Here is a 72,089-nt window from a genome sequence, read left to right on the forward strand (position 1 = left end):
AGAGGGTCCTTGAGGATAGAGGCAGCTTTCTTGAGACACTGCCTCTTGGAGATGTCTTTAATGGAGTGAAGACCAATGCCCTTGATGGCGCTGGCTGAGTTCACAACTCCCTGTAGCCTTTTCTTGTCCTGTGCATTGACACCTCCATACAAGGCAGTGATGCCACTGGTCAGAATGCTCTCCATGGTACGCCTGCATAAATATGCAAGAGACTTTGGTGAAATACCCAGTCTCTTTAAACTCCACAAGTCTGCACAAATTCCTAACAAAATATAGCAGCTGGCAGGCCTTCTTCTTGGTTGCATCAACATGAAGACATCAGGATAGATCTTCAGAGATGTTGACACCCAGGAATTTGAATTTCTTCGCCCTCTCCCCTGCTGACCCCTCAATGAAGACTGGTTTGTGCTCTCCTGGTTTCCCCTTCCTGAAGTCCACAATAGTTTCCTTAGTTTTGCTAACAATGAGTGCAAGGTTATTGCACTAGCTGATCTAGCTCAGTCCTGTACGTTTCCTCCTGTCATTTGTAATTCTGCTGATGACCATGGTGTTATTGTCAAATTTGCAAATGTTATGGGTGTATAGAGAGTAGACCAACAAGCTAAGTACGCAACCTTGAGATGAGCCTGTGTTGATTTTGGCGAGGAGGAGCTATTGTTACTGATCCGCACTGATTGTGGTCTTCCCATGGGGAAGTCAAGGATCCAGTTTCAGAAACCCAGTTTTTGAAGCTTTCTGACCAGTACTGAGGGGATGATGAAAGCTGAGGTACAATTATTGAAAAGCAATCTGATGTACATTTTGCTGTTGTCTAGGTGATCCAGGACTGAGTGGAGAGCCAGTGAGATGGCAGCATCTGCTGTGGTGATTGTGATCTGGAATGATTGTGGTGGTAGGCAAAATGCAGTGGGTTCAGGCCTACCAATACATCAGATCTGGTTATAACAACAAACATACATTAGGTTGGTTAGTTTATTATATATACCTCTGCCACTTTTTTTTGTCCACCCCTCCCCTGAACACATTAGATCAAGGACATTGAATGGCAGAGACTACAAAACATTGGAAGGTACGCACCCTCCCCCACCTTCCTGTCCTGTCAAAAAATTCCTACCTTCCCGGTGGCAAATCTAAGAGGTTCCATATGGAACTCCTCTGCCTCCCCAGGACTCATTGAAACAATGAGGATACAAGCATCCTTGCCCCTGAGGGATGATCTAAGAGGAATTAGGCAATAATGTGTGAATGATCAAGCTTGTTGTTCACTTGTTTCCCTTTTGTTTTCTTCTCATGAAATAGCATTCTTAACTGTTTGTTACTGCTGACTAGATGTGCTCCTCTGCTTGAGCATGGTGCCTTGGCATTTTATGAAAAGCACACTCAACTAATATCCTGCTAGCAAATATGTAAACAGGGCAATTTGCACGCTGTTGTTGACGACTATCATTAGTGTGCTGTTCCTTGGAACCCAATAAAAGAGATACTCACCAATCTATTATCACTTAGGCATAAACACAGAAGGAATTAATTTGTCTCTAATGTATTAATATAGATACATTAGTGCACATAAACTACAGGAGGAAGACAGAAAGAATAAAGCAATATGTTCTCTTCAAAGCCGAAGCTCTACAACAGCATTGATATAATTCAATTAAACTGCAGTAAAATTTGGATGCATTCATTGATTGGATTAAATTGATGAGTGTCTTTGTCGTAGGGGTCCCTCGGGATAGAGGATGACTTGCTTCACTCCAGTTCTGTAGGAGGCCAGTTGGGGGGCTGCAGACCCTGCCGTAGGAGGTTCTTGCTGGGAAAGTGGGTAGAGGTGGTGTTCTCTATACCAGATTCAGATTGCTCCCAATAAATGGTCTCGAGATTTTCAATACCCATACCAAATGTTCCTTTTCCGTCCAGCGTGGTCACAGTCTGGGATTCCTATTGGCCAGAGTGGATGATCAACTTTCATGAATCTACAAGTGCAAGGACGTGAGCAATGAAGTGATTATGTGAAGAATAAAGAAATTTGATCATATTCAATTTTATGCTGCACTCTTAATCATAATTAGTGAAAGACACATTCATATTCAGTTATCAACAGTGCTAGGCCATGAAGCTTGCTCCTTCCTTCCTCTGATTCAACTCATTGTAACAACAGCATAAAAATCAGAATGATCACAATGAATCTGAATGCCCCAGATCAGGTAATGATTTAGTCCACTGTGACAAAGTGCTCAGTGGTTGCTTTCTACTGTCAATCATTGCATTCAAGAGCTATGACTGTGCAAACTTTGAGTATTATTCTTATTACTTTTTCTTCATGCAATTTTGTTCAAATTTAAAAAAAAATACACACACATACAAAACAGTTATATTAGTTTGCTCTTACTGCTGTCAGAGTATCTTTGTTAGTCAATTATAATCGCTGTCCTGAACCTTTGCAGTGAGAAAACAGAGGCCAACGTTTAAATGAATGCAAAGTACAACAACGGATTGGGTTTTGAAGTAATGAAATGCAGAAATTTAGATTTTAGAATTCAGAATGGTTCATAATGAGTCTTTTACATGAACAGCAGTGTCAGATTTTTTTTGAGAAACATCTGGCTTATTATGAAGGCCTGGTAAACGGAGTTCCTTAAGGGGCCAGTAGGTGGCACATGTGTGACATATGTTAAATAAGAGCCAGTTTCTGCTCTAAAACCATCCATCATATCGGAGGGATGATAGGTAGATCAATCTACATATATGAGAGTAATGAGAAAGTCCCATACAGCCCATCTAGTTCACTTTCTCATTTGGGTCATATTCAGGGCCTGTTGAAATAGAAACAATGATAAATGTAAAATCCCTGTTTGGCACTTTGAGCTGACTTTTTTTTGAAGGAAACTACACAGACCACTTGGACTTGAAATTATGATCTGAAGCTTAGACTTTGATGGTTCTGAATAATAGTCTGGATTGGTCAATGTCTCTTTAAATATGACATGAGAAATATTCGAGTTTATATTCAGTATAGTCAGTGCCATTCATTCTGTCATTCACCTGATTGATGCAAGGTGGAACAGGGCAAAGAAAGCCAACTTGTTTATCCCCTGCCCCTGAGAAACAGACCAAGTCTCTGCTGTTACATCCTCTGACCATACAGTAACCTGTATCAAAGTGATTGATGAAAAATTCAATCAGGTTTGAGCGGTTCCCAACGTCAGCAGGCAAAAAAAGCATCTAAACCACTCTGTGACTCAGGCCGTCAGTGCCTGAGAGTGGAAGCACTCGTCTTCCTGCTCTTGCAGTCTGTAGAGTCCTCTAATTTTCTTCATAGGTAGATAACACAAGTCTCAGAGCATCTTGCTTCAAAATCTGAACAAAAGATGTTAAAAATTAGGGTAGGAAAAGGCACAATCTCCCCATCAAGTACATAGTCTGAGGGAAAACAGTAATAGAAATGGAATAGTAAATAATCATCAAACGTATGTCTGTTCTTTGCATGTCTCAATGATATATTTTAAATGAAATCAGCTGTGTGTTATGGATGTTGGGGGCAATGGGTCCTTGTTATTCAATAATACACTGGAGAGGAATGCTGGAGGACAAGTCTACTTGATTTACAGATCATAACAGGGCAAAATCAGGCAGGTTCCACCAATTATATCAAAGATGTTTTCCATTTGAAACCTATGAACTTGGACTGAAAGAACAGGATGAATATTTGTTAGTAAACAGCACCTAACAGCCTGGATGTGCCAGGGATCGTCTGATCTTGAAAGCTAAACAGGCACAGGAGACTGTTCAGCACTAGCACTTGGAGGGGATATCACCTAGTGCTGTAGATTTCTGTAAGGCTTGACAGAAAAAGTGGCAACTTTCTGTTGGCCCTATAGTAAAGGAAAGAATGCTAAAAGTAAAGGTTCCATTATTGTCATTTACGATGTAGCATACATGAAATTCTTTAACTTTTGTCGACCACAAGGCAGGCAGACAGTTGCCACTTTGTCCAGCCTCCCTCACAGAAACCTACAGCATCTATGGTCCTAGGCTGTCTCCCCTCCAAGTATTGACCTGCTTAGCCTCTGAGATCAGACAATCCTAGGCGTATTCAGGCTATTAGGTGCTGCGGTCAACAAAAGTTAAAGAATTTCAGATATGTTACATTCTAAATTTGGTATAACGTGACAATAACAGAACCTTTACCTTTAAAAACACAGAAATACTGGAGGAATTCAGTCTGTCTCGCAGAGTCCATATATTACTGACGTTTCAGGCCTGAACCCTTCTCCAAGGCATAATCAAAAAGCAGGCAGGCATCAGAATTAAAGACTAGGGAGAGAAAGAGTGAAGAATGGAAGAGAGAGGAGTCCAGTCCTAACAGGATAAAAGGTATCAATTAGATATGATAAGAGAAGATTTGATTTTGGCTCTGTGAAAGGAGAGAGGAAAAATGGAAGAGAGAGAAAGAAAGAGAGAGAGAGAGAGAGAGAGAGAGAGAGAGAGAGAGAGAACTAGAGGAAAGGAGACAGGAGATGAAGGGGAGGCTTTAACAGAAAATGGAGAAATCAATCTTACTGCCATCTGGTTGGAGGGTGCCTGGATGCTCTAGACCAGTCCAGAAGCTGGTTAAAACTTGGCCTGTAGGGGTTCACTCATATACTTCAAGACAGTTTTGCATGAACTGACTGGAACATGTTCAAGGAAGCAGCAACCGGTGGCAATTGCATGAATCTGGAGGAGTATATGCCATCAGTGACCAGCTACATCAGTGAGTATTTGGATGACATCCCTGTGCCTACGACTATCATAACTCGCTCCATTTAGAAGCCATGGATGACAGCGGAGGTGTGCATGCTGCTCAGGAACCGAGATGTAGCATTCAGAGCGGATGACAATTAGCCCTAGCTGGTGCAAGAGCTAAGATATCCAAGACCATCAGGGAAGCAAAGCGTGTGCATGTCCAGTGCATTCACAGTCACTTCCTGGACAACAAGGACAGGCAAGGACAAAATATCATCGACTACAAGCCTCCCTCCCAGACACACTGAATAACTTCTATGCACGCTTTGAGGCAAAAAAAAAATTGCAGTGAAGAAGACCACCTCTCCTCCAAATGACCAGGTGCTGGATCTTGTAGTGAATGACGTGAAAAGAGAACAAGGTCAACCCACAGAAATCTGCTGGACCAGGTAACATTCCCAGCAGAGTGCTCAGGGGATGTGCGGCTCAGCTCGTGGAGGTTCTCACCAACATCTTTAACACTTCCTTGAGAAGCACCATGGTCCAAACGTGCTTCAAAGCTGTCACTATTGTCCCTGTCCTGAAGAAGTCACTGTGACCTGCCTTAATGACTACTGCCATGTCACACTCATGTCCATTGTCATGAATAGATTCGAGAGGCTTGTCACGGGGCACATCAAGCTCCTGCTGGCCTCATCACTGGACCCCCTGCAGTTTGCATACAGATCCAATCGCTCTATAGATGATACCATGGCCACTGCTATCCATTTAGCCCTCACCCACCTGGAAAACAAGGACTCACATGTTCGAATACTGTTTATTGACTTCACTTTGGCATTCAACATAATCATACCTCAGTACCTGATAAGGAGTTGAGCCTGTTGGATCTAAACACCACCCTCTGCAATTAGATTCTTGACTTCCTGTCAAAAAGACCTCAAGCAGTCCGGATCGGTACAGCATCTCCAAGACCATCATACTGAGCATGGGGACCCCTCAGGGCTGCGTGCTTAGTCCACTGCTGTTCACTCTGCTGACCCACGACTGCAGCTAAACACAGTTCGAACCACATCATCAAGTTCATTGGCGACACAACCGTGGTGGGCCTGATCATTAAGAATGACAAGCCAGTGTACAGAGATGAGGTGCAGTCACTTATGGACTGGTGCAGAACCAACAACCTGTATCTGAATGTCAAAAAAACTAAAGACTTTTAGAGGGCTTGGGGGAACCACGGTCCGCTGACGGTTAACAACTCCACCATTGAGATCATCAAGAGTATCAAGTTCCTTGGAGTGCATTTGGTGGAGAACCTCACATGTTCACTTAACACAAGCTCCATTGCCAAGAAAGCACAGCAGCACCTTTACTTCCTTTGAAGACTGAGTAACATACATCTCCCACCCTCCATCCTCATTACAGTGAATGTATTAAGAGCATCCTGTGCAACTGCATCACCACCTGGTTTGGAAGCTTTAGCACCTTAAACCTCAAAACCCTGCTGAGGATAGAAATGTTAGCAGAAAAGATCACTGGGGGCTCTCTTTCTACTATGAAGGACATCTACTACACAATGCAGGTGAACGGCAATAAACATTGTGAAGGACTCCACACACCCTTCAAGTAAACTGCTCTCCTTCTGCCATCTGGTAGGAGATACTGCAGCACTAGGGTCCATTCATCCAGATTGGGCAAGAACTTTTCCCCCAAGTCATCAGACTCCGGAACTCCCAGAACATGTGTGGATTGGATAGTGTGGAATGTTAATATACCAATCTTAAATATTTTATAAGTGTTGAACTTCTATTCTAACCTATATTTATGTAAATAGCTGTGATCCTGGAGAAAAACCAATCTCATCTACCATGCAAGCATGGTATGAACGACAAATAAAGGTGATTTGACTTGACTTGAAAAGGAAGACAAGGCCCCATTGGTGTGGATTCCTCCCCCTCCCATTCTTCCCCCTTTCTCTCCCTAGTCTTTAATTCTGAAGGCTGTCTGCTTTTTGCTTCTACCTTAAGGAAGGGGTCAAGCCTGAAATGCCAGTAATATATCTTTACCTCCTATGGATGCTGTGACACTGGCTGTGTTCCTCCAGGATTAAATGTGTTCTCACAACATCTGTAAACTTTTGTATTTCACTGAATATTATTTAGTGCCTGATTCTGGATACAAAGCTGACCAATCTGGGATGGTCCAGGCTCATACAAATTGGAATTTGGACCTATAGAAATGATCTTGGTGATATACAGGCAGGTGTAGCACCTCTGCCATCCCAAAGAAAGGTGGGGGTGGGCGGGGGGAGAGGGAGAAGGCAGAAGAAGATGGCTTTGTAATTGGTTTTGTCGTGGTCGCATATTTACCTTTGTCAGGAGTGGTGACAGTCACCGCTGATGATGTAAGTGATGCGGTGTTAATAATACCCATGCGCGGGTATGTTAAGCGTCAGTATATGGTGATGCAACTTGGATGCAGGAGGAGGAGGAGAGAGAGTGTCAGGATCACACATTTGGTGATGAACCAATGAGAAGGTCAGCATGGTTTGGCTGGGTGGTTTTTGGGGAGTTGAAGAATGCAATGTTGTGTATAGTGAATAATGAAGAATGACAACTTCACGGTGTGCTGAAAGAAATGAGTTCGTTATTTGTTTTTAAGCTGTGGTGAATCAGTGCCATTACAATCTACTCCTTTCAACCCTACATTTAAAAATAAGACCGAGAGGTGGTGTAAGGAGAAGGGAGATTTGAGATCGAGAAGACATCAGATTAAGAAATCTGTTGGTCAAGGGGATGAATGTTATTATGGGGTAGATGAACTGAGCAGCTGATTTTATTTGCATTTTGCCAGTCTTTGTAAATAGCCGAGAGAATGAGAAGCCTGAGGAAAATTAGAGAAATGGAAAGGAAAATAAAGCAGGTTTCAAATGGAGCACAAAACTAGAAGTGGACGTTGCTCAAACAAAATGTTGTCAACAAGCAATTGTAAGAAAAAAAACCCAGAAATTGTGAAGACATTCAATTCCAGTGCAAACGGGAGGATCGTAATTATTGTGCCTCAGTTCCTTCCTATTGAAATCAATAGAAAGAAATATCAGGTGGGATACATCGCAGGCAGCTGATTCATTAGTAGCTGGTGTGCAGAGGAGATTGCTCTGTGAGCAGTGAATACAGTTTACCAGATTAGGTAAAGTACATGTAAATTAGTTTTTTGTATCTGATTTCCAGCATGAGAATATTATGGTTTTTAGCTTAAAGACAATAGGCATATCAGTGGAGCCTATTAATTGTACTCTTTAAACAGAGAAATGCTTTAGAAAATGGCATTGTTCATACATCTACAGATGAAAAACAGAAATGTAATCTTTGCATATTTTGACTCCCCTCTATTTTAAATAAAACTGGAAGCAAATAGTGTCACATACAGGAAGATTTATATTCTGTTCAATTACTTAGAAATGCTATTCATAACTTATCCAAATCCAGCTACACTTCTCATCACAGGCAAGTTAGCTGGTAAAAACAAACATGAATCCAATGTTTGTGGATATAAAGTGCCTTCAATTTCTCTGTCCATTTCCTGAAATAAACATTGGACTCAGCTTACCACTGAGCATGACATTATTCTCTTTGGTCCCTGGGAATTAAGACACAGTGGTACTGCTGTCACACGGCTCCAGGGACGTTGGCTTGGTACAGACCTTGAGTGTCGTCTATGTAGGTTCTCTCCATCATTGTGTCAGTTTCATCTGGGATCTCCAGTTTCCTCCCATGCCTCAAAGAATGACTATTATCAGACTGTGAGAAAGATTGACTCTTTCTCACATATACCCACCAACTTCCCTCTCACAAAAGGAGGGGTTGGTAGACATCTATGAGAGAATATGTTGCAGAAGTACAGGAGAATTACTGGAGGGGAAGAGGAATAACAGGTTTGCTTCTCTGGAGTTGGCCTGGACCTGATGTACCAAATAGCTTCCTTTGCATTATTACACATTTTGTGGAATTTGCATCGAAGTAATTTGCTAAAAATTGCCTAGACACCATCATTCTTTTTCTAAATTGCCTATTCATGAAAAAACTAATTGCCCCTTCTGTCTGCTTTAGGTTTCAAGTGGTTTTTGAAGAGGATTGCATAAATTAATTGTGTTTTCAGGAACATTCTGGCATGTATCAGATGTCATAAATCCTGCATATAAGAATCCAAGTCCACATTTTGAATCTCTATGTCAGTTTCAATTCTAGTATCTCACTAATATCTCAACAAGTTATGAAGCCAGTAGAAATAAGTGGCAATCAGATGTTTTGTTCTCTATCCTCACATACTGGGCTTATGATCAGATCATACAAGTACCAGATTTTAGGTGTTTCCATAAGAAAAGCCATGCCTGTCTTAATTGGGAGATAGAATAGAGAAGAATAATCTTAATAGACTGAATGGGTTGTCTTATTGTGGACTTTCCTATTTTCTTATGAACCAACTCTACCTAGTTTGGTTACAATAATGTTATTGGATTGAATCAAGTCCTGAGACAGAATACCAATATATTTTAGTAAATGTATTTAGTAATCTATATTGAAGGTTATTGAAAATAATTCCACAATGAAAACCAAGATTTCTATGCCTTAAAGTCACATCAATCTCTGAATTGTGTTCTGAATGCAGAAATTTCAAGTAATCGGCCTTCTCTGTTTCTGTCAAAACGGACTCACTCAGATTCAAGCATTCCCATTTATTCAGGTATCCAGGAAGTGTTGCATCCAAAGCAATTACTTTGCTTGGACAACCTTGCACTCCATTTTGTCATGGCCATTTATTTCCCATCTCTCCTCTCTACAACATTTAAACATTTTTTCTTTCTTCCCATCGATTTCTGATAAAGTGTCCTTGTCTTGATCAGTTGACCTTGTTTCTTGTGCTACTGTGGTGCCTGGTTACTAAGTGTCATGGGTACTTTCTGTTTGTATGTCAGGCCCTAGTCAATTTGGAGCCATATACTTTTTCGTCAATTTGCAATTTCCACAAAACAGATGACCTTTGAAACACTGTGATAATGGGGAATAGTTGGAGGAAAATTCATCTGTCTTGAATACTCTAGAATGGACAAGAAAGAGGAGGAAAGATCATGCACTAAGGTTGCAGAACCTACTGACAACTGAATCCATTTTGGTGCTTTGGGAATGAAGTCTGACTGAACCACTTCAAAGAGGATTCGGCTATTTCACAAGAAAATAAGAAAGCCAGGAGTTAGATGAGACCATTCAACCTGCCACATCCATTCTCCCCAGACTACCCTCCATTGCCAAAGGTGTTGATTTTCTATTTGCAAAATAAAATTTACCACTTATTTCTACTGGTCTCGTAACTTGTTGAGATATTAGTGAGATACTAGAATTGAAACTGACATGGAGATTCAAAATGTGGACTTGGATTTTTATATGCAGGATTTGTGACATCTGATACATGCCAGAATGTTCCTGAAAACACAATGAATTTCTGCAACCCTCTTCAAAAACCATAATGGCCTGGTAACTGCACTTCCGTCAACTCAAACATACCTGTTAAATCTAGACCAGCAATCATGAAAACAAGACAGAACAGGATGTCTAAAGATCCCAGAAAATAGCAAGACTATTTCCTTTCTCTGTAGAGGGGGGTGGGGCAGAGTTAATGGCATTTCAAAACTGTGAGGAAAAAAAAACTCCCCTAAAGAGCAATAGTTTTTTTTTAAATTGCATAAGCTAAACAGAATTACATAATGCAAAGTCAGACTCAGTACATTGTGCAATGAAGTCCAACTTGGAACTGAATGAAGTATTTCCAAACTTCTGGAGAAGCTTTCAAGCTCTTGCTCCAAAGTGAGATTGTTGCTATTTGCATATCAGTCCAGCAGATGCTGCACTTTACTGTTAAGTGTACCAGCTGTCCACTTCATCCCCAACCACCCCCCCCCCCCCCCCCCCCCCCCCGTCTCCCCACTGCTTCTTCCTTCCTCCCTCCCTCCCTCGTACATGCAACCACCCCAACTTTGATCAACAATATGCAAATTACAAAGTCTGCCCTCACCCACAAAGCTTCTTGCCAATCTTATGACACATTATCCGTTTCAAATGTATAGTATCAGCACCCCTCTTGAAAGAAAAGCAGCAAAAGGAAATTTAATTCCACATTCTAAAAACATTCCAATTGCCTTTGGTTTGATGAACTAATTTAATACAAAAAGAGTATTTCTACTCTTTTCTCATTTTCAGTCATCTAGAAGATGGAATATAATTCCTTTCAACAATACCATTCCATAAATAGAGCAGGGAATAAATATCAAGAGACTATTGTTAATAATTTGCATGGAAATGCTATTTTTTTTTAAGGTTGTTTTACATGTTTCACTTTGGATATTCCAAATGGCTACTCCTGCACGTATTTTCTATGTTTCTATGTTTTCTCTGACAGACATGGCTTCAATGATTTGATTTTGTGATTATTTACCACCCAATTCTGGGTTACTTAAATATGAGAGTGGTTAGTATTTTATTTTAAAATGACTAATATTTCTAGGAGCTTTTATTTTCAAGTTTCAGTGTTCACATTAATTTGGTAATTGACTAACTAAACTGCAATGGTGTATTTAAGGACCATTTATAAAATGGTTCCGAAAAGCTCTTTGTCATCCATGTTCTATCACGCACTGGTCTGTGTTTCAGCTCCTCCATCACCATCAATAATGCTCTGAGATCCAGGCCCTATGTCACTTTGCCTCAAACTCATAACCAGCAACTCAAGACTGCATTGGAGGGTCATTAATAATAGCATACACTACTTAACAAATAGGTGGTAATGAATTGAAAACTGTAATTCAGTCATTAATCTATGATCATCCACCTGAACAACAATCCTCACAATTTATGATGCTCTCAGAACTGCAGCTCACCAGTAGATTTCTGTTACTTGTGATTTTGGGGGTATATTCTGTATCTGTATTGATGTAGGTCGGAGACACAATTAGTCTAATGAAAATATCAGCGATAGGCAATAAAGATAAGCTGTAAGGTCCTATTTGAATACCTTTCAAGTATATACATATTTCCACTTGAGAGATTTTCCAGAATTGGCTTTGTATCCATAATCTAGATATATTAATTAATTTTGCGTTTCCTCTGAAGTGGAGGCATCAGTTCTTTATTAATAAAGAACAATAAGAACCAAGGTTGAGATCAGAAGACTTCCCCATGATCTAATTTACATTAATCGAATTTTATTTCTAAATTAAAAGCTAATTTTCATGATGATGTTCCATATTTTGAAAACTAATAAATGTGACTCATTTTATTTTTTGGATCTGATGTTGTGACATTCACAATTTTCAGCAAAAACAAAGGGGCTAAATTATTATTTTTTAAAAGACATACAACATGGTAGCAGGCCATTTTGGCCCACATGTTCATGCCGCCCAATTTACACTCAATTAACCTACACACCTGGCACGTTTCAAATGGTGGGAGGAAACCAGAGCCCCTGGGGAAGACCCACATAGACACAGGGAGAATGTACAAACTCCTTACAGACAGTGCAGGATTCGAACCTGACCCGATCATTGGTGCTGTAAAAACATTAAGTTAATCGCCATGCCAACTACACTGCAAAACACGGCAAAAAAAACCCAGCACCTTCAATTTTTTTCTAAAATGAACCATTAAAATTTAAAATTTAAAAATTGGATAATTTTACACTGACTGTGTGGGGATTTACAAAATAATATATTTTCATTTATATATCTTGTCTGGCCTTCACTTTGTTATTATAATCCACCTGGATATGTCAAATGTAGCATTTGCATTTTTTAATACAAAAATGCAAATATAACATGGATAAGGTTTATAGTTAATTTAAAGTGTGCTTCCTATTTTGTGAAACATGAATGTACTTGCAAAACATCTTAATTTGCCATTGTAAGATGCTAACAACATAACACTCAGGAATATTGAATAGGAGAGACTAAACCTGCAAGCAGAAACAGGAAACCTAAAATTGATATATCCTTGGAAACATGGAAACTGTGTCCACCAAATAAACAGACACACAAAATTAGTTACAATTATTATCACAAAAGTAATTTATGATGGGCAATTAATTACCCAAATGAAAGAATCAATTCTTCATTTTTTGGCATGTTTATGAAATACAGAGCTAAGCAATGATTTTACTTTAATGAAAAGAATGAGAATTATGGACAGCCCCTGAGAGTTTTTAGTAATTCATGATTATATGACATGCAATGCTTTTATGCTCTGTATTAATTCAACTAGCTTAACCCTTATAGATAAAACCAATATGGGGTAATCAGCTATTTTTAAGTCAACATTCATGAACACTGGGAAAATCAGAAAACGCTCTTCTATAATCTTTTTAACAATGAGAAGACTGTATCTAGGGTGGATGGCTACTTTTTTTTTCCTGCAGTCAATTAATTCTACAAACATCGTCCTTCTAGCATCTTTCTCTTAGGACTGAGGACTCAAGGCTATAATTTTGCAAGATCTGTGGATCCACACAGGTTTAGTAGAATGGATATCTTTCACACATTTAGCCTGTGGATGTTTTACTATTTTTCTATAGTCTTAACACTTGGCCTTAGGCTCAGCCAATACTTCACTCTGCTGTAAGGGAATGTCGCAAACCATCATTGTTAGAATTTTTTAAAACTTTACCTACTATGGAAACCTTACTCTTGACCTGCAATGAAAATCCTTGGACTTGTCTCAGAGCCTCAATGAAAACAAAAATAGTTCATTTTATTTTGAATATTTTATTTATTTATGACTTTTCCAAACTCCGCCATTTCCAATTTACTGTACACCAGTCACGTTTATCAAGTATTTTTACATTTCTTCTACTGAATATGGTTTTATTCCCCCCACAACACAAAAAAAAAACATTAACCATTTAAATTAAAAAACTCAATTTACAGGAAAAGGCAAAAACGCTTATTTAACATAAAAAATAAGACGCTACTGTTGAAGGATATAACATATTAGAAAAGAAAAATACATTAATGACAGGGTCTGTCGGAGCTCAACAACCATCCTCCAGGTCTTTCACATTCATTTCAACTTAACCTGATTGGAATCCACTCCTCCAGGAGAAGGACAAAAAAAGGGGGTGGGGGTGTGGGGGCAGGCATCAAAGCACAAAGGGGACCACACTACATCCTTGCACATATGTAACACAGGTAGGATTGCCAGATTTTAAGAAAAGTTTCATATTTTTTCCTTAGATTATGTGATTTTCTCTAAGGGAACACAGTTCTGCATTTCCATATTCCAATGTGCAATGCCCAGATGAGAGTCTGACTTCCAGGTAACCGCTATACACTTTCTGGCCACCACCAAAGCAATAAATACAAATTGAATTTGAAATTTGGACAGCCTCATTGTAATGTCCATGATGTTTTCTCTCTTTATGGTGGTTGTGGATCAGCGATGGAGATCCGTACTCTTCCAGAATCTTTTTCAATAGCAATTATTACGGTGATTCCCAAAAAGGACAGGGACCCACTGAAACCGTCTACTTATAGACCCATCTCATTTCTGAATGCGGACTATAAGATTCTTGCCAAAGCCCTGGCAAATAGATCGGCGAAACATTTTCCAAAATTAATAAATATTGATCAAGCAGGCTTTGTACAGAAGCGACAGGCTGCAGATAATATAAGCAGACTGTTGAGCATTATTCACTTGGCACAGTCAAGTGTAGCTGTGGCCCTGGATGAGGAGAAAAATAGTTCATTTTTCTCATTCCATTGGTTTTTTTCCTGTGATTTTTGCATGCTTTACACTTTTCATTAGTCTTTGTTTGCAAATAAATTTAAAGTCAAGCTTTATCAAAGTGAATGATAACAGAAATAGGGAATGAACTATATCCAAATATTTTGTCCAGATGTCAGCATCAAGTACCCCATATCAGTAAAATGTGGCTAAAATATCAGACAAAGCCACCATGAGAAAACTGAATAAGATTTTCCTTTTTTTGGCAAAAGGTAGTAACCTAGCAAAAGGATTTGTTTCAACATCACTCAGTGAGTTTAACTCCAAGTAATTGGCCAGCTATTTCAATGTCAGAAGCAGGATATAACAGAAAGTATCAGAAATCAGGCATTAATAATAATAATGGAATATGGATCATTCAACACAATCCTTGTGTTAATTGCAGCTCACTGTGGGTGTAGGCATCTTTAGTCAAATAGCTCTAGAACTTTAGTGCATTGTAGCTTGTCAGGACAAACTGATAGTTACAGCCTTCATTTGATTGGAGTGCAATCACAAGTGCAAAATGCATTTTAATTTAAAACCTGAATACAAAATTGCAACACAATCATGGGGAATTAAAACAAAAACGTGAATTACTTATTATATCTGTGGGTCAAAATGATAGAATGATTCTTAATTCTCTCTTCCCAGTAAAAAAGAGGCAGAAGGGGGAATTACAAAATCCAAGCAAGCCTCAGGATCTATGCAGATCAGTTTCCATTACTTGCGTTACATCAGAAGAGCATATGTTTTCCTTTCATTCATTCACTGGATGTGGGAATTGTTGCTGTTCATTTCAGACAAGTGGTTACTTGACTTCTTGAACCATTGCAGTCACTTGACTGAACTGACTCCCAAAATATTTCCAGGCAAGGAGTTACAAGATTTGATGTGGTACTTTTCTCAGTCAGATAAAGATGCATCTCCTGATAACTTTATGATGGTGATATCTGTATGTCTTTTGTCCTATTTCTAAAGAAGCCTTAGCGAATTTCTTCACTGCACCTTGCATGTGGTAAACACTAAAACCACAGGGTGCCAGTTCAGGTTGGCAGAATGGGTGATCATCAAGCCAGCTTTATCCTGCTGAGCTTCTTGTTTGGTGCAGTTGTTGGCTTTATCCAGGCAAGATGGGTTTTGTATATGATGGAGAACTTTTGAGACTCATGAGTTAATTGGATTGCAATATCAAGTATCTGTGCTGACACAATATTTATGTAGCTCACCTGATTAAATTTCTGATTAAAGGTGAGACCCAGGATGTTGATCCCAGGAAGTTTAGCAATTTCCTCGACTCCAGTGACCTCAATTTTATTGGGGTTCATTAAAAGCTCACTTGATGAATGGTAAAGTCAATTTTCTCTTCCATTTTTGGATGAGCAAAGCGGCAAAGGTGTCTCAGCAAATCCCAGAGTTAACCTCAGGGAGGAGGTTATTGTGACTAAGTACCACTTGGCAATACTGTTAATGAATCTTTCCACAACTACCCTATCTTCAAGGTCAAAATAGGAAATTTTGCCATCGGTCAGGTAAATGCAGATTCAGCCAGACTGGAGCATTTGGACTGGAGATGTGATGAGATCTAGATCATTAGTTTTCAGGGCTACATTAGGGCTATTAATGGATACCCACAATCTGATGATATCTGGTGTACTCACTTATATACTGTAGAGTGAACAGGCTGACTTTCATCTGTGATTTATCTTTCTATCTATTTATATAGAACCTGATTCCGGCCATTGAAACCCATGCTGCCCAATTACACCCAATTAACATACCAACTACAGATGTTTTTGGAGGGTGGCAGAAAACCAGAAGACCTAGAGGAAACCTACTCTGCTCACAGGGAGAAAATACAACCAGACATCGCCAGATTTGTACCTAGGTCACTGGCACTGGAATATCACAGTCTCAGGTAAAAGATAACAAGTTGAAATACATACTCGAATTCTTTATTAGTTGTGCTTGAAGCCCTTCAACTGTAATTTTCACATCAGTAGTCACATGCTGGGCTCTCCTCACTAAGGATACAATGTTCATGCCACCTTCTCCTTTCAGCCGATGCTTCTCAAGGATCTGGTCTAAGAGGGAGAAGGAGAAGAACGTCACAGGAGATGGTGTTGGAACCTCTGACTTACAGTCTATGTTAATGGACTATCTATAAATCGGCTAACAATGTAAAGCCACCTAACAAAGGGAGCAATAAGAATTGCACAAAGTGACACAGATCTCAAAATACTAAGTTAACAGAAAAGGTCACACACTGTTTATTATATGCTGAAAAGTGAGGTTATTTACTTTTGTGTGGAAAATAGTTTTTTTTTGCATTAACACCAGTTGTGAATATTTTTCTATCCTGTATATTTATTATCTCCTTTTCTGTGCCATGATATATTGTGGTAAATGAATTTATCCTATGGTTGGTGCATCTTGGATACCTGTGTGACTGCAGCATGTAAGAGTTTTGGTGCATCTGTACATTGTACTTGCTTTCCACTGGCCATTGAGACAGAGGTGCTCCAAATAAGAGGTACAAGGACTGCTTAAAGAAATCTCTTGGTGGCTGCCACATTGACCACCGCCAGTGGGCTGATCTTGCCTCCAACCGTGCATCTTGGCACCTCACAGTTCGGCGGGCAGCAACCTCCTTTGAAGAAGACTGCAGAGCCCACCTCACTGACAAAAGAGGAAAAATCCAACACCCAACCCACCAATTTTCCCTTGCAACCGCTGCAACCGTGCCTGCCTGTCCCACATCGGTCTTGTCAGTCACCAACGAGCCTGCAGCAGATGTGGACATACCCCTCCATAAATCTTCGTCCGCGAAGCCAAGCCAAAGAAGAAGAAAAGAAGAAACATTGTACTTGCTTATAACTATAAGCCCTCATAGACATCACCTGCATACTCAGGGTGTGATATACTGGTGTAATGATTCTGCACTGCCTCCAAGACCAATTATTGGCACTGTCATATGAAGAGAGATTGAGTAAGATTGCTCTGCACTCGTTGCAGTTTAGGAAAATAAGCAATGATCTTTTATTCTGAAAGGAACCCAGAATATTGAGAGATCTGGGGCATAAACTTGGGATGAATTAGAATGGTGGAGAAATTCTGTCAGTTAGAAGTTTGTGTTACTAGTCCTTTAAATATGGGAATAATGAATGAGCACAGGATCCGCTGTGATTCAACAGTATGACAGACAGCTTTGTCAAGCTGTCCCTGTTTCTTGTGAGTCGGTGATGAAGAAGGTGAATGCAATGATAGCATTCATATCTAGCGGAATAGGAAACAAGAGCAGAGATGTGATGTTGAGGTTTCAGAAGGCTCTGATGAAGCCTCACCTGGAGAACTAGGTACAGTTTGAGGCTCCTTATTTAAGAAGGGATGTGCTGGCATTGGAGAGGGTTCAGAGAAGGGTCACAAGAATGATTCCTGGAAAGAACGTATGTGAGGAAGATTTGATGACTCCTTGGAGTTAAGATTGCAATATATTTGATATATTGGTAAGTTCAATTTAGGTCTTGTTCCTTCTACACTTTTGAAAAAAAGGAAAAACTGATCCAAAAAAATGGCAGGTATAAATGATGCCAGTTCTGATACAAACAAAATTTGAAATAAATCGTGAAAATCTGCAGACACCATGGTTGAAGTAACAACATAAACTCCAGAGGATTGTTAACTCTGCCTGCAACATCATAGGCACCAGACTTCACTCCATCGAGGACATCTAAAAGAGGCGGTGTCTTAAAACACAGCCTCTCTCCTCAAAGACCCCCACCGCCCAGGCCATGCCCTCTTCACTCTGCTAGCATTGAAAAAAAGTTATAGGAGCCTAAAGACAAGCACTCAATGGCACAAGGACAGCTTCTTCCCCACTGCCATCAGATTCGTGAATAATCATTGAACCAAAGATGCTGCCTCACTTTTTGTATACATTTTTTAAAATATAGTAATGTTGTAAGATGGTTATAATATGAATTTCTGCATTATGATGCGGCCGCAAAACACTGAATTTCATGACTTGTTGATAACAATAAATTCTGATTCTGACAAAGCTGGAGAAACTCAGCAGGTCAAGCAGTGTCCTTTATAGAGCAAAAGTAAAAATATGTAACTGACATTTCGGGCTAGAATCCTTTATCAAGGTATGGAAAAAAATTGGCCAGCATCCAAACAAAAGAGTAGGAGGGGAGGTGTGGTTACAAATGCAGGAGGTGATAGGTGGAGAATGGAGGGAGGGGACAGCAGTGATCAAGAGGAGGAGAGATGGCTGGGTGAATAGAGGGGGAAAGGAGGGAGGAGAACTGGTAAGGGGAAGGGAAGGGGTAGAGGAGAGCAGGTTAGCAGAAACCAGAAAACCAAATTTGACATTGACTCCCACAGGTTGCCACAAAAGAGTTGTTATGCCTTAATCTTGTTTTGAGATTTGCTATAGCATTACATAAGTCCAAACACAGAAATGCCACAAAATTGGATGGAGAATTAAAATGGCAAGCAACTGGAAGCCCAGCATTACTCCTGTGCACTGACCGCAGTTCCTCCACTGTGAAAGATTACGTTGTGTTTGTATTGTATATGGAGATGTTTTTGGGAGATAAATTGGGGCAGGTTTTTTTTAAGTGTAGGTCACATACAAACACTTTAAAACAGATCTTATTTAAAATACTGGAGCTCTGCTCATGCTAAGACAGGCCAGCACCAAGACCCTTTGCAAAAGCTTTGGAGAGTGCCAAATGGATTTCATTAATGGATGGTTGCTTACAAAAAGACAACAGATGAAAGAGCTTGTTGGAGCCGCAGATTGTCTGGAAGGGAACTTGCTGTTCTAATGGGGTCATGTGGTTTTGCAAGCAGAGTGAGTAAAACAGGCTTTTTCTGAGAGAGAGAGAGATAGACAGAGAGAAAGACAGACAGATCAGTTCTACAGTGTTACAGCCAGCAACAGCAGCTGGGACTGGAATAGGACAAGCTGGCCAGCTTGCAGAAAACCCTATTTGAAAGGCAGATTGCGAATTCTTAATTCAGCCTGGTCAAAGCCCTTGTGGTTCATGCAAGAGGAGAGGACTGGCTGCCCAATGTTTCACTTGAAATAAGAGTAGCAGAAAGGAATTCTGTGCTGACATGAAAGAAAGAGGTTATCATCTGGAGTACCCTGAGGGGGCAGATTTCTTCAGCAAGACATTGAAATGGCTGGTTACAAGGGTAGGTGTTCAGCAAACAACAAATTTCTCTCTCTGAAAACCAACAAGAACCTTCCTGAACAGTAACCATTTACCTTTCAAGCACCAAAGCTTGGTGAACTTCAAAAATGTTACATTCTGTGCACAGTATAACAATTACCTGCAACCAGTAAACTTAGAGGAATGAGAAGTGAGATTGGTCTGTGAATCAAAGAACTTTTCTAAACTTACATACACATTACATACTCGTACACTTAGAATTAGAAGGGGGTTAAGTTAGGTTAGTTAAGTTAATAGTGATAAGTTAAAGGGTTTTGTTTTCATGTTTGAAGATAATTAAAAGCAACTTTTACTTAAGTAATCATTTGTCTTGGTGAATATCTATTGCTGCTGGGTTTTGGGGTCCTTTGGGCTCGTAACACCACAAAGTGATTCCTTAATCCACATTTGGTTTCTCCTTTGTCGAGGTGACCACATTGAATGCAATATACAGAATGGAAGAAATGCAAGTGAATCACTGCAGCATCTGGACTGCTTGAGTCCCTGAATGGTGGGAAGAAAAGACATGAAAAGATAAGTGTTGCACCACCTTGTGATTACAAGGGTAAGTGCCGTGAGATGGGGATTAGCAGACAGAGATGGAAGAGCAGACCAGGGAGGTACACAGGATACAATCTAATTGAATGCTAAAAGGGGAGGAGAAGGGACTGTGTACCTGCTGTGGAATCTTTTAAAAGTGATAGGAATTACAAAGAATATCCATTGACTGGGGAGCCAACTGGGGTGGAAGGCAAGGAGCTGGGGAAGCTCTGTCTCTTCTTTGTTCAGGAAAAGCAGACCTCCAACCAAACTGCAGGAAATGAGTATAGGTAATGGAAACCACTGACCAAATGGTTTCACTGTTTTGAGGTAATGGAAGAAGGAAAAGAATTTGGGAGTGACATGTATGGTTTTAAGAATTGGAAGAATGCATATTCTGATAGGCCACCTAAGAAATCTGAATAGAATTATGGGACTTCACAATACCTCTCAATGGTAGATATTGTACAATCGTGGCTATTTCATGATAATACCTATTACCAAGGCAAGTGTTTGAAGACAAAATGGGAACCTGCTTTAAATTAACTGTAGTTTCATGCTTACTGATGTGGCTGTTTGAAACTAGCCTGAGACAGCAACAAATTCATTTTACTGAGATCTTCAGGAGATGTATATGGCACATTATCAGATTGGGTGGATGTAAGTCTATTGTTTAGAATGAGTATTTATAAACCCCTATACCACTCAGTCATTGATTAATTCCAGGAAAGACAGAGGTTGCTCATTGAAAATGGCACGGTTTTTTTTCTCCAAAATAGGAATTAAAGTTGGTTTTCATTTTAAAATGGAAAAGAGCAAAATTATTAAGCTCAGGCCAACCCAACTATTAAATGGAGCATATAAGCTGAACCAAATCTAATTTGGGTTAGTACACCTTCCTACCTAAGGTGATCCAAAATAACTTGGATTCATAAGAGAAATTACACAGCGCAGGCAGAAATTAAGAATAGCCTGCGAGAGCAAACATCCTCTGCCAAGTGACCCAGAACTGCAGGTGGAGGTCATGGAGGTGGAAGATTTAGAAACAGCTGCATGTTATCCCAAAGGATGCTAGGAGCCTACTGCATACTTTTCTCTCTGCAAGGCAAGAATAAAATGGGGAACACTAATATAATTTCTGTTACTGCTGATTTTATAAAATAAAAAAAACGATATCTAAGATCATTGCATAATGATTATTTCAAAAATGTTTTCCTTTGGGACTTTCCTTTGAGGTTCCCCTTTGAAGTCTGCTCAGTTTTGCATTTTTCGACAGCCTATTACTAAATAAAATATCATAGCTCTGCAGCTATCAATAAAGTGCTGAATAAATATACCAAGAGAGTAACCAAAATGTTCGCTCAAATAAATTAAACTTGTAAAAGCCAATATTCTGATGTAATTTTATACCACGAGACCTCTCCATTGCTTTTTTTAAAAAAAACCAGGTTTTGAAATATTCTTTAATACAGCTCTGTCTAAATTGTGAGAAGCGCTCATAAAATGATGTAAGTGGATTTAAAACTTGTGTCACTTTTTTCCCAGTTATTAATCTCATCTAAATAATTTCCCTTCTGTAGAGAAACAAAAACTGCAGACACTGAAATCTTGAGCAAGCAATGCTCTGCAGGAGGAACTCAGCAGGTCAGGAAGCATCCATGAGTAGAAATGATCAGTCAACATTTTGGGTTGGGACCCTTTATCGAGACTTGGCTAAAAAGAGGGAAATATTACATATATGGAAGGAGAGAGGAGCTAGCGAGGACCCAAAAGGTGACAGAATATTGAACAAAAGGTGCAAGAGAAATGAAAAGGCAGAGACAATGGGAGGAGGGAGAAAGGTAAGAATAGCAGTAAGTACAGAAGAAACAGTGAAACCAGAGGGGTGATGTTATCTCTATTATCAGGTTTGAAATCTATAGGCGCCTTTTCTGAAATAGTGCCTCACCAGTAAATCTATAAATTGAATTAGAACAGACGGCATCATCCTGGATACAAAAGCAAAATACTGCAGATGATGTAAATTTGAAGCAAAAACTGAAAATGCTAGAAACGTTCAGCAAGACATTTAGCATCTGCATGAAGAGAAACAAGTTAACATTTTAGTTTAGTGAGCTTTTTTTCAAAATCATCCTAACAAAAGGTTATTGACCTGAAATGTTAATCTGAGGATATTTTCAAAGGCATAGAAAAAAGATTGTCCTTAAGATTTAAATTTTGTTTCTTTACCTTTTGTCCATTTCTGATTATGATTTATATTTAGTCAAGTGCAGTGGTTTTTGAACTTTTTTATTCCACTCACATATGACCTTAAGTAATCCTTATTCCATAGGTGCTCTGTGATTAGTAAGGGATTACTTAAGGTGGTAAGTGAATGGAATGAAAAAGTTTGAAAATCATTGTTTTAATCGTACCTCATTGACTTGTTATGTGCACAGTTTCATAACTCCAAAGGAAATGGGCCAATGGCAATTTTTCTCAAGCAAAATATTTCAGTAACAATTGGGTCTAGAGCAGTGGTTTTCAACCTTTTTCCCCCACTCACATTCCATCTTCAGTAATCCCTTACTAATCACAGAGCACTTATGCATTGGGATTACTTAAGCTGGTATATGAGTGGAAAGAAAAAGTTTGACCACCACTGAGTTAAAGGGTTCTGCAGTTTCTGGTAACGTAGGTATCAAGGGCATGAAATTGTGTCTGAATAAAATTTCTCAAATTCCTATATGTGTATTTGAAGAATTATACCACAAATCAGCAGTTAAATTTTATTTTGTATCTTGGAAGTGTACAATTATATGATAAACTAGATCACATGGGATCCTGACCTTCAGTTTTCCTATAACATTCTATTTGTTAAAATGATCAGTTTAATTGATTTTCATATATGAAAGACAAACCTGCAAGTACACACACATATAGGGATATATTCATGATTCATTAAGTAAGCCCTCCAAAAATGTCCCCATGGATACATTATGTATTACCAGATTTTAAGGAACACATTATATTTAATGGTACGTGTCAAGGAGTCCATGCATTCCTGTTAAACATTATCCCTTGCATGAGGAAGAGGCACTCTATCGGTGCACAATGTATTCACAAACTATTAATTACAAAAATATTATTAGGATATTTTGCTACAAATAGAACAGTTGAGTTCAGAACAATGAGGTGTTGAATTTGGATGGTTCAAGCTGAGGGAGTCACACTTCCAGCCTTATACCTTTACAAGGTCACTTCAAAAAAATTTCTTTTCAATTGATCCTCGTTGATAAGTTTATGTATTTTTATAATCCTGTCACTATTCATATAATATATATATCCATCTATCTATCTATTTATTTATTTATTTATACCTCAGCGCAGAAATGGAGCAACAATGATTTTTCAGATTGTGGGCCTTTGATTTATATTGGGTTACAATGACAACAGAAATATTTTTGCAGATCCTCCGTACTCATAATGCCTTTAAGTTCTATCATTTGTCTTTCTATGAGGTTTCAGCAATTAGCCTTATGGTAATCAATGGCAGTATTATTTGTACTGCATTGCTAGATATGCTTCAGAAAACCTGAGCGCCATCTAAATGCAGTGGCCGTGGCCCCAACTATTTAAGAGTTGCAGCAGATTGACAGTGAGTAAAATGGTGGCATGAAAGAGCACGAGATGCACAAAGGACATATGATTCTTAACTTGGAACATAGAAAATAGGTGTAGGAGTAGGCCATTTGGCCCTTCAAGCCTACACCACCATTCACTTTGATCATAGCTGATCATCCACTCAGTACCCTGTTCCAGCTCTCTCTCCATACCCCCTGATCCCCCTAGTAATGTACTAAATCTAACTCTCTCTTAAATATAGCTATGGAACCAGCCTCAGTCACTTCCTGTGGCAGAGAATTCCATAAATTCACCACCCTCTGAGTGAAAAATTCCTCATCTCAGTCCTAAAGGACTTCCCCTTTATCCTTAAACTGTGACCCCTGGTTGTAGACTTGCTCAACATTGGGAACAATCTTCCTGCATCTCGCCTGTCAAATCCCTTAAGAATTTTGAACATTTCTATTAAATCTCTTCTTAATCATCTAAACTCCAGCGAGTACAAGCCCAGTCATTCTAGCCTTTCTTCATCTGCAAGTCCTGCCATCCCTGGTATTAATCTGGTAAACCTTTTCTGTACTCTCTCCATGGCAATGATGTCCTTCCTCAGATAAGGAGACCAAAACTGAACACAATACTCCAGGTGAGGTCTCACCAAGGCCCAATACAACTGCATCAATACCTCTCTGCTCCTGTACTCGAATCCTCTTGATATGAACGCCAACATACCATTTGCCTTTTTTACTGCTTGCTGCACCTGCCTGCCCACTTTTAATGACTGATGCACAGCGACACCCAGGTCTCTTTGCATCTCCCCTTTTCCTAATTGGATACCATTAAGATAGTACTCAGCCCTCCCATTCTTTCCTCCAAAGTGGACAACCACACACTTATCCACATTATATTGCATCTGCCATGCATTTGCCCACTCACCCAACCTGTCCCTAGTCACCCTGCACACTCTTAACAATCTCTACACAGCTTACAATCCCACCCAGCATCGTGTCATCTGCAAACTTGGACATGCTGTTTTCTATTTCCTCTTCTAAATCATTAATATATATCGTAAATAACCAGGGTCCCAGCACTGAGCCTTGTGGTACCCCACTAGTAACTGACTGCCATTCCAAAAAGTACCCATTTATTCCTACTTTTTGCTTCCTATCTGTCAACTAATTCTCTATCCACCTCAATACCATATCCCCTATACCGTGTGCCTTAAGTTTGTATAGTAATCTCCTGTGTGGGACGTTATCAAAAGCCTTCTGAAAATCGAGGTAAACTACATCTACTGGTTCTCCCCTATCCACTCTACTAGTTACATCCTCAAAAAATTCAATAAGATTAATCAGACACGATTTTCCCTCATAAAACCATGCTGCTCTGATCAATCAATTCACCACTTTCCAGATGTGCCGCAATCACATCTTTAATAACTGACTCTAACATTTTTCCCACTACCGATGTCAAGCTAACCGGTCTATAATTCCCTGATTTCTCTTTCCCTCCCTTTTTAAAAAGTGAAATTACATTAGCCATCCTCCAGTCCTCAGGAACTACTCCAGAATCTAAAGAGTTTTGAAAAAATATCAACAATGCATCCACTATTTCATGGGCTACTTCCTTTAGCATTCTGGGATGCAGACCACCTGGCCCTGGGGACTTGTCTGCCTTTAATCCCTTCAATTTAACCAACACAACCTCATAACTTACACTTATTTTCCCCAGTCTTCCATCACATTAGCCCCATGGTCCCCTATTATTTCCTGAAGATTATTTATATTTTCCCCAGTGAAGATCGAACTAAAGTAGTTATTTAATTGGTCTGCCATGTCCTTGTTCCCCATGACTAATTCACCTGTTTCTGACTGCAAGGGACCCACATTTGTCTTTCTTTTTACATATCTATAAAAACTTTTGCATTCATTTTTTATGTTCCCTGCCAACTTTCTCTTATAATCTCTTTTGCCTTCCCTGATTAATCCCTTTGTCTTCCTCTGTAGAACTTTGAATTTCTCCCAATCCTCTGGTATTCTGTCTTTCCTGGCTAGTCTATTCGCTTCCTCTTTACACTTGATGCTCTCCCTGATTTCCCTTGTTATCCAAGGATGTACTACCCTCCTTGAGTTATTCTTTTTCCAAACCGGGATGAACAAATGCTGTATTTCATCCAAGTGATCTTTAAATGCTTGCCATTGCCTTTCTACAGTTAATCCTTTAAGTAACATTTGCCAATCTAACTTAATCAATTTGCGTCTCATACCCTCAAAGTCACCTTTCTTTAAGTTCAGAACCTGAGTTACAGAATTAACCCTGTCACTTTTCATCCTAATGTAAAATTCCACCATTTTGTAGTCACTCTTGCCCATAGGGCTTCACACAACAGGATTGTTAACTAACCCTTCCTCATTACTCAGAACTCAGTCTAGAATGGCCTGTTCCCTCATTGGTTCTTCAACATACTGGGTTAGAAAATTATCGCGTATACCTTCTAAGAAATCATCCTAATCAGTACCCTTACCAATATGATTCATCCAGTCTATATGGAGATTAAAGTCACCGATTATAACTGCCTTGCCTTTGTTGCACGCATTTCCAATTTCCTGTTTAATGCCATCCCCAACCTCTCTACTACTGTTAGGTGGTCTATATACAACTCCCACTAATGTCTTCTGCCCCCTTACATTTTGCAGCTCTACCCACATTGATTCCATATCATTCAAGCTAACATCCTTCCTTTCTATTGCTTTTAACTCCTCTCTAACCACCTCCTTTTCCTTTCTGCCTGTCCCTCCTGAATATTGAAAATCCATGAATGTTAAGCTCCCAGCCTTGGTCCCCTTGAAGCCATGTCTCTGTGATCCCAACTACATCATAGTCATTTACAGCTCTCTGCACATTCAAATCATCCGCCTTTTACAAATACTCCTTGCATTAAGAACCAAGGCCTTCAAGCTTGTTTTTACCAAAGCCTTAACATTGTTGCTGCATTCAAGTATGGTGATGTTCATACTTCATAAACATTTTTAATCATTTAAAACACTGTGTCCAATTCTGGAAGGGTTATGGAAAGATACCTGCACAGAAATTGGAATGTAGAAAATTCATTTGCACCCCTTTCTTGTAAGTGGGCAGCACATGATTTTGGAAGTGTTTTGGGATGTTTGGACACATTTCCTGGTGAAAATGAACCAATTAGAAAATTGGACAGGGCACATCCTATTATTGATTCGCCACCATGCTAATGTCATTTCCCTTGTGTATTTGAAGCTGGATCAAAAAACTGAGCAGCAACAGTTCAACAAAGTGCATCAGAGTGAAACTGATGAAACCTGTGAGATTTAAGGAAAAATACATTATCGTTATTTAATGAAGCAGTCACTGAGTTTTATTTCAATGAGGTCACCAGCCTTCAGCATGGGATGGGATTGTGGTCTTCATCTCACCCCACGCTGATTGTGTGTTCATTGCACTGTGCTTCACCTTGTGATTGAGGCTCTTTGCCCCTGACTTTTCATTACAATCTTACTCCCTGTTTCTCCCCCCAACATCTCCATCCCACCTCAATTTCCCTTCCTCCACATGTGACACACTTCAAAAGAGCATTAGTGAACATTTTGTTGGGTATCTGGTCTGTATAAAATGGTGGAGTTTTAAAGTACACAAATCACGCTAATATTTTTCAAAGCAATGCTGTCCCAATTGTACAATTTTCCAGTTACCTGATCTCGCACAGTAATTAACCATAACCAACATTCAGAACACCCAAAAATGTGTGTAATCACATTTCAAGGCAAGCAGGTAGAGAGTTTCAAAGGACAGTATATATTTAATAAACATAAAGCATGGTTTGAATCACTTGAAAAGTTGCACAAAGCTCAAGTGATTGGATGAAGTTGCCTGAAATAGTATATAAAAGGAATTCAAAATTAATTTCAGGTGTAAAAGAAGCCCCCTTTATTTTTATTTTTATAATTAATATTTGGAATAAAATATATTATCAAAGCGGGACTAAAGGAGACCCATCTCCTAAAACAACCCTAGCTCCAAATAGGTTTATTCCTTTAACAATGGACAATAAAATCCTGGACACCTGGTCCCGAAAAGGGATCAGGTGTATCAAGGATTGTTATGAGCAGGGGCAATTAATGTCATTTGATCAATTACAAACCAAATATGGCATAACTAACAATACTATCTTCTGCTAGATTCAACTGAGATGTTATTTAGGGACAAATTGAACACAATGATGACCCTAATACAGGGCAGTGAAGTGGAGACTCTAGTTCAAAAGGGAACTACAAAGACATTTATTTCAAAAGCATATTTCCAACTTCAAATGGGTACCCCGAGTCAAGGTTACATAAATCTAGACAAAGATGAGAGACAGATTTGAGTATACTGATTGATGAAAAAAGCTGTCCAACCTATGTCAGGAAAACATGACCAGTAACTATGAACATAAGATATAGATTGGCGCAATACAATTAATTTTCATCAGTTATATCTTACGCCACAAAAATTATACAAATTAGAATCAGATCAATGTTTTAGATGCGGTGAAGAATCTGGAACCTTCTTGAATTCAATCTGTTCATGTTTCAAGATGAGGCCTTCCTGGAAAGATTTGGGAAATCTTCTAGAACAAATCACTAAGTTTTGATTTATACAGATACCGGAATTGTTTATATTAGGAAATATAGCAGATGTAATACCTAAAATGAGCCTGTTGAAACACCATTTAGAATTTGTGTAGATCACATTGGTAGTGTCTGGGAAGTGTTTAGCAGTTATCTGGAAATCTAATTCCCATCTAGATCTGACGTGTTGGAAAGTGAAAATATATGCAAGTATTCCCCTGGAGAAAATTACTTTCTTTGGCTTGGCTTCGCGGACGAAGATTTATGGAGGGGGTAAAAAGTCCACGTCAGCTGCAGACTCGTTTGTGGCTGACAAGTCCGATGCGGGACAGGCAGACACGATTGCAGTGGTTGCAGGGGAAAATTGGTTGGTTGGGGATGGGTGTTGGGTTTTTCCTCCTTTGCCTTTTGTCAGTGAGGTGGGCTCTGCGGTCTTCTTCAAAGGAGGTTGCTGCCCGCCAAACTGTGAGGTGCCAAGATGCACGGTTTGAGGCGTTATCAGCCCACTGGCGGTGGTCAATGTGGCAGGCACCAAGAGATTTCTTTAGGCAGTCCTTGTACCTTTTCTTACAACCTCAGGAAAAAATACAATGTTTTTCTAAAAATTTGGAGTCCATATCTTCAACACGTAGGTGTAGCTAACCCTCCCCACCCCGCCCTTGGTCCCCTGCATCTGAGAACCACCTGAAATTCCAAATGTCGGGATATTTGTCCCTTTCCAGGAGATTGATGAATCCTTTTTATTTTTTGTCCCTTTTTCTTTTCTCGCTTCAATTCTGCATTTTGTTTTGTCCCTGAGTGTGGAGGGTGGATTATTAGGAGTTGTTCTTTTTTTTCCTCTTGTCTTACTCGAAATAAACATTGAATAATAAGATTATATTTCTTTCATGCAAGTGATGAATTTCATGTTTTCATGTTGATTTGAAAATATAAATTAAAATAATCAAAAAAAGATTGCCCGAAATAGTGAAAGAGCTGGGTTGTTTAAAGCAGATATTTAAGAGAATCGCCCATGGCAAGGACATCCCAAAGTAAACAAATCTAATATGGAGCGTCTGATCACTTGAGTGAATTTTGGACATCTTAGCAGAAGGGCCTCTCCCTTAAGCCTGATCATAGATTTTCCTCTGTTTCTGTACATCTTGAAGGAGACCTCCTGCTGGGTGTGGGGTATCCAAATTGTATTACTCCAGGCATCATGGCTGTCTTGAGTATCATCATCGCTTCATTCCCAGGAAAATCTTTGTGGGGCTCCTCTTCATCTTCTCTAGCACTGTCACGCCTTTTCTATTTGGCCTGGAAGTCAGCCTGAAGAAAACTGAGGTCCTCCATCAGCCAGCTCCCCACCATGACTACCAGCACCCCCACATCTCCATCGGGCACACAAAACTCAAAACAGTCAACCAGTTTACCTATCTCGGCTGCACCATTTCATCAGATGCAAGGATCGACAACGAGATAGACAACAGACTTGCCAAGGCAAATAGCGCCTTTGGAAGACTACACAAAAGAGTCTGGAAAAACAACCAACTGAAAAACCTCACAAAGATAAGCGTATACAGAGCCGTTGTCATACCCACACTCCTGTTCGGCTCCGAATCATGGGTCCTCTACCGGCATCACCTACAGCTCCTATAACGCTTCCACCAGCGTTGTCTCCGCTCCATCCTCAACATTCACTGGAGCGCCTTCATCCCTAATGTCGTAGTACTCAAGATGGCAGAGGCCGACAGCATCGAGTCCACACTGCTGAAGACCCAACTGCGCTGGTTGGGTCACGTCTCCAGAATGGAGGACCATCGCCTTCCCAAGATCGTGTTATATGGCGAGCTCTCCACTGGCCACCGTGACAGAGGTGCACCAAAGAAGAGGTACAAGGACTGCCTAAAGAAATCTCTTGGTGCCTGCCACATTGACCACCGCCAGTGGGCTGCTATCGCCTCAAACCGTGCATCTTGGCGCCTCACAGTTGGGTGGGCAGCAACCTCCTTTGAAGAAGACCGCAGAGCCCACCTCACTGACAAAAGGCAAAGGAGGAAAAACCCAACACCCCACCCCAACCCACCAATTTTCCCCTTGCAACTGCTGCAACCGTGTCTGCCTGTCCCGCATCAGACTTTTCAGCCACAAACGAGCCTGCAGCTGACGTGGACATTTACCCCCTCCATAAATCTTCGTCCGCGAAGCCAAGCCGAAGAAGAGTGACTAGAACTGTGTGCGGAAATCCAGCTGAGGTCTGAATAGTATTTTTTTAAAGTTAGTGCATAACATTCTTGCTCTTGTATACAATGTTCCAACTAACGATGTGTTTATGGGTCAATGATATTAAAACAAAGAAATACTGAAAGAGTAATAAGACAGGAGAATCTTGCTTTTAATTAAAATTCATCTGACGAGTCAGGATTTATGGTGTTATCATTTAAACCTTTCTAAAATGGGGGATGGTATTGGTGGGAGCTTGAGTAAGCCCCCAATCGCCCTTCCAGTGGTACACTGGAATTCCAATGTAATACCATAGAAAAAATCTTACAGTTATGGGATGGGGAGAACCCACTCAGTCTCATTTCTGTATTAATTTCTTGCAAATTTATCTCGCCACCTTTCATGCTCTCCCTAGATTTTGTACCTTTCCTCACCTCAAATATTCTTCTATTTTCCCTGAAATTAAGCTCTCCATGCAAGAAGAAAAACTGTTCTGCCTTCTATCCACACCCTCTGTGATAAGGTGAAGGGGTAACACCACATCACTCACTGCCCAATTAGAGGGAGGCCGCTCTTTATTCTTCACTCTGTGAAGATTTTGAATGGATTTTGACATGCCACCCAGAAAACTAATATAACAGACATACATTGGGTTACGATTTTAACCTATTATTTTAAGTAGGCACCAGAAGGACATGGAAAGCAGAGCCCTTTCTTGTACATGCAGTATTGTCACTAGGCAGCCATACTCTCTGCCTGTGTGGTGCTTTTGTTGGTTTCTCCTGCAAGTCAAAGAGACAGGAAGATAAACAGGGGTCAGAAAGGTCCTGAATCCCTCCTAACTATCTATTTGATCAACCACTACTTTGGGTCTCTAAGGACATCCTCCTTTTGCTCAAAATTCTGCCCAGTTGAGGCAGACAATTTATAAGAACCACATATTAGAGGGGTGGGAACTACATATTAGAGGGGTGGAAGCAGAGTTTTGGGATATTTTTAAGGCAAAGTTAGATATATACTTGCTAAACAAGGGGCGGGGTGGGGGGGGTTAAGAAATTAAACATCATTATCAGATCAGTCATGATATTATTCAACAGCAGAGCAGATTTGAAGGGCTGACTAGCCAGTATCTTGTGCCTGTACGTGCTTCGAAGACATCCTGGTTAAGTTGTTATTGCATCTCGTCTCCCTTGGTGTGATCTTGCAATCTTTCACCAAGCCCCTTATTTCCATGTCATCAGGCAATTTTGAAATGATGATCTCTTCATCCAAACATCAATTAAACTGGTGATTTTAATTAACAAATCCTATTACCTAACTGACTTCTCTGGTTTTAGTTTGCACAATTATTTTAATCAGGTTTTAACTTGAGTACTATAACTGTATTGTATCCTTTTTTGTATGGCCACAATGCAATGTTGTGGTCTGTACACAGATATGGTTAACCTTAGCTAGAATCCATTCTCCCTGCACTGAGATAGTGTCTGATACCACGTGGGGGAGGGATTGATTTGAAATGGAAGTGGCTGAAGACCCAGGAGGACATTCCCAAAGGTTGACAATAAATCTTGGAACCTCATGGTAGCCAAGAGGTGACTATGTTTCCAGGGAGTGGTGATAATGACAAAGGTGAGATCCTTCTACCACCACCACCCTTCACCCTCCTCCACCACCCACCATCAACAATCTTCTCCAACACCATCCTCCAACACTCTCCATGCCCCTCCCCGCCAACCCAAACCTTAAATCTAACCCATCACCAACCTGCCGCCACCCTCCTCCATCATCTTCCACCCTCCTCCACCAACCTCTCCCACCATCCTCTTCCACTGCTCTCCCTCCACCAGTGCACACTCTCAATACCCTCCTTTGGAAAATAGACTCACTAAAACAATTTTTTGCAACTTTTGCATGCAAGGCAATAAAGGAACATTGACGTAAAATCATCGTCAGCTTCTACAGTGTAGCTGTTTAAATTAGTAATATTTTTAGGGCTGTAGGAATCTGTCTTTACTGAGGAAATGTGAGTAGGGAAAAAAAAAGGTAAAAAGAATGCAGTTAGTGACAGAGGTGGGAAGATTGATCCCTCCGCTAAGCACCTCAGCAGAACACTGGGATGAGAGTTGAGAGAGGTGAAGGCTTATAATTTTAGATCAAAGAGGCAAACTAATTTTCGATGCACTCTGCCTCCTCCAAATTATTATCGGTAAATCTGCAAGAAAGCTTACCAATAACCATAATGCAGCTGTTGATGAAGTGGAATACTGCAACCACTAAAGGAAACACATTGGGAAAAGATGTGAAGAGTGGTAGTCGAGTGGAGACCTTGGTGAAGTGGAAGCAAAAGAGAGAAGCAATAGGTGGAGAAATAACTCACCAATGATACTTTACCTAAGAACTAACTCAATAAAAATACAAGGCCACTGTTCCAATGGAATAATTAAGAACACATTGTCCAAAATTGTTCTTTCCATTATTTTGCAGGAGCTTTTAAAATAACATAACTTTGTGGAGATGAATAATTTCTGCTTAAATATCTACCAGAGTTTTTTTTTTACATAATTGCAAAAGTTAACTTCAAATAAATACATGAGTGCTTGTCCATTAAACCCCAGTGCATAATTTTAAGGCTGCAGAGATATGACCAGCATTTCTATTAAAAAGTTGCAAAAAGTGAAGCTTTCTAATCCAATCTGAACACATCAGCTGTGCCCTTGAACAAAAGTTCAGTGGATATAAGGTTATAATATCATACTGCACACAGTATCCCTCTAACTGTTGCAATTTATTTGTAAACCTCTGGTAACATCACAAACTTTTCATGCCCTTCTCTGAATGTCAGACTGGATTATACTCAGCTGTCAGTTTACTTTAAAAATTCACTAGAGACTAAAAGAAAATTGCTTCAAAACTGGTAGAAGGTCCACTGATGAGTAATTGTACTGTGTAGTGCTGTATTGAGCCAGACAAAATGAAAGCTTTACATTGGATCTCCAAGTAGTTGATCTTAGACAGAGCAGCAATGGAGGCTCAACATTCATTCTCAAATACTCCTTAACTAGAGAGAGGAAAGTAGCCACTTGCCCTTCAGGAACCCTTGGTACCCATGATCACCTATTGGAAGTGGTAATATTTTACTACAATGCAGTCATAGTCATAAACCCTGCCAACACACCAATGAAGAATGGCATATTTGAAGAGTTATAGAGGCCTACTATGTAAGCAATGGAACTACACAGCGCAAAAAAAGTGAAAGATATCTAACAAACTAAAATAACTTCTGCTTCACATTTGTCAGTATTACTAAAGGACACTTTTGATCCATCAACAGGGGACTTGTAGTCTCCTGGAGAATAATGTTCTTTCTCGACACATATTCACAAATTCTAGAATTCAAACAATGTGCTCAGCCGTAGAGACAGAAACAGGAAAACCTGTCCTTCAGACAGATTAATAATAATCAGAAGCAAAAGAGATCTGGGAAGAAAATAGCCTGACTTCTTTCTTCTGCTTTATATGAACAGAAGCACATTGCAATTCTGCTGCCCAATTCATCTTGTTAATTATCCATCAGTTGTAGTACACCCATAAACAGTTAATAAAATATCATTTAATACAAAGTTAAATATATTTTCATAAAGAAATTGTTTACATTCATGCATTGTTCACCTTGGTGACAAATCAAGTTCAGGCAAAGACGATGTAAATATGGACTATCTCAGTACCAATTCATTGCCTATCCATCCGCATTCTTAAGATTTATCTAATTTATACTCCACTGATGGAATTATAAAGCAGCAAATGATTTACACTTGCTGGAATTCCTCCAGAGAAAACCTCCACTGATTTCCAAAATTCTGAGTCCTCAAAATACCTTCACGTTTGCAAATTCCCAACAGTTAGTAATGTCGAGGACCACTTGAACTATTTATTGGTCTCTCTTTGCCAGTCTAAGGGTTGAACCCTTCTCCTGACTCTGAGTTGGGAATGGCCACACAGGGTTATTCCTGGCCAGCTATAAAACAAATCCTCACCAAATTGCTTAAAATTGTTTTGTTCCATGAAGGATCGACAGGCATCCTTAATTTATTATGATTCGTAAACAGGACTGAGATCTTATGCAATCAAAGCTTAAGTTGTCCATACCTTGTAATGTTTTAGAAAATTAGCATTCACAGCACAAATGAGAAGTTGTAATTTAATGAAGGGAAAGAAAAGGCAAATATTTAGTTCAAGTATTTGATGGTTTTGTTTAAAACCACAAACCTGCTCAATCGTGTTTTGATTCAAGTTGAGTTTCATTATTCCTTTTGGTGAGTAAAATTCTTTGTCATAAATCTGTCATTTAGCTTCTGATATGGTTGAAAAATTTGTAATCTAATAACAATTACTTTGTGGAATCACGTAGAAGCTTTAGGATTTTGTAAACAGTAAATGAATTGTACAAAGTAATTACTATGATTGGAGCACAAAACATGGTTTACTTGAAGGGATAATGACAAATATTACATGGCTGGAAATTGTATTACTTTAATGACATTCAGCACCAACGCACAGCACATTTTCCAAAGCACAAGAGAAAAAGAAAGCATGGGAAATAAGGTAACCTTATGACACTGCCACCAGCAGACAAACAATAGTCGACAATTGTTGAGAAAAACAATTTATCATTTAATAAAGCTAGAGTCAATAAATAGAAGTGAACATTATTTAGGGGTGAAATATTTTTTGAAACAGAATGCTAATTGTTAATTTTACTGCAGTTGATTTTTGCAGAACTTTGGATGACATGGAATCAAGTTTTGGTTTTGACCACTAATTAAGGTACTCCATAGGGTCAGGCTCCAAGAATAACATATCAAGCAAGTGGATGGTTAAGGTTACTCAAGAAATCCCATTGGGTTGACTATCAGAAGATCCAAAGGAGGTCAGAATGGTGCCATCCCCGAGCTGAGAGGAGCAGATGGTAGTTTAGTATAATAGCAAATTAATGAGGGAGTCCATTTTCTTGTCTCTCTCTAACAAGCCAAATTTTGTATTGCAAGTGGACCCAGGTCAATTTGTTCACGTCAAGAAATGGAAAAGGTTCCACCAATTCACAGGTCTCAGTGACTGTTCCAATAGTGCTGGTACAAGTTTTCTTTGCAATGGCATAAGAAAAGTGATATCAAAATTACTGGACAATGTCAAAGGCACATAAATTGAAATATTGTCCCTTCATTGTACACAAAGCCCCACGAGAAGCTAAAAGGGAATGGAAAATACAAATAAATATAAAATAAAATCTTGTATTGTTCAAAGCTCAGTAACTATTTCTTGGATCCCCTAATTAAAATGAGAACACACATTTGTTAAATAACACATTGATGAAAAAAACAGATTTGTATATTATTAAATCACCATTTTTGATTTACGGTGAATAGATGCTGATGTAATTTATAGCCAAGTTAATTCTCCATTCTCTTTCATTGTTTTCTATTGCTTTAAATGTGTGCAGCACAGTAATGCACTATCCCTTTTCTCTATCAGCCCTGTGGAAACAATAGATTGTTCATTACATATATATTAACTATTTCTTGGTAAAACACAATGAGCATTTTTATTTGTTAGCTCAGAACAAAGCAGGATTTAGTTATTCTAGTGTTAACTTTTCACGTGCTTTTCTAAATAATCAACATAAAAAAGTAAATGAATTAGACACACAGTATTATTTTATTTTAAAAAACACTGATTATTGGCCAAATATCTTGTAAACTCAATGATCCAACTTTGTTACAGGATTCATAAGCTATTTGAAAAAGCTGAAGATGAATTTCTGTTCATGATCGACATTATACAAATTTAAATCCCAATCAGAATTATACAGCATTGATATACATCATTGCATATAAATTGTTTCAAATAACAACCTCAGGCTGTTTGACATACCAGAGAATGTCAGCAATGTAAATGCAGCACATCTGTAGAGAATTACCAAATGTCTTATTGCACTTTGTAGCAATATAATCAACCAATGTAAGCCCTTTGACAGCAATGTTATCTTAAAATGAGTTTCATTGAGCAGGGTTTAAAATATATGGAATGAAGAGGAAAACAGAGTGGGTGAGGGGAAGTTTAGTCGGTCAGGGAGGATCTGACAGTTATTGAAATAGTTGATTTAACCTCAGATGAGGGGAGGTCTGAGTCAATTTAAGTGGAAAACTGCAACAGCAAAGGAAACAAATTAATAATTGGGAATTGCTGGAGTCCACCAAGGCAAAAGGGTTGGGGGGGGGGGGGGAGTGGGGGGGAAAGAGAAAACCATGTTGAATTATCCAAGTAAATAAAGGCTGCATCAAAGAAAGGAAGGATTTAATTCGGTGTTATTTTAATTACTCAAAATTAAAGCAGGATGAATTGGGAATTCTTCAAAAGGAGGAGGCAAATTTATTGAGTTAATACAAGACTGCTTCTTGGTAGCAGCAGGTTAAAAAGAGGTACGAGAGAAGATGATATACTCCATTTAGTATTTTGGAGTGTGCCTGAGATGGAGGCAAATTTGTGGCTGGTGAAAATTGTACGTCAGCAATTATAATATCATTAGGGTTGATATTGTGGAAAGGATTAATTTAGGAACAATTTTAAAGAATGGAGGACAGAACTAAGGAAGCAGCAATGGTAACTTGAGATGCAGATATTTCAAAAATTAATTATTTTCCTTGAATGTGATGGAAGGTCTGTAAATGCATTTATGTACCACACACAAGTATGGTGCTAGTATTAATAATCAGAATTAATCGATGAAAAACAAAGAACAAAGTAAAGGGTAAGGAAAATAAAACATACTATAGCCTAGAAGAAAATATATTATAAATGCAGTAGATACAAGAAGAACAGTCATTAAAATAATTTGAATGAAAAGCAAATATATAGTTATCAGAGGAATGATTGAAACAGGTATATTTTCGCAGCTAATCATGGCTCTCTATATTGTCATATTTATGACTTCCCTAAAACTAAGCTTTATTCTGGTTTCTACACTAGAAATATCTGCAGAGCAGATAAAGGGAGAAGAGCTGGGGTTACTATTTAAATATCATAGAAGTAGGGTAGAAAATAACTAAAATTTATACTGAAATGGTAGCAAAATATGGTGGATGCATTTGATAAGAAATAAACTGGAAAAAAATTAGAAACACCCCACAATACTGAGAGAGAGAGAGAGAGAGAGAGAGAGAGAGAGATAAAATTTCAGGTCTATGATTTTTTGCTATTCATAAATACTGCCTCAGTTGAAAACCATTTTCAGTGCTTACTGCTTTTACATGATGTAGTGTTAGTTTACCTTCACATTTGCATGGATTTCAATAATAGTATTTTATAATTAATTAATTGCACTTTCTCCCACTAAAAGAATAATTATAGGTTTGAAAAGGTGTGTTTGTCTATTGGCTGAGCAGTCTCTGAATAAAGGTGGGGCATTTAGGACTGATGAAAGGAGGCATTTCCTCAAAGAATGGTAAATCTTAGGAATTCTTTAACTTGGACAGTTTATGAGGCTCAATCATTATGTTTATTCAGAAAGGTAGAGAGGATGATATATTTCTGGATTTTAGGGGAATCAAAGGAAATGGGTTAGTGCAGGAAAGTGGCAAATGGTAGGTCAACCATGTTGGTCGAGCTACACCAATAGTGCCATATGGTGTTATATATTAGTGATTAGATGAAACAGATTTCTGCATCATCTTCCAATGTCCAAGTTTGAACAGAAAACTGAAGTTGCAGTATGAAATTTGTGGAATAGCATGGCAATACTATTTACCCCCTCCATAAATCTTCGTCCGCGAAGCCAAGCCAAAGAAGAAACTTCCCAATATATTAATTAATGTATCCATCTATTGTGTATTATAACCGCACTCTCCAAATATATTAGATTAGAAAGAAATTGTATTAATATAGGACTTTTCATGCCAGGGTGGGCTTGGTATTTTCTAAACTGTGGTTATAATGCAGGCCATTTCTATTAGACTTTATTATATTCACTAACCATATTGTATTTAATAGTTCAATAAAACTGTTAAACTGTTAAGGTCGGCACAGTTAGTGCAGTGGTTTGTACAATGCTATTACAGCACCAGTGACCTGGGTTCGATTCCAACACTGCCTGAGTTTGTGTGTTCTGCCTATGACTACGTGGGATTCCTCCAGATGCTTCATTTTCCTTTCACATTCCAAAGACACATGGGGTTTGTTGGGTATAAGCCCAACCTCTGCTGGACATCATGTCACCCTTCCATATATATATAATCCTGTGTGTCAGTAGCCATGCAAGTCTAACAGAAGTAAAGGATGAGAAAGCATCACATCTTCAAGTCTTAACTGTGTGAGGGCAGACACAACAGTGGCGACGAGGAATGAAACGAACCCTACATATACTCCATGCACTAACCATGAGAAGGAAAACAACAGAAGGTATAAAATGACTATCTAACAACCCCAACAAATTTCCACCAAAAGATCAAGATGAAAGTGTGCCAAGATGGCGAAGGGAAAGTTTGGGGAATTCAACGAAGTAGAAGAAAGTTGGGATAACTACTACTGCTTAGCCCACAATATTGTGCAAGGTTCAGTAAACCGCAAACATGCCCTCTTCCTCAGTATAATGGGCAGCAAAATATTTGACTCCTTAAGACCTTGCTGTCCATGGAGAATCCAGGGACGAAGACATTCAATGAATTATGCACAGCTCTAAGGAACCATTCAAGTCCCAAACCACCAGATATAGCAGAAAGGCAACGATTCTATGAAAGGAGACAAGCACCAGGAGAAACAGTAAGTGAATACCTGGCATCGTTGCGCAAACTGGCGGAGCACTGTCATTTTGAGCAGTTTATATATCAGGCACCGCGAGACAGATTAGTGATGGGGCTGACAAATCGCCAAGCAATGGAAAAAAATATTAGCAATGGATGAATATGCTATATTACAGATTGTATACAGGGCAGCCTGCAGCTCTGAAATGGCAGATTAAAAACTTGGATTTAGGTCAACCAGACCTACTGGTCAGGAGGTCTTCCTGTCAACAATGCCTCCATTGTGGGAAATACAACCAGCAAATAGAAAAAAAACTTTCTTCCAAGCACTAAACGGAGGGCAAAAATTCACAAAACTAGATTTGTCACAAGCATATCGACAGATAGAATTGGACAAAAAAAAGCAAGGGAATATGTGACAATCAATACCCACCTGGGACTATTCACCTATACACCCATGCCTTATGGAATTACACAGCACCTGCGATTTTTTAAGCAACGATGGACAAATTACTACATGGACTCTCTCTTGGTTGTTACCTAGATGATATTATCATCACAGGCTGAAACAACAGTGAACATTTAGAAAACCTTTTTTAACCAGACTACAACAGGCTAATATACAATTATGAAAGGACAAATGTGTCTTCATGCGCCCCTCAGTAACATACCTTGGATTTACAATCAACAACGAGGGGGGTGTGAATGAATCCAGCAGGAACAGAAGCTGTTTGCAAGGCCCCAAACCCAACCAACAAATCAGAATTACAGTCCTTCCTAGGACTTGTTAATCACTACCGAGAACATATCCCTAATATTCCTCCACTATGCAGCCCACTGAACCAATTACTCAAGAAAGATCAAACATGGTATTAGAACACAGAAACTGAAAAGCACAGTCAATCAACTAAAGGAAATACTAACGTCAACAAATAATGCTGATCCACTATGAACCTAGTAAGGAAGTTACACTGGCCAAGGATGTTTCACCAGTGGAACAAGGAATGGTACAATCACAGAAAAAGGTGAGCAATCAGTAGCGTATGCTTCACAAACAATAACTACAAGCGAACACAATTACACCCAACTAGAAAAAGAAGGATTGGCAATACTTTTTGGTGTAAAACAATTCCACCAATATCTTTAAGGAAGAAAATTCACCCTGATCACAGACAAAAAGCCTCTTAGTTTAATCCTGGGGCCACACAAAGGTATACCAGTATTAGCTGTGGCCAGAGTTCAAAGATGGGCCACGCTACTAGCGATGTATAACTATGAAATAAAACATAAACCAGGAATACTTAACAGCCATGCAGATGCCTTATCACGCATGCCGCTACCCGAGACAGAACAATGAGAAGAAATTATTAAATGAACAGCAGAAGCAGCAGCCGTCAACCAAGAACATCTTCAACAACTGCCCATTACAGCCCAGATGATTGCAAAGGAAACCCAAAAAGAGACAACATTAAGCAAGATCCTATACTTCATCCTTAATGGGTGGCCTGAATCTGATGTCATTCCAGAAGATCTAAAACCTTACCACACACACCACCATGAACTATCAGTCAAAGAAGGATGTTTACTATGGGGTGTCCGTACAATTATTCTAGCCAAATGGCAAACTACCATATTATCAGAACTACACCACGACCATCCAGGAATGGTACAAATGAAGACACTGGCCCGGATGCATGTCTGGTGGCCCTCCTGAGACAGAGACATTGAAACAAAAGTAAGAGAATGCATGGTATGTCAGTCAATGTAGCCAAAAATGGTGCAAGCTGAAGCTAACCCATGGAAATGGCCATCCAAACCCTGGCATCGCATTCATGTAGACTTCACTGGACCACTCATGGGTGAGACTTTCCTAATACCTGTGGACACACATTCCAAATGGCCAGTAGTTTAACAGCTGAAAAATACCAAAGCAGATCCCACGATTGACTCTCTACGAGCTATCTTTGCTACTTACTGATTGCCTCATAAATAAGTTACGGACAATGGGCCTCAATTTACATCGGAACATTAAAAAAATGTATGCGTGACAATAATAGCAGACATATTTTGTTCGCACCCTATCACCCAAGTAATATTGGGGAGGCAGAACGTTTTGTACAAACATTCAAAATAACAATGAAAACCATGAAACTTTTAAATACCTCCTGGACACACAAAATTGCAGATTTCCTATTGGGATACAGAAACACACAGCGTTCTACCACAAAACATACCCCAGCAGAACTAATGTTTGGCAGCAACTTGCGGACCAGGTTGTCCACAGTTCATCCAGATCTGGGTCTCGGATTGCAAAAAAAACAGCATCGCCACGCATCTCATCTAGAACATTGGATATGGGAGAGAGAGTTCTAGTACAAGATTATAGACAATATAAAGACCCATGGGTGGTAGGAGTAATCTTCCAAAAACTGAGCCCCTGCTCATACTCCATTCTAGTGGGGGTCAGATTGTGGAAGCAACACATTGACCAATTATGAGCATTGTCTGACACTGAGGTCCATGAACTGCCTCATGAACTGGAGAAGGTGGAACCAGACTTTCCCCGACTATCCCACCCCTCAGGCCAAGAGAGGGGTCCAGTAACTGAGACACGCAGCCAGAAGGGCAGCGAAGACAGGCAGTCGCCACTGAAGGTCAGCAAAGGTGGGCAGTTGCCGCCGACCTGACTATCTATAGGTCCCTAGCAAAGCCCAGCACAGCAAATCACGCTGAGGTGGTCCAAAAGAGCAAAAGAGAAAGAAGATCACCTGAACGCTTTAAGGACTATGTGCCCTCATTATTATTAAATATTTTCCCTTTTATAATTATAATTCCTCATGAGATGTATTCTAATTCTCACTTGTAGTCCTGGGCTCAATGTAATCTTATTAGTTCGAAGGGGCCCAGTCAACATTTATCACACAGGTTGGGGGGGTTTGGGAAGAGTGTTGGGTATAAGCCCAACCATGAGCTCATGGGCCAGAAGAATCTATTACTGTTAGATCTTTAAATTAAAACTGTTCTTGAAATGATTCTTGTATCAGTGGCATATCTAAGGTATGGCATGTGCCCTGGGTGTCACCTGAAGGGGGATGCCACTGAGCAGTTTCTATTAAAGTCAGGTCAGACAAGCCATCCTTGGATAGTGAAAAAAGAATTTTCTTTAGATGTATGATCTGTCAGGAGTGTTTCACACAGTGGAAAGAAATGTAGGCAGAAACAGAGAAGTTATTGATGCAGTATTTCAGACAGAAATTGAGAAGGAAAAGCAAAAGTGGAGTGATATCTTGACGAGATATCTTCGCTGCATAAAATTCCTTGCGAATCAGAACCTGGCTTTATGAGGTCACAGGGAGTTATTTCAGCTAGACAATTACTCCAATGTGGGAAATTTCCTGGCCATCTTTGATCCGGTCATAAAATAACACCTCACTCATGTGGAAAGTCATCTTGATCCATGTCTCATCTTTCACTGGGTGTCCAGAACAAATTCATCAACACTGTTCACCAGAGTTTATTGAGAAGCATTCGTAAAGCCAAATACTATGGTCTCATGTTTGACTCAATTCCTGATCAGGCACAAAGTGAGTAGATGTCAGAATTAGTTTGGTACATGGAAGTTGATTTTGAGAGGAAAACAGTCCATGTTAGAGAGAGCTTCCTTGGTTTTATCCAGGTAAGCCTGAAGGATGCTGAGAACTTAATTGAAGACATATTGAAACAGCTGGAGAAGGATGAAATGGAGCTACAAGATTGTCGGTCACAGTGCTATGACAACACTGGTGATGGCTGGATGCAGAAGTAGTGTTCATCAAAGAATAAGTGAGAAAAACAACCTGGCAGTGTTTGTGAATTACGACAATCACTCATTCAACTTGTTGGGTGCACGTGCAGCCAAGCAGGATACAATGATGGTCATGTTTTTTGGAACTATAGAAGCTCTCTACGTGTTTTTCTCTCATTCAACACAGTGCTGGGTGGGGAGGGGGAAGGGAAATCAAAAATGCCCTGCTTGTGGTTGTTAAGTTGGAATGCAAAATGTGCAAGGATGAAGCAGTGAAGGCCGTCAACAAGTAGCTTGAGCAGATAATTCACGTTCTCCAGGACGTGATAGACAACGAAAATGAGACAAGTGATGCAATGCAGCTGTACAACCATATGGTGAGTTACAATTTTCTGACTTTGCTAGGATTTTATATATAACAAAGTACTAATTCGCATTGACCATATTCAAAAGAGGCTGTAGGACCCTAGCATGAAGTTCCACAATGCTGCCCTGGATTTGAAAGCCCTCTGAAATAATTTTGACAATGAAAGTTGGTCAGTTTCTTGACAAAGGACTCTATCTCTGTCACAAATGGAATACTGAAGATGAAAGATGTCAGAGACAAAAGATGAGAATGTGAGAGACACTAGGTTAATAGCAAAGGAGGAAATGGAAAGAATCATGAAGAGGACACTCGACTGTCTTCACAGAGAAATGGTCAAAAGGTTCGCTCATTTCATTTGCACGACACTGATGCCAAGTTTGGGTTCCTTCTCAATGTCCAGGGAAGTGCCGACAGTAATAACCTAAAGAAGAAGTGCGAAAATTTGAACAAATTGTACAACTCTGATGTTGATGGACAGCAGCTAATATGAAGACATTTTGGATGTTATTATCAAAGCGAGCCAACATGAAAACTTGAAGAGCTTTTCTAATTTATTGTGCAGTATGGAGTTGAAAGAGTCTTCCCCAATCTTCACATTGCTATTCAGATAAATGTGAACCATCACAGTTTCCATCCCCAGCTGTGAGAGGTCATTCAACAAGTTAAAACTGATACTTTCATATTTGAGAGCTTCCATGGGTCAAGGCAGACTCTGTGATCTTGCTCTGCTGAGTGTAGAAAGAGAAGAAACTGAAAAAAACTGACTTTGATCACATCACAGACCGATTTGCATCAGTGAAAGCAAGACAGGTGCAGATATAATTTTCATGTAGCGCCATAATTTGTTAATTAAAGGATTAGTAAGCTTGGCGTATTTTTGAGCTGATGTTATGGTAAAGTTATCTAAAGCCCTTTGTTCACTGGCACTCCAGTTAATTCACCACACAGTGTCTGGGTTAAAGAAGCCATTTTTGTTGTTCCCACTGGGACACTTTTAACCAGGACACTAGCTACTTTCACACTGACCACAAGTCATCCCTGGGGATAGGAGAGTCTACCGGGATGCAACTTGTCCTTTTTTCACTGGTTTAATCAGCATGCCAACGTCAGCAGACGCCAGGGATGTGAGTCGGGGGTCAAGACCATCAATCCCCAGCGTGATTTGACACTGGAGTGCCGATTGATTCGCTTTTCCACTGGACCCTTAACCAGTAAATTGGCCGTCAATTCTAGGGACAAGGTTCCAGTGGAAAAGGGGCTTCAAAGATGGGCATCAGATGTTTGGACACGGGCACAATTTCAGAGCTCGTACGGACACTATTTTCTGTAGATACACCCCTGTCTTGTATTCAGCCATATTATAGTTTTCAGAAAAAAAGGTATGCTCCAATGCTAAAACTAATGCAACATATTTATTGTATTTTGAAGACAATAATTTAGGTAGCTGAGACAACCTTAGGCTCCTCAGAAAATAATGGTTATTAATATCATGATAATAAAGAGTGAATGAAAAACAAATGCATGTAACACTTCACCAAATCAAGATGTCCAAAAGTCCACATCAATAAAATAACTCAAGTTGTGAGTGTTTCTATTGCAATGCAGGGAATATGGCAAGTAATTTGCATGTAAAAGGGCTTCTGAAAGAGCCTGAAATGATTGAATAATTTGATATTAAGCAATGGCCAAGTGATGAATAATAACTAGGATAATTGATGAAAATTTTAATGCTCTTCTACAAATCCATGCAATAATTTCTTATCAGCAAACAGTCTGTGGTTCTTGCATTAGAGACTGAGAATCGTAGAGCTGTATGGCACGGAAACACCCTCTTTAGCCCAACATCCATGCCAATCATGTTGCCCATCTGAGCTCCTGGATTTTTATTTTGAAATTTCACCTGAAAGGCAACATCCTACAGCAGCACAGTGATTCTTCAGAGTTCATCTGAGGGACAAACTTCAATTTGTCTCTGGTTCAGAGGGAAAACAGATGTCCACTGAGTCTTAGGTGAACCAACAACAAATATACAGAGCATTTTGGGACTAGTTACTTTAAAACTGCAAAATGAAAGTAGACTGTAGTAAGGGACTTTGTGAAAGTTGTAATATGTACCTATTACAATTTTGATAATTAACCATTTTTCTCAGCTTAGACATCTATATTGACAAACAATTTCATGCATTAATTCTGACTCAGTGTGAATTATGGGTGAGGAGCACATCATTGAAGTAATGATTCAATTAACTTTTAAAAAAAGAACAAAAGCAAAGAATAAAGCCTACCATAGAATCTGTGATGAACAAAGTGATGGGTTATGGAATCTAAAGATAAAGTTGTAACTTGCTGTAATGACCCAGATAAAAGATTGTGCAGTTTAGTTATTAGCTTAATAGTTTCACAGCAATAAATGCAATTAACATGACTTTTTTCTGAAGATTTGTCCAGAAGTCATTACTCTGAAGTGAATTAGAGATCTTGACTAATTTTAATAATGTTTATAGCTGCCAAGTTTATTGGAAGAAAGGGTCTCCCAGGCAACTGATAGTTAAACTGGTCTATAGGCACTTATGAGTTTGAAAGTTAAATAATAGATGGTATTTAATTTTGAACTGTAAATACTATGAAAAATTGAGAAAACAGCAAGATAATTATACAATAAGAGGTTACATATTAAGTAAAGCAAAGCAGTGTACATATTTGAGAGAGCAAATGAACCAACTGTGGGAAGTTTCACAATAGTTGGGAAAAGGAGAAAAAAAAGTCAAAGACTACAATTTTCAGTGAAACATTATTGATAGTTTCAAGCATTATGTGCAACACAGATGAAATTACGAGTCCAATCATATTCCAGCAAGTGAAAATACTCAGTCCTTGCTTATTCGGTTTTTGTTTAAAGAAAAATGAAGGAGACAAGAGATTGAAGTGGGATTACATTTGATGCAGGTTTGTTTCTTTTTAATTATATAAGGGACAAATAAATTGGAGGTAAAGGTATTTTTTTGTGGAATAAGCATTGGATGAAACAGGTTCACATTTTTTTTTAATTTAGACATCAGGGCATAGAAAACTGAAATAGACGCTTCAGGCCAATGAGCCCATGCCGGCCAAGTACCCCAATCAACCAACAACCCTCATAAGTTTTGAAGAATGGGAGGAAACTGGAGCATGCAGAGGAAACCCACGCGGACATGGGGACTATGTAAAAACTCCTTACAGACAGTACCAGATTCAAACCCCGGTCACTGGCTCTGTAATAGCATTGCACTAACTGCGACACTAATCCTGCTGTCGCAAATTATGCATAAGCATTACACTTTTGTTTCCAGGTATAAACATTAAAATATGTAAATGGAAACTGAAATGATTCCTTTCTCAGTTGGAAGCAAGGGAAATGAATTTGGAGTCAAGATGGACATGTAAAAATGATTTGTCAGGATCAATGAATTGACTATTTAAAAAAAAGTTTTTACATTGTGCAAATTTAGATTTCTTTTGCTTTTCAGGGTCATTTTTCACATGATAAAATGAGAATAATGCCATTAGAGGATCAAAGCAATGAATAAAGGTGGTCACCTACAAAATGTTGAGGAACATAAAGTAACAAAGAAAAAACAAAATATAGGAAATACTCAGTAAATCAGGCAGTACTTGCTTTGTGAGAAACAGTGTTATCTTTTAAGGTTATAGAGACCCTTTATCAGAAGTTAAGAAGGATCATTGGTCTGATGTTAACTATCTCTGTTTTTCACTCCTCTAATGTTCTGCAGGAAAGAAGAGCTTCTGAATAATTCTAACATTTTCTATTTTAAATTCAGGTTTGCAGCCTCTTCAATGTCCTTTTCAATTTCCACTAACTTTGCCCAATGGAGTCATAGTACCAGACAACAGGAAACAGGGCCATTAGCCCAACTCACCCATGCTGACCGAGTTAGCGTTCTGAGCTGGTCCCATTGGACTACATTTGGTCCACAATAGTGTAAATATTTTGCAGTTATTACATCACACATTCTTAGTTGCTTTTCATTCACCAAAAACGTCTTCCAATGAAGTTGCTTTCATTTTAATACACATTTTTTACAACTTCCAAAGATAGCTTGAGAGTTGTGATGAAAATTAACTACATTAGAGTAAGGTTCTTTTTTTAAAAAAAGAATCTGATAGTATAGCAACTACAGATTGTGCGATAATTCCAATAAGTGAGAGTATAATAAGCTGCCTAAAACCCAACCTTGAACAGGACATGCCCTTTAAACCAATAATAATCTATTTTGTAAATTTTATTTTCTATCCTCAGCTCGATTAAAAGGCTCTGAAAATTAATAAGCCATGTTATAGGTAGAATTACACAAAATCTTTTACATTTTAAGATTATAGCATTTTAATTTTTCATTAAACTTGAATTATAACTTGCACCAGTTTGTTAAGGCAATAATTGCAGCATTTATTAGATTCTCTGTCTTCTTTAATGACCTCGCAAAACCAGGACCTTGGGCTATAAACACCATAGTGTCCTTTAAAATGATTTTGCTGTTATATTTAAAATGGACACATCTTGCCACTTAACTTCATTGCTTTTGTACTCATACTTAAGCGAAAAAAGGAAATGTCATTCTCTCTGGGAAAAAGTAATTTAACTGAGAAACACATTTCCTGTTTCTTATTTGTAACAGTTGCAATTCAAGACCATCATAAATAACAGAGCACATGGTTAAAAGGGCAATTTTATTTTTAAAAGAAAAACTCAACCCAAATGTAACTACTTCACATCGATCATTCACCGACAAAATTAAATGTAATATTCAAATGAAGTATTGCCATGTTGTACAAAACAAAATCAATTTTATCTTTGCAACTTTGTCTCTGAATGGGAGGAAGTATCTATTAATATTGGTCCAAATCAAACCACACAATCGAAAGATAGCACAGCGATATTCCTCTTGACAATGAACACGTTCACAGCAACAAGAAATACTTCCTGCAAAATGTATGGACCAGAATAGATGTAAAGGAGATTCTGCAAAGGTTATTGAAATTTGTTGTTTGATTAATTGAATTCAATTTTTTTTCCTTAAGAGGCCACACTCAGCAAATAATGTGTTTCTTTAAATCATAGCAACCTCAGCAAGCATGATTATTTTGGGATATAACCCAAGTTTTATCTGCTGGGAATGCTCTTATTAAACCTTTTAATTTTCATCTAATGACTTTAAACATGAACAGCAATGTCCCTGCTCCTTCCTCTGTTGCAATGTCCTAATTCCATATGAAAGAAAATCCTCTGTAATCTGACATAGAATAAAAATATGTGCTTTAACTTTAAAAGTCCATTGACACATCTCCCGAAATACAGATACTTTGGTGCCCTGAATCAGTTCACCCTGTACTCAAGTCTTGTACACGACACTAGTACTAAATCAGGGGTACAATTGATTTCTGTTCATGCAAATTTTAACCCCATGTCATCTGCTTCTACTCAATAACAGTGACCTCAAGATCCCTCACACTTTGCAACACTCCATTTGTCACCTTTCTGAGAGATCAGGTCTTTATGAGCTTCCCACTTTTCAGACATGATGCTCAAACCATTTATTTAATTTTTAAAGGTATTCTAATTATAGTGGAGACAGTGCAATGTACCTTCTTGAAGTGGTCTCCTAGAATATGATGCTAGATTTTTAAATTTAGACATTCGGACGTTAACAAGCCATTGTGGAACAAAGTTGTCTTCCATTCACTACATTACTGCAAAATAAACAGCAAACACTGATTCTTCATTTTTTTTATTAAAGATAATTAGGCATGCTAGTTTTTAAGAATAAATCATTCATATAATTTTTTAAAAATATTTGTAGATTCTGTTTACTAAGCCTTTTGGTGAATTTCCTTTCCAAATCTAAGTAACCCTCTTCTGCCACTATCATTTCATAAACCTATTAAACATTTATAAATATTCAAGTCATCTTTAAATGCACAAACCTTTGAATTTGTAATGTGTCAGTGTAACACTGTGTGTGTCTGTGCGTGTTAGGAAAAGGGTAGGTTTATTTAAACAGAGTTAGGCCGCTAAACCATGGTGTAATAAATTGAGGAAGAAAGCAGGAACTTAGTAATCAATTTAGAATAATATTATACATTTTACTTAGTTTATCAAAACTCTGTGACGATAGGTGTAGCATAGATTGTTTCAAAAAATTGCTACGTTATGTAAATATAAGCCACATGTACTGGTCATGTGACAGGCACTTGTTTGATTTGACAGCCAATACTAGTATTAGGGCATATAGCCTCAAGATTTGGCGAAATAGATTTAGACAATGATGAGGACCAACTGCTTCTTCCAGAGAGCAATGAATCTGTGGAATTCTCAGACCATTGATGTAGAGACTGCCTTATTAAATATATTTAAGACATAGAAAGATACTTCTGTTTAAAAAAAAATCCTAAGGGAATTAGAGGTGATGAAGAACAGGCAGGTATGCAGACCTAAGTCTATAGCCTGATTGACTATGATCGTATTGAATGGCAGAACAAATTCAAGTGGCCAGATGTTCCACTCCTTATTTACTTTTATCCTTATCTTGTGTTCTTGAGTGTAAAAGAAAATGTTGTCATTCATAGAGAGAATTTGCTTGCACTGGAGTTGAAAGTGAGGCCAAGAACCAGAAACAGGGAAGATATGCCTAATTTGTTGTTGCCAGGGCTTTGCAACAGCAGAAGGGATGCGAGAGCATTGCTTTTCTCTTGAGAACGGTTTGTTTCATGCATTGATCAAGCAGACTTACTTGGCTGTGAAGCCGAGTGGTGTCAAGGACTCTTGCCTTTGCAGTTGCCAGGAACAACGGAAGGGATGTGAGAAATGAATAAAGAGCTCAGGCCTGAAACATCACTAATACATCTTCACCTCCTATGGATGCTGCGAGACCGGTTGAGTTCCTCCAGCCTGACTTTTGTTTTAGGGTAAATTGTTTGGACATGTTAGTAGTTTATGAAACAAATTTTGCTGAAACAATCAGCAAAGTTGCATACATCAGGATGTTCTTTATTGACTACAGTTTAGCATTTAACACCATTATCCCCTCAAAACTGATCAGCAAACTCCAAGACCTGGGAGTTAACTCCTCACTGATCATGGATTTCTTCACCTCCAGACCACAATCAACAAAGAATGGTAAGAACTTCTCCACAATCAGTACTAGAGCCCCCTGCTCTACTCACTTTACACCTACGACTGAGTGGCTCGGTAGGACAATTTGCTGATGACACCACAGGAGTGGGTTGTATAGAGGAAGGGGGTGAGTCAACCTACAGAATGGAGATTGAAATCCTGGCTCAACAACAACCTTGCACTGAATGACACCAAAACTAAGGAGCTGATTGTTGACTTCAGGAAAGCCAGAAGTAGACAATCCAGTGATCATTAATGGATCAGGGGTGGAGAGAGTGAGCAAATTTAGGTTCTTGGGAGTCACTATCTCAGAGGATTGTTCCTGGACCAATACACCAATGGCATTATGAAGAAAGCACGTCAGTCCCTCTGCATCCTCAGGAGTTTGCAGAGGTTTGATATGACACCAGAAACCCTGGCAAATTTCTACATAGGTGTGGTGGAAAGTGTGCTGACCGGCTGCATCATGGTCTGGTATGGGGACACCAATACCCCTGAGCATAAATCCCTCCAAAATGTGGTCCACACAGCCTGAGGGAAATCACAGACAAAACCCTCCCCACTATTGAGTAAATCTACAGGGAATGCTGCCCTTGGAGAGCAGCAGCAATTATCAAAGACCCACACCTCCCTGCACATGCTCCATTCTCACTGCTGCCATCAGGAAAGAGGTATAGGTGCCACAAGACCCACACCATCAGATCCCAGAACAGTTGTTACCCCTCCACCATCAGACTCCTCAATGACAAAGTCAATCAGAGACTCATTTTAGGTCTCTTACTTGTGCACTTCATTGATTTTCATTTTTATTCTCTTTGTATTACATGCTTTGTTTACATTTTTAAGTTCTTTGGGGTTTTTTTTAACATGTTTACGTTGTGTACAGTTTATTTTTTTTACACTTCCAATAATTCTGCCTCGCCTACAGGAAAAAAAATCTCAGGGTTGTACATAATGTCATGCATGAATTCTGACAATAAACCTGAAATTCAAAATATTCTTGTGCATGTTGATTGGATCAGAACCATATTGCAATCATCAAATGTTTTGTAAAACAGGATTTATTTACAACACTTGCCATCTTTCAATTAAAACATTCATTTGAGAACAAGCAGTATTAAGTGTGGGAAGCCATTGTTGTTTGAGTCACTCCATGAGCTTCTTCATCTGTGCTGGAGAGAGGCCAAGGTACCTCAAGATATGCATGATGCCAAGATTGTTCCCAGAACAAAAACAAGGCAATCATAGTGACTGCAACATCTCACTCTTAAGCACCTTGGGAAAGGTCTTTGCCTGAGTGGTCCTAACCCGACTGCAAACTCTCGCTGATCGCATCCACCCCGAATCTCAGTGTGGCTTCAGGGTAAAGAGATCAACAGTTAACATGATCTTCGTAGTCCGCCAACTCCAGGAGAAATGCCGGGAACAGGAGATGTCCCTTTACACCTCCTTCATAGACCTCAACAGGCTTTTGACCTTATGAGCAGGCGTGGTCTGTTCCAGCTGCTTGGGAAGATCGGATACCCGCCAAAGCTCTTCAGCGTTATCACTTCTTTTCACGACAACATGAAAGGCACAATCAGCTTCAATGGATCCACCTCTGAACCATTAAGATTCTAAGTGGAGTGAAGCAGGACTGGATCCTAGGGCCAACACTCTTTGGCATCTTCTTCTCCTTGCTGTTGTCACATGCATTTCAGGATTCCGAAGATGAACTACATCTGCGCACAAGAAGTCACGGAAAGTTCTTTAACCTTGCCTGTGTAAAAGTGAAGAGGAAGGCTTGGCCAGTTCTCTTCAGAGAGTTACTGTTCGCTGATGATGGAATACTGACCTCCCACATAGGGCAGCCTCAGAGGCTGACCGACAACTTCGCCAAGGCCTGCCAGGACTTCAGGCTGTTGATCAGCATCAAAAAGACCAATGTGATGGGGCAAGATGTTGCAACCCCACCAACAATCTGCATTGGAGATGAAGAACTTGATGTCACTGACAGCTTCACGTACCTGGGATCCACCATCACCAACAACCTCTCACTTGATCCCGAGATCGACAAGCACATCGCTGAGTCTGCCACTGTGATGTTCAAACTAAGTAAGAGTGTGGGGCAACAAACACCTCACAGTGAACACTAAGCTCAAGGTGTATCAGCATATCCTCACTACCCTGTTTTATGGCAGCAAATCATGGGCAACATACGCCAAGCAGGAGAACCAGTTTGAGAGCTTCCATCACCAATGCCCTCGACACATCCTGGCAGGACAGATTCACCAACACCAAGGTTCGGGATAAAGCCAGTTCTCTCAGCTTGCATCTCCTGCTGTGTCGGAGAGGACTTCAGTGGCTTAGGCATGGGCTATGTGGAGGATGGTCACATCCCAAAAGACCTGTACGGTTGGTTGTCTGGCTGAAAGATCTTGACCCACTGGCCAGCCGCAGCTGCAGTTCAAATATGCTTGCGTGATCTGAAACTAGCTCACGTCGATGTGCTCAACTGGGAGTCCCTTGCTGCTGACCGTGGCCACTGGAGAAGCGCTGTCAGAAAGGGCGTGAAGAGTGGTGAGGAAAAGTGGCTATGCCAGCTAGAGGACACATAGAGGAAGCAGAGCAACAGAGCCAGGCGACCACAATCCATCATTCAGACTTCATCTGCAGCAAGTGTGGCAGATCCTGTAACACCATGAGCCATTCTAGGTACTGCTCTAAAACCCACTGACTATGGTCTTCCGAGACAGAAGGATGCCTACCAGTATCATTCACGGAATCTTTCACAGTTCGTGTCTGTTCATTTTGTTGTAATGCATCAATTAACTGTTTACATTCATTTCAAAAAGTTCCAGTGCATTGTTGACCAATGTCTGTTCAGTCTCACACTTCTCTGATACACATATTTGCATTCTGTGGATAGTTTGTCCAACCTCAGGCTTTCTTATGCAGAGAACCAATGGAAAATAGCCCACGTTTGGTGTTTTTTTTTGTACAGGAAGACTTTATCTATTTAAAATCAGTTGCTCACAGATTATTGAAAACATTAATTAAAAAAGTGATCAGAGTGTGTAACCAGGCATCGCAGGAGCCTGAAGTGGTGAAGCGCCCACTCATGTCCTGGCCAGTACTATCTGCGCATTTCCAAGGACTTGGCTGGTGCACATTTCAATAATGGGTAGGATACTGGTTCAATGAAGAGCAAAGGGGTTAATGAATATGACGACGGCGCAAAAACAATATTGCATTGCAACCTCGAATGTGGGGCGGGGGAAAGAAATCAAATTACAGAAAGCGTTGGTTGCATCCAACCTTTATCCGTCTCGATGAATAAACTATACTTTTCTCCAAGGATTTTTGTGGTCCTCCCCCCCATCCCACCTCATCCCCACGTCTTGTTCCGAGGCAGAACCAAATCAGGGCGTTTCAAATCGAACTAACTTAGCCAAGTCCACAAGTAATTTCATTCCATAAAAATTCTAATGTTAAGACTATTTTGCCAGGAGCCTCACTCCGCCAAGCGCTGTTTTTTTTTTTAAAAACACTTCCATCATTTGGACTGTCCAGGAATTCACTCCCACATGAATCACGAACTGCAGAACAGGATGGGCTCCGTGTACCCCGTGCGCATACTGCTACTTCCAGCTTCTTCCCCTTAAAGAGGTGTGTGTTTGTGCGTGCACGCGTGTTGCCAGTTCTCATTGGCATGCACAGATTTAATTTCCCACACTAAATATGACGAATTACATAGATTTTCTCCAGTTAATGCCGTTAACAGCTCCCAATAAACTTCATTAATCAGTATAGCTCTTGGCCCGATGTGCACGCTGCAACAGCTCATTTGGCTGATTAGCTGGTGACTTAAGCAAATAACCAGGTGGATCATCTGAAAGCTTTAAGGCTTTAATTACACCCTAATCAGTTCACTGGCTGGCTGCAGAGGCAGCCACGAGTACACTTTCTCTCCACCCAGCCCGCTGCAACACATATTCTTTCTGTCACTTTAGCCCCACTGACAAATCACTTCAAGGGCATCCGAACTTTGAAGGACAAGACAAAGCTTAAACATATGGCCCATTCCCCAGATGTTCCTTGCTAAAGACGGCCAGTTTCGAAACCAGCGGTGATTGTGAAAACTTAGAGCCAACCATCAGAGTTCCTTTTTATAGCTTCCCAAAAGGGGAAAGGCAACCCATCAGCGATTTGCTGAAACATTTAGCTGTAAATGGTAATTTCGCCGTGGACATTCATCATTTGGTAAAATAATTCCACCGCAGACCCGGACGGGTCTTGCTTTATAAAGTGAGAGGTCAGCGAAGGAAGTGCTAACGTTGTTTTCGGAACGACAGTTTGATTCCCATCCACCCGGTGCAAGAGCGCACAACCCATCCCTTCCCGTTCCATCCCACCCTCTCAAACGACTTCACCTGGGATAAACATTGACCAAATCCAAACCAGGTCAGACCAATTGCTCTGGAATGACCTGGTGGCTCCTGTCATTGCAGAGCAACAAATCAACCTCAGTGGATGGGTTGGGGTGGGGGGAACAGTCTGAACCTTTGCTTTAAACCTTTCATCCCCCCATCCCTGGGCGTGTGCCATCACAACCATGTGTTTAATAACCATGTTTATTTTCCATGAGCCATAATTTTGCTTGAACCGTTCTTTGGTGTACGTTTTCAAATCCTTTCTGTGCACGGTGATCATTTCGTTATTCCTGCTCGATGCAACGAAATTTTGCCCCTTAAATCAAAATAACCAACATCTCACCTTAGGAAGTTACTCTGGTCTGGGGGGAAAGAACTTCTATGTCGCTTTCTAATATCATTAGTGGGTCCTTGGGCATCAATTATTTTTACTGTGCCTTATGCGTCAGAAAGTGATTTTTAAAGGGAATTCGCTTACTAATCAAGTCACTAAAAGGCTATTTAAAACCAAAGTAATTATTCTCGCCCACAAACAATCAGGAGTCCACGTTGTAATGTACCTGGTGACTGAGCTCTCCCTGCAAAGTGCAGATTGCCAGTCAGTAACGTTGAAAGATTCCGTTTATTGAAGCTTAGTATTAAAAAAAAATTGTGGGTAAAACCAAAAAGAACAATTTCATCGAATGCAAGGCAAAAAAAAAGCACAAAACTGGCCCAAAGCAAGACAAAAGCGGAGAAGCCCGTGTATAGGGGGCTCGGGTACAGCACTCAATCATTACCTGTCATAAATGCAGCCATTATGCGTTATCCTGCCGTGATTGATAGACTGCAGTGAGCAGGCTGGGCACCGCTCGCGGGAAGCCTCGACGTTCAAGTCAGCATCGTATTGAAACACACGTGCACATGCTCGCTGCTTTTAATACTTTTAATTTACTTTGGAATTAATTTGGCAATTAAAATATTACAAATATATACCAAGACGGCCACGGAACAACCCTCTGGATAGACTTCTCTTTGCAGAGACGAATTAGATGTTATATTCTTTCTATCTTAGCTTGGAAATAGGGACAGCATCTCACATATTTGAGTGGCACTTGAAACAATTGGTCATTGTGGAGATATTTGGCAAGTGTGCTTCGAGCTTGTATGGAATCACAAATCATTTTAAACTTACTTTTAGGGAGAATTATTCTGGTGGATATGGGCAATCAGACAGACAGAAATTTATTTTAGAATGTGTTCAGTATTACACTGTATTATGACGGGACAATTCTTCCTGCTTCTTGGTTGCTCTGCTTTTTTTTAAAAAAAGTGAACATTCAATAGGATTCTTGCTGTTTTACGATATTTTGTTTTGTACTTATTTGGGAATAGCATGAAATTTTAAAGCATTCTTTAAAAATAATTTTAAATCTGTGAGAGATGATTGGAGCTCAAATACTCATCAACTTGCATCCAATATACCTTTAAAGTTAGGTATGTTAGAATCGGAGCAATTCTGTAATGCATCGGGCACCCATCTCAAATAGCTTTTGTAGCAGCATCTGGGTCAGCAAAGTTGAATTTCTGAAGGTGTGCTTTTTATTCTCTGGGTTAGTGCAGGTGTAGGACTCAATAGTACTCCACAACACAATGGTACATAAGATGAGAAGTAAAACATCCAATGCACTTCATGGGAATGTTATCAATCAAAATTTGACATCGAGCCACATCAGGAGTTGTTAGAGCTAATGTTTAAGTACTGTCTTAAATGAGGACATAGAGGTGGAGTAGTTTAGGGAAGGACTCGGTTTCTCTCATTCTTGAGTTCCTGACAACTGTGTTGTACTGAAATATGCTGAGCATAGGCTAAGTGTCTACATAATGACAAGGGGGATTTAAATAGAAGGACAGAGAGAAAGTCAGAACTGTGCCCCTCAGCTGTAAATACACCAGGCCCAGGGAGACCAAACAAGGAAAATGAACTTTGAAAAGAACAAATATGAGTATAAAGCACAACCCAAAGATGGGCTAAGTGTGAATCATAAACAAGCAATTCTCTAGCATTCCAAAATCAGATCAGCATATTGTGCAGTGTGACTAAACTTACTTGCACGCCATCTAGGTTGAGAATGGGTTTGAATCAAATGAGAGCTGGTGCCAGGGGCAGCACAGACTCTGCAATGCGGCAATGTATAACTGCTGACATCACAGAACTCAATAGGAATTGCAAATTTAAAATGATTTAAACTGGGCTACTTCTGTATGATTCACAAATTCCTGCATTTATACCTAATTTGGGCATATTGGCATTAGAAGATCTGTTCTTTAATACAAAAGCAATCACCTCCATACAACAGGACATGACAAGACAAAATGAACATCATTATTTTCTATCCTTTACAAGGAATTTTTCCCCAATCAAAATGATTTTTAGCAGGAGTCTTCGATGTTCATGGAACCAATGTCAAGGAAGGATAAAACTTCCATTTTTATTCCAAAATTAAAGCTGCAGGTAGGATGTTCTGTATTTACCTTGTCTCTTAACCTTACAGAAAAAAGGGGGAAAGATTGATATTGGTACTTGTTAGCAGTGAAAGTCCATTTGATCTTTGCAATTTAGTGGAATGTATTTATATTTTTGATCTTGTGATTGTGATCTTTGGGCATGAGGATGGCTTCATGTTGGGTGTGTGTCTCTAACACTCATACTGTGTGGAACCAGAGGAAACATAATCACAGTATCTGTTTATCCATTTGATTATCAAGAGTCAAACAAAGAATGATGGCAGTAAAACAAGTTGAAATCCAGTTGGATACTATCTGTTCATCTCAACTGAAAGGAAGCTCCTTTATAATCAAAGACACATGGGTAAGAATTTTAATGATTTTGAAGATAAGAAGTTTGAAATTAAGATTTGAGCCACAGAATTTTTGAAAGGCATAATGTAAATTAACAGGAAAACACTGTTGAAACACAAATATAATTGTCTCATATTTATGGGTTGGGATATTTTTCCTCCAAAAGTGATATCCCTATTGGAATAGGCCACGTGATTTTGTTTAGAGGTTAAACACAACCCCTTTCTGAAGATTGGAGTGATTGTTGCTGCTAGGCTATACAGGACTGTACAGGTTACAGAACTTTCTGTGTGCTAGATCAATTATGCTCAAATTTTGTTGCTTTTCACAGTCCCTTTTGAGTCATTTCACCCTATATTAAATGCTATAATCATGTGATATACCTTTATTTTGGCAGATTTTAAAAAAAGCACATGCTAAAATGTGGATCAGAAACAGAAAGATAGGTCTGTATAAGGTTTACCTTTGGTTATACCCTTGCACAAACACTTAGTCTAATCTCCAGAAAGATGTGTCCTACCTCAAGTTGATTAGAGTTTCTTAGCAAAATCACTTGTCAAAAAAAAGTTACACTAAAATTTTGGACTAAACCCTCTGGAAAATACAAATTGTCATGAGGGATTCTTTGCAAAGTATTTAATCTTAAAATTGTAATAAATCTGTTGAAGCATTACCAATATCTCATATATTTTTTTACAATAGTAGCATATGTCCATTCTAAAAAGACCAGAAATGTTTAGATGGGTAGAAATGGCAGCCTAAATAGGCAGGAAGATCTAGTGACTGTTGGGAAGTGTCCATACATACATTGATGTTATGGAAGGACAATGTTAAAGTTAATCTAGTGGTTTTTATTGAAGATTAGCCTGTTGATATTTGGTACAATGAGACATGGACATTTAAATAAGATACAAAAGTTTGTGAAGCTGTGGAACTATAGAATCAATGTCTGCAAAAATAATGCATTTCCAGAATAAAACATCCCAAGGCAATGCACAAAATGTGACAACACATTCTAGAATGACATATGGAAATTACAAAGTCAAAGCTTGGTCAAAGAAGGAGCATCTTAAAGAATGTGAGCTGATGTTCAGATTGAAATTTAACAAACGGCCAGAATTAGAAAACTTCTCAAAGGAGTAATAGGATTGAAGAGATTAAGGAGAAAGCAAGGGAAGGGGAGAAGAATTTGGAAAAAAAAAAGAAACGAAAGAAAACGAACGTGCTCAACATGCCAAATGGTCAAATAACCACCTCTCACCACATTACAACCAATTTGACAGACATTGACCTTGAATTGTCTTTAAGCTGTTCCTGTTCTGCTGTTAAAGTGTTACCAGCAGTTTTCATGTTTAACTAGGACTTCTGTTGCTCATTGATAACAGGCATGACCATATTCCCATATTATTTTGAGATAAGACATCGCATTAACTTCTAGTGCTACGAAAGGCAGCGTAATCGCCTTCTTTGCCACCACATTGCTTTAAAAATCAACATGCAATCAAAAAAAATTGAAATCCACTTGGGCAAATTCTAGTGTTTTGGCATACTAGTGCAGGGTAACTAAACCTAAGACACCTTCAGATTTGTTCAGTTAGATTCAGGTAATGATTCCATTCTGTTCTTTTTTTTAAAACCATAAAGTAACAGGAGTGGCCAGAAATCAATAATCCAAAGCAAGATGTCAAGCAAGACAGTTTCATCATCTGAAATATTTCTTCATTCTTCCAGTCTATTTAGCAGTGCTTACCATTGTAATTTGGAATTTTAAAAAAAATCATATTAAGAGTGATTTTCCATGCAACAAATTGTACTTTAGTGAAAATCCATTCAGTCACAAATTTGCAGATTCAAGGAGATGACTAACAAATCCAACAGTGCCAACAGACACTGTGATTAATATTGACATTAATTTTATTTAGTCCTGTCACAGACTTGCATTGTAGACTATAAATATACAAACATAATTATATTTTCCACCGGAGATACCAGTCTGAGTTCACTAGCCTCAGTAAATCTGGGTCAATAGTTTTTGAAGTCAAAGTCTGCTAGGAAAAGAGTCTGAAAATGATCAAACTATTTCCAGGAGTCCAAGGAAAATAGATTGGGGTACTTTTTAAAAAATAAAAAATGGAGAAAACCAAGGAACTACAGAGGAGCAAGTGAGAATTTGGAATCCAAGTACAGAAATCCCAAATGCCATTGACAGGTACAAAAAAAAAGTAAAAGCTTAATGGAATATTAGGTCAACAGAACCATAGTGTACAACAGCACAGAAAATCCCCTTCAGCCCATCTATTCCATGCTAAATTATTGATTACGCCCAGTCCCATCAATTTGCATCCAAACCATAACCCTTCATACCTCCCCATCCATGTATCTATCCAAAATAATGGCAGATATCTCTAATTGATGGTTGGTTAATTGAACATTTCAGATCTGAAATTAGTGGATTTTGTTAGAATATTAAGGGGTGTAAAACTAAGGTGGGTAAATGAAGCACTATCATGCCAGTAAAACCTATGACCAAACCACAGAATTCCTCATCAACAGATCCCAATGTGCATGAAAGAGCTACATCATCCACTCCTCACTGACCATCAACTCTGGAACACCCCATGCTGTTCACTTAATCCTTTACTCCCTGTACACTCAGGACTGTGTCGCCAAGTTAAGTTCCAACACTATCTACAAATTTATTGATGACACTGCTGTTATTGGCTGAATAACTGGACATGAATCAAAATGTAGGATGGAGATCAAAAATTTGGTTGGGTGATGCTAGAATAATAATCTTTCTCTCAACATCACCAAGACTAAAGAGCCTATTGTTGATTTCAGAAAGGAGAGGTCAAGGGACCAAACACATGTCTGAAATGAGGAAGTGGAGGTGAAGAGGGTTTGAACTTTTAAGGTCCTGTGAGTCCACATTTCAGAAGATCTTATCAACTGGAGCCAGCACATCAAGTCAACCATGAAGAAGGCACACCAACATCATAAAGGACTTGTGTCATCCTGGCCACCAGCTCTTCTCACTGCTAACTTTGGGCAGGCTGAAAACAATGGTCTCAAGAACAATTTAATTCCAACAGCAATGAAGCTCTTGAACCTCCTCTTGTTATATCAATAAGAGTCTGCTCCAAATCTGCAAAAGAATTGTCTAAACCATTGCAAAATCACTTTCCTGCATGGGAATAATTGAATATTTATTACCTTGTTAATATTAATTGTTAATTCAGTTAAATATACTAGTGTTTTTTATTTAGTCTTTTTTCTAGTGTTTTTTTTCACACAGTGGCAAGTAGGAATTTTGGTGCATATGCACCTTGTACAATGTATATAACACTAAACTTATAATAATCATTATTATTAAGGAGGTATAGATCAGCAATAATTTAATTGAATAGAGGTAACATCCCGAATTCGGGACTAATAATGTCCCAAATTTCATGTGTAGTTTTCCACTTCCATTCAGCATTAGTGATCCCTGCAGGTGTACACACCAAATTTCCATTAATCTTATTCAGTTTGCCTTTGCAAACAACTAAAATGAAGTGGAGAACCTGCATGCTGCTTTTACACCATTTCTGCTGAATTTCTGATGCGGACAAAAAGTGCAGCGTAAAATGTAGGCGTATTTGTTCACTCTGTGAAATTGAGCTTTGCACCAGAATCTAAATATATGATCCATTGCAATTAAAACTAACTAACATCAAGTTCTGACAAATGGAAAAAGTGCACTAATTTAAAAAAAAGATTTGATTGCCTGATGAGGATTTTTCATTGATTAAAATCCCGGCCGAGTCAAAAGCCAACACTACATTCAATGTTTGAATACATGTATCTAATCTTCTGCAAATCCATAGTCATACCAAGGAGAGAAAAAATTGTATCCAGTCATCCCACTCTGCAATTAGAACAAGGCATTGCATATCATGGCTGCAGTATCAAACTGATAATCATTTGCAAGGAACCATGCCTCTTGCCAAAGGTTTTTAATATTTGTTCCTTGAGGGGACCTAACTTCCCGTCTAACTGTGGTCGAGTTCTCAAATGGTTATAAATAGAGACAGTGTCATTCCTGGCAGTGAGATATGATAAATATCTCTACTCTTGAGGGTGATCAGATAACTCACGATTGGAGAAGTCACAAATGAATTATGGTCAGCCTCATGAGTGGAGATATTCATCATATCTCACTGCTGACCACACCATAATCTATCTATGACACAATAGGTTTTTGACTTAAAAATGAAAACAATTTTTAAAGAAAATTTGTGATTTTTTTTTGTCCTGAAAATCTAAAAGGACTGCCTGCTGTAGTCTCAACCATTAGGAATTCATACCGGTGAAGATCTTTATTACCTTATGAAAATGCCATGAATGTCACAAACCAAGAGGTGGGTTCATTTCATTGAACCCAGCAAAATGATTTTTCCTTAAATGTTAGAAGGACAATAATGCAGTCTGAAGTGGGCATGTGGCTGTAATTCTACATAAATTTTGCAATAATCTTGAATGTGACACTGATAAGATGAAAAGAAGAATGAATAGATTGTTCATGATTTCACATTTTTAGTGCACAATAGTTGATTGAGTTCACTACAACCCTACATCAGAAAGATCGTGTTATCAGAATTGTTATTGTCAAGTGGGCAACAATGGGCAATAATAGTTTCCAAGGAAGAATAAATTTTGTTCCTGGATATTTATGGTAAAAGTGTAATTGCATTTTGATTCTGATTCTTCTATAATTACAAAACATTTCCTTTATTGGAGGATTTTTCTTAGGGTGAAAATAAATCAAATATAATGACATCAGCTTGAATTTATTTAACAAAAGATGTAGGATTGTTCCTAATGATGCTGGGAGAAGGTTTATAGTCCCAACTTGCGACCAATCTGACTTATGTCCATTTGCACATACGACTGAACATTTTTTTTAAAAATGGATTATGTTGTATTTAACAAACTATAAAATGGATTCAGGGCAAGTAAGAGACAAAATGTGCATACTTATTAGTCAGCATTCTGGGTCCATAGGCTGGGTGCGGCCATCTTGATTCCTGTGTGCATGCGGAATCAAGATAGCCGCACCCAGCCAACAGACCCCGGGATCCTGGGACGCCGACTAACAAGGCAAACATGGACCAGGAATGTGGAAAGATTCGCCAAGGTTGATCAACAAATTAAGGAAACTTTAAGTTGTTATCATCAAAAAAGATTTGATAAAAAGTTTGCTTTAAGTATTTGGCACTCAACGCATGGGGGAGAAATTCCGATTTGGTCCATTTTGAGATACACTGATCCTTCAGTCCCAATTATGGTTGCAAGTTTGGCAGTACCTGTACTCATGTTGTATTATTGTGAGAGTACCGACAGTTAGCAGAGAAACATAAGAATGTGAGCAAATGAAGCAGGACTGTGCCTTTGACCCTGCCATTCAATAAGACCATGTCTGATCTTTTACTGCAGTGCCACTTTGCTGTACTAATTTCATATTATTTGATTCCTTTACTATCCAAAAGTGTATTAATTTCTATCCTGACTATATTCAATGACTGAATCTCCTCAATGCTCTTGAGTAGAGGATTTCAATCAGTCACTACTTCTTGATGAAGAAAGTTCTTTGCATCTCTGTGTTGTGTGACCAACCTGTAACTTTAAGACCATGATCCCTGATGGAGGTATACAAAATTAGAGTCAGAGATAGGATAGCTGGTCAGTGTTTTTCTTATGGTAGGGTTATCTGAGGGGAAAGATTTGTTATACTGACAGTATTTGATCTCTGGAAATCACTGCTGGAGGATGTGGTTGATTCAGATACAATTGTAATGCTTAAGAAACACAGAGTGCCACTCAAATAGACAAGGCAAAGAAGGATACAAACCTAATGTAGGCCAATGGGATCAGTGTAGATGAACAAAAAGATCAGCATGGGTGTGCTGCGCCAAATTGCCTATTTCTATGCTGTGCAACTCTATGGGTCTATGTCTCTATCATAAATATCCTTGTCTTTCCTAGGGAAATCAAATCTATGCATATATTCCAGATACAATCAAATGGAATGGAAGTGCACATCTCTAATACTTAAATTATTTTCCAATAAATGCCTATCTATCATTAACCTTTCCCATTGCTTGCTAAAGGTTTTAACCTCTCAGTACTCAAAGTGGATAACCACTGATTTTACCACATGCTATTCCATTTGCCATGGTCTTTCCCAGATATACATTAATTGTACATTTCCTCATCTTTTCCACAGTTTCCTTTTTCTTGTTTGGCTTCTATGTATTAATCCAAACTACATCTCCAGTTCCAAGGTAGTACCAGACTAGCTTCAGTGCATTGTGTGTATCTCTCCAGGAAACCACCTTTGAGTTCTCTCTCACTGTGGGAAGGATTCTTGGTTTTTTTTTTTTGCACATCTTTCCCAATTGGAATGGAGAGAATTTCTATGGGAGAACCCATGACACTTGATTGCTCTGTGGCAGAGAATATTATTCATAATGCCACCATAGTAAAGGACAGTTTTAGAATGATCTAATTACCTCATCTGTTTACTACCTTTGAATATTCCAACAGAGCCATCTTTGTACATGTTATCAACTTGGTATCATGCACTTTTCCTAACAGTCACCAATGCCTTTATTTAAAAATTCTCAACTTGCTTTCAAATCCCTTCATAAACTTGATCTTTCCTATCTATCCTCCAGCCTAGAACTCTTCTGAAATTGCTACTTATTCCTCATTTCTTGTATTAAAAAAAACGAGAATTCCACTCACCGTCGTTCCCTTAAAGCAATACCTGTAAACCTACTTCTCTGATTAAGCTTCTGGTCCTCTGTCTTTTCTCTTATTTATTCACTTACAGGATGCTATCATTCCTGGCAATGCCATCATTCTTTATCCATCCTTAATTGTCCCTAAATTGGGGTGGCAGATAACCATCAACAACATGCATTGCACTGGAGACACATGTCGGGTGACCCAGCTTAGGACAGGTTTCATTCCTGTAAGGTAATTTTTTTTTTAATAACAATTCAGTGGTTTCATGGACCAATATCAACCTTTGTTTAATTTTAGATTTACTTAATTACTTGAATTTAAATTCCCCAGCTGCCACAGTGGGTATTAAATTTGTATCGATGGGTCAATAGCCCAGAACTCAAGCTGCTAGTCCAGCAATTTAACCTTAAAACTAGCTAACCCCAACATTGTCTCAAAACTTTTGATACTTTTAAAATTAATATAACATGCCAATTTGGAGAAGGTGCAGAGAAGATTTCCAAGGATTTGGCCAGGATTCAGAGAGGTGGGGGCTGAACTAGAGGGAGAGGTTGATCCGCTTTTAGGGCTTTATTCCTTGGAGAGCAGGAAGATGAAGGGTAATCTCATAAAGGGATTCAAAATCATAAGATGAATAGATTGGGTGAATGCATTTTGTCAGAGAAGGGGAATTGGTAATCGGAGGACATGGGTTTAAGATGAGGAAGGAGAGGTTCAACAGGAACTTGAGGGGCATTTTTTTTACTTTGGGTGGTGAGTGTCTGGAACGGGCTGCTGGAGGAGGTGGTTGAGGCAGGTACTATTGCAATGTTTAGGAGAGTTGGATAGATATATGGATAGGATAGGTTCAGAGGGATATGGGCCAAATGCAGGCAGGTGGAACTTTTTTGTCGGCGGGAATAAGTTGATGAGCCTATTTCTATGATGTATGAAGTGTTACCAGAATGGAGGTTGCAGTTGTGGAAGTTGTTGAGCATCAACTCCCTCTTGGAGAGATAAATTATGAAATTAAAAACAGAGAACAAGAATGAGCATTAAACTATTTTATAAATCAAACATTCTTCAAGGTAAACATTCTGGAGGGCCTTTTGCCAATGCGACGTTGCAATGATTATTCAGATTTGCTTTGGATAGTTAGAAGGCCTTTTAAAATCTTAAATGGACTGATAATATGGAATAGTCCTAACAATACTAAAACATTGTTTGTGAACAGCTTTAGAAATGAATACACGGAGGAATTATTAGGGTTGCAGTGACTCCACTTGTAAAATATATTACAGGTTTTCAGGTTAATCACAATTCCTATATATTCACAGACTTAGTAAAATCTGTGACCTAAATCAACGAGACAATAGATCAGAACTATCTTCAGGTACAAAGTCCTTTAACAGAGGGGAAAAAAGTTTTTTTTTGTGTGGGAAGAACTTTTATTTAGCTGGTTTGCAGAATCATTTTGTCACTGCTCTCCTTCATCTCCCGGTAGGCCGAGCTGCCTGGTTGATCCGTCCAGGGGGACGGGTGTCAGACCAGTGCAGGTGTCAGTGGCTGCTGGTGAGTGATTGCGCCATCAGCCTCCCACTGTGATCTATCATGCAGGCCAGGCCAGTGAAGAATCACAGCTACAGCAAGGTGCTGAGCCCAGCAACATATCATTAAACAAGGTTACAAGGAGCAGATTTGTTCCTATGATCAATCTGGTCAACAATGGTTCCGCTTTACTGTTTTTCAGCAAAGCGTAAACAGGTATTGTGACCAAAACTTGGACTTAACCCTTTCACTGACATCACCTACTTGTAGTGGCATCATCCATGTGAGCTGCAATTGTGTGTGTGTTCCATTTGATTTGCTGCATGCACTTCATTGATTATCTTGAAAAAAAACTGATACCACAGTGTCTTAAACAATCAAAGCTTTAAAAAGTTACATAATGCCAAAAATCTCTTGTATGCTTTTGGGCACGATTCCCTGTATTTTTACTTTATTGTAAATATATAAGAGAATCAATGAGATTCAAACGCTACTTTGCTGAGGTTGCTCTGTTGGGGAATTTGAATGAAGGGTTAAACACTAATTAGGAATTGACAATGCATTGAACAAGATCTGATGGGACCCCAAGGTTGATATTGGCAGCAGATTGGCCGTCATTCATATTGTGGGGTTTTCTCTAAAAGCATGTGATGTGACATGATTCCTACTTGGGTAGTTCACATTTTGACTGCTGAGATTAATATTGTGGAGTTTCTAGCAATAATGTGTCTTTGTTTTTAATATCCTATTAACCCCTACTGCACCAGACACACAATAAGCCCCACGTCCATCAGTTGGATCGACTGTTTGCCCGTCACATTAAAAAGAGAAATCCATGACAGGACTATTACACAGTCTTTATATTCTTGAACCATCTTTGGGGTCAGTTTTCAGCTAAAGAAGGGCTTTGACAAGTTCCTCCCACCACCAAAATGGATGCTGGGAGCTAGGAGGAAGAAAACTGGTAAGTGATGATTTCCTTTCTTTAAAAAAACTATTTGATGAGGAAGCTGGCATAAAATAAAATAAATTAACTCAGTAATGATAATTAAAGGCAATGTTATAATATTTTTAAAAAGGACTAGAATCAAGGAAAGTGAAGTAAAAAGGGAAATAAAGTGAAAAAATAGTAACCAATAAAGCTTTTGATTATTTTTCTTCAGATTGCATTTGAAGCATTTTATCACACAAATAGCTCTGGGATCATATTGCAACAGCAAGATACCAGTGTAATTTTGCTGCTGTAATAATTTATGTTCATTGTTAAATAGAACTGAGAATTGCTGATAAAAGTAAACTAGAATTTCACTGAAATAGTTGGCAGCCTCAGAGTTAAAGACCAACAGCTGTCAGACAAAGAAATATCAAGAGAAATCAACATTTATTTCAAAGCAAAAATGTTCACAAATCCTGTTCACATTGTAAACAGCATGAAGATAAATTCAAGCATTTAAATACAATATTGATGAAAAATTATGTTACCTTGTTCCTGAAATGTCAAAATATTCCTGAACCTTGTAGATCCTTGAATTCCTGACAGAGCCCACCCACCTAGGCAAGTAGAAAGAGAACTAACTATTTTGGAAACCAGTGATAAGTCACGGCTGTGTTATAGTCCCATGAATTTCCAAAGTGAATTAAGTGAAAATCCCTCTGTATAGTTGTTAGAGAGATTCATGGGACTGCCTGTACAGCTCTGTTACAAGATTTACTGACTTTTTTTTTTCCCCGAGGTTCGAGGATTTTACAAGAGAAAAGCTTTTTATTTAATGGTGTCGTTAGGGTTAGCTTGCATTTTGCAGCGACTCCGAAGCATGCATACAGATATTGTACTGTATTCATTAGCTGCACATGCATAAACCTAAGTAGCCAGTAACGCAAGGTGAAAGATAGGATGATACCAATGACCTGGAATTTTGTTAAATTAAACGATAATTTCTTTTTGTCTTGAGTATGTGTGGCAATAAATGCCCCTGCGTTTTGATTAACCACCTTGGCCTGCGGCCTTTGTATTCAATCAGCACAGTAGCTGTTTATTGCCTCATACTTTCCGGAGAAATGAAATTTATTAGCATTATGCTGCATTTACTAAGAGCTGGTCTAAAATTTTTGAGAAAAAGTGTGAATTTATATGTGAATTTAACTGTGTTGTACTCACTTGACACTGTACAAGAAATAGTTGCCAAAATATCCCTTCAAACGGATGGTGCTTTGGAATGTTTGACTGTATCTCCCAAGTGTTGGTGGCATAGTAGCTAACACAATGCTATCGCAGCGCCAGTGACATGGGTTCAAATCCGCAGCTGTGGGGAGGGAGTTTGTATGTTCTCTGTGACTGCGTATATTTCCTTGGAATGCTCTGGTTTCTTCCCTCATTCTAAAGATGTGCAGATTAGTAGGTTACATATGGGTGTATTTGGGCAATGCGGCTCGTGGGCCTGAAGGGTCTCTTACCATGTTGTATCTTTAAATTTAAATTAAAGTAATATTTAGCTAGTAACTACAGGAAGTTCTAAATATTATGTTATCAGCTATTACATTTAGCAGGCCACAAATCTAAGAACTGTATGTGGTTTGACTTTATTCAGATGTGAGCTAATAAATGCCAATTTTCAATTACAGCACTTACTGATGAATTTTATTTAAATGATAGTCGCTAATCACAACACTCACTGCACCACCGTTTCATCGTAACAATTGTTAATGATAACTTGCAATATGCATTCACACACCCTAGTGAATGTGAATAAAATACTAACTAGTATTAGAATGCATCTGGAAGTATTGAGAAATAGTGCATAAATTCACTGGGAAAGACAAGTCTGACCTGGTGTCATTTTGAGTTCCATTACTCGTGGGCCTGAAGGGCCTGTTCCTGTGCTGTATGTAAATTATTGTGGAATATTTACTAGCATTTAACATTTTATTTTGATGATTAGATTTAATATGGAAAATTAACAACATTGATTAACAAGCAAAACATTTTTTTGGTTAAACTTAGCTGCAAATATATTTTTGTTTCTCGTTTTGAAAGGTTTTCAAGTTGGTTTTCTTTTTTCTTTACAAATCTAATCAACAGTTTGAATACGTAGATTTTAATCAGTGATCATGGAAAAAAATTGCTTAAAGTTAAATATAGATAGTTATCAGAATTATTTTAGCTGTGTTATCTCTTCAAAGGGATAAATATTTTGTGCTGTTTTCAGTTTCATTACTTCATCAGACAGGTATCATCTATGTTGGATCAATAGGATTGTCAAAATATTTTTGGTTGGCTATGGGTTAGTTCATATATTGCACTCGATTTTAATCTCTTGATTCCATTCTCAGTTGACAGCAATACTTTTAGTCCATTTTTCCTATCAATGTCTTTGCAGTGCATTTTTGACAAATTGAATTACAATTCAATAATCACAAAAATAGCTAATTCTCTTCCAAAAAAATTACAAAAGGGATGAACAGCATTCACCCCATTCTTCACATCTCTTGCCTTCACTTTTGAATTAAAATTCATTCTTTTTTTTTTTGCAGAGTGCTAAATGCATTTGTGCCAAATTTCTGAGTGCCCTGTGTGAATGAAAATTAAAATCAATGGGGTAATGCTGCTGGAACCCATGGAAGTATCCTGTATTAGCAGTGTTCGTAAACGGCACAGTGAAGTTTCAATTTCATGTAGCTTTTCCTTCAATCACTTTGATTGTTGGACTTGCCCAAATCAGGATCTATTTTCCAATATAATAAACACAAAACTTCCGAGTGTTAGAAACATGTTGTTATATGAATGCTTAACATTTTTCATTGAAAATTCTCTCCAGTAATATAAGATAAGACCTTTGGACAGATCCATTATTGCTACATGTATTTTATTGACACCAAAGTTTTATGCATTGGTAAATACAGCAAGACCAAATATAATTTGTTAACGATCTGAATGCTTGTGAAAACATCGAGCATTCTTTTAAAATGTCAGTAGAACATTGCTAAAATAAATAAAGGATAAACAGCAACAAATCTCATCTCTTATCCTTAAATCCAGCGAATGTTCTAACTGGATGCCTCAGAGTACTTTTACTGTCTGTTATATGGATGGGATTTTGGTCGTATCCTTCATCACTGCCATTTAAAAATTTTGTGAAAAACAACAGCACTTGTTGTGCTTACTGGTGTTTGTCTATGTCAATAATTACCTTGTTCTTCCTGGTTTCTCTGTATTCTTATTGCCACTTTTCACCTATGGGGAGATTAGTTCCCTCTGATCAATTCCTGACCACAATGACACTGTCCATCCAAACCTACAAGGCCCCAATGAATTGGTTTGCTTACCATTGCAATGTATCCCTAAGATCGCCAGATCTAACTTCTGTTGATCTCGTGCAAGACTTAACCCTTTCATTCAATATCATGCTTTAGGAAGCACAGTAATAATTTGCCACATTAACTACCAAAAAACAGCAAATAAAGAATGCATCCAAACATATCAGAAGTTGGCATTTGATATAAATAAATTCAAACACAATAGAAGCATTAGTTAACTTAAAGAGAGGTCACCAATAAATTACCAAGACAAATAAATACAAACCTGAGTGTTTGAATTGTGCTGGAGTTATTTCCACAGTGGGGCCTCTTTTCAGAGGTGATTTCTGAATTGAGGTATAATAAAGTACATGCCGAGAGTGCACATGTAAGATGTAAAGTATTGTCCTGATTCAATCAATTTGATTTCCAAATAGAGTGCAATAATAATGAATTTCAAATGAATTACTAGAGTCAGATTTTATCCATCAGGACTACCACCAAAACTGAACTATTAATTCTATACAATATAATCATATCATAGTTCAGCATAATTGTTCAGAGCTATAGAGTAAAATGACCTTTGATATATTAATCCACATGATTTAACAGATAAATCCTCTCTTTCGTGGATATACAAACATCATAAATGGAATATACTTTAGTTTACCACCCTGCAGTATTTCTGGTTAAAAAACAAATGATGATTGCAGTTCAGTAAAAGTGACAGGTTGTTGCAGTGGCAGATTAACTACTACCTGGGCCCCTAGGCTGAGCTTTAGTAAGGCTCCCCTTGACCTTGCCCCACTGCCCCACCCTTCATTGAATAGAAAAAAAAAATTGATGTTAAGTTACATTAAATAAACTTGTATTAAGGGTCTCCAAAGTGGTCAAGATCGACCCCAGCCCCAGAACCCAACGTCACCGCTTCTGCCCGGGAACCCTGATGTCACCGCTCCTGCCTGGGAGCCAGATGTCCCCACTCCTGCAGGGCCCCCCTCCCTTCCGGACCCCTAGGCTTAAGCCTATTCAGCCTAACAGTTAATCCACCACTGGGTTGTTCATTATGAACTTTCTGTGGGAAAGGTCACATCTGAGGTTTATACAGTATATAGCATGGATTAAAATAAATCATCATTTCTTTCAGTTTATTTTCCTGAATGAACAATAAACCATTGAACGTTTTGGCCACTTCACCTGCTTATTCTAATATAGCAAAAATCTGTATAAGTTTGTAGCTGATGAATTAGGTGGCTCGGGTTCATTTGTGGATTGCAGCAATGATTTTCTTTTATTTCATTTGGCTGGCATAAGCGTAGAGAATTTAGGTGGATACAACTGTTGCAAGGTGCCCCAGGCTTGATCTTGGCAGCTGCCAGGAGCAAAA

General features: G+C 38.9%; 2 long non-coding RNA genes across 3 annotated transcripts; one reads left to right on the forward strand and one right to left on the reverse strand.

Moving 5' to 3' along the window:
- Positions 1 to 1,623: 1,623 nt before the first annotated feature.
- Positions 1,624 to 55,789, reverse strand: LOC138759836 (uncharacterized). Of its 2 annotated transcripts, none has more exons than XR_011355134.1 (3): positions 55,596 to 55,789; positions 16,469 to 16,606; positions 1,624 to 1,970 (listed from the first exon to the last, which is right to left on the reverse strand). It is a non-coding gene; the product is annotated as an uncharacterized lncRNA (long non-coding RNA). The 2 variants fall into 2 exon arrangements; XR_011355135.1 differs by lacking the exon at positions 55,596 to 55,789 and adding an exon at positions 32,958 to 33,036.
- A 1,730-nt stretch (positions 55,790 to 57,519) lies between these two features.
- On the forward strand, positions 57,520 to 61,227 carry LOC138759837 (uncharacterized). Its single transcript, XR_011355136.1, has 3 exons — positions 57,520 to 57,746; positions 58,001 to 58,103; positions 60,935 to 61,227. It is a non-coding gene; the product is annotated as an uncharacterized lncRNA (long non-coding RNA).
- The last annotated feature ends 10,862 nt before the right edge of the window (positions 61,228 to 72,089 follow it).

Source organism: Narcine bancroftii, chromosome 4 (assembly GCF_036971445.1).
Source record: "Narcine bancroftii isolate sNarBan1 chromosome 4, sNarBan1.hap1, whole genome shotgun sequence".
Classification (NCBI taxonomy): Eukaryota; Metazoa; Chordata; class Chondrichthyes; order Torpediniformes; family Narcinidae; genus Narcine; species Narcine bancroftii.